We start from the raw sequence: 55,718 nt of genomic DNA, 5'->3' as shown, positions 1-55,718 counted from the left end.
AGGGATTAAGAGATCATATATTTCCATAATTTGGGAATCTGATCAATATAGATTTTGTTAATCAGTGTAAGTAATTGTATTAAAAGTCACATATTATGAGTTATCTTTGAATCAGACTTTACAAAAGTAAATTTTTGTGAATTTACTTGAGTTCTGAATTGATTTGGGGAGAAATTGAGAGGGAATGGATTAATTCATGCTATTTTGAGGAGGTTATATAATTCATCTATCTTGTAATAAAAGGGATATTGTAATCCAATACATTGTGCAACTTGAAGCAGACTCTTTATTTTTATTTTGGTACTTAAATAGTACCTGATGTCATCAAAACAATTTATCAATATTTGAACTGCACCATCCTGACAGATTGTTCAAAGCAGTTTAAAGTGTAGCGTCCGGACGTTACAGGACGTTGGAAACCTGCAATATGTCGTTTAAGTATGAAGTATTGTCATGTATTGAAGTTTCCATATTTTCATAATTAACATAAATAACATTCATGAATATATACTTTTTCTTTGGTTTCACCCTTTTCTGTTCGGTCTTTACAAAAAAAAATTGCAAAAACCGTTTGAGCTTGGATTTATGTTGTCGGTGTAATATCTATTGTGTTCATTGATATACTGATATTTAGGTTCTCTGATCTGTTGTTCGTGAACAGTCATACGCCATTTTAAGGTGTCCCCTGTCTGATGTAACTATCGCCGCATCCTGCACAGGTAATCAAATATTGTTGGTAATAACATATGTCGTTCCCATTTTATGTATATTGAAGAATAATTTTTGACCCTTGTGTTATGTTGCATAAGTCTGTAACATTAGTCCTCAACATCGTACCTTACTTTTGTCTATAAAGCATTTCATTAAAATCATAAACTTGTTCTCTAACATTATAAATTTTAAAATAGTATTTGTCCAACTTTCATTTTTATTCCTCATAAGCGTGTAATAAACCAGAAAAGATAAAAACAATTCGATAGGTTATATGAGGAATATGTTCTGGTTCCAGTTCACAAACATTATCTTTGTGTGGAAGGTTCATTATTCAACTGTATTCTAAACGAACTTGGCATTCATTACATATTTCGTAATCGTATTTATCGCCCAACTGCCCTTTCAAAAGACGAAATTCTTGAAAATGATACTTCAGGTTTACACACATTTAACACATCAGCCAATGGGATGGGTGGATATCAGTTACCATACCTATACTGGATTGCTAACATTCACAAAACACCGCGTCCTATCTTTGCTCCTCGCGAAAATATTAACAACTGTGAATAAATTCAAGTGTACTGTACCACAACATATGTTTGAAATTGTATAAATTCTTTGGATTATAAACAATTCTATACATATCAAATTTGAAATCGCTAAACTTTTTTCCAAATTAAGAGCATGAAAACATATTACTTTCTTTAACGTTTGACACAACCATTCCTGACGATAAATTAAATTCTGGACTATTTGGCACCAAACACAGTTGATTCTTCAGCAAAAGTGGAAAAAAGAAATTTTCATATCTAGTGATCAGTCATCCAAAGAATGAGTTTGTTAAGCACCACTCTGATTTTACCTACAAGTACTCTGAAACTGAACGGGGAGCGTACATTGAACAAACGAAAAGCGCACAGTGAATGCACAGAGAGCGCACGGTGAACGCATGATGTTCGAATGGATAAATGGTAAAGTAGAACGTTTCAGGGAATGTACCTGGTTCCAATGCAGACAGCGCTGCACTCTTGCATAATATACGTCAAACAACTTGGTTTTCTGTCTCATTTTTTTTCGAAACATGGTTCCAGAGTGTTGTGTTGTGTTGACCACTATTAAAACGTTGAAGGTCTGCACTTTTATAAAAACACTCTATGGATGAAATAGCGAACATTGATCAATGTCATAATCCCTATAAGTAATGCAAACTAGATAGTTGGGCAAACACGGACCCCTGGATATACCAGAGGTGGGATCAGGTGCCTAAGAGTAGTAAGCATACCCTGTCGACCGGTCACACCTGCTGTGAGCCCTATATTCTCATCAGGTTATCCATAGTTAAAACAGTGTGCCAAGAACAACCTAACAATTGGTAGGAAACACGTCAGAAATCATTTGACCCAATGATAGAATGTATTGACAAACTAGATCGTTATAACGAATAGAGAATTAGCGAAATGCTGACTTCAATCGACACTGTTCGTCATCATCACCTTGCATACTATTGAAACCTCTGTACCATCAACTTGTTTGCCAGTATCTTGCCTCGATTCAAAAACTGACCATACGCTGAACAAGCTCTTGTGTATCGAATCAGTTAAGAGATATAAACACCATATGCAGGTGATAATGGATTATTCCTACATAAATATGAGAAGTTGACAATGGAGAAGCTGAAATCACCCGGTTTGTCATACAGTTGAGTTGTCAGTTTGCCGTTAATGTCTACTTCCAATTGAATATCTAAGTATGAAGCAGAAGTGGACGACTCTGTTATGTCCTTTATTTCGAGCTCACAGGGATATATCGAATCGACATATAAATGATAGTTATTATTGTTAATAAACAAAACATCGATATATCTGAATGTCAAATTGAAATTGACAGGGAAAAAAAATGTTTTTGTCACTTTGAAGAACATATGAAGAAATATTTGATTCCTTTATTTTTCACATGTATTTTTATATTTACAACCGAAACCCGGAGAACGAGGACGAGTTCTTGTATGCAAATTTCCCTTCACCACCATGTGTCCTTATCCAGAGTCTTTTGTGACCCGAATGGCATGTGCGTGTTACCATGGCAACAAAGTTGCATAGCAACCAAATTATGATGGTTTTACATTACTTATGCCAGATTAAGTCGATGTGCCAAATTCAACCGAAGTCAATGTTATAGTTGATAAAATATTAATACTGATAGATAATTTATATTGTATTGTTGCTATGGTAACAAAACAGCAAACTTGATGTTCACATTCTTTTCAAGTAAATCTCATTTTGTTATACATCATGCATGTTCTTCAATCATAAAAACTCTTAATTTGTAACAGATAATTAAATCAACGCATAGTTTTTGTTTTTTATTTTTTTTCAAATGTGCATGATTTCTATTTGTGTATTGTATATGTATCACAAATTGCATTGTATATCTTTAGAATTCATCAAAATAACTACCATATTTAAAAATGCATATTTGAATATTTTAAACTATCCTGTAAATGTTTTCACCTTGCCAATCGAATTAAGTGTGACATTGAAATTGAATCATTGATCTTAAAAATTGTTCAAGTTAAATAAACTAAATAGAATATATAAAGATTGTAATTAAAAACTATCATTGATTCATGAGGAATTACCACCCCTATGCTCGCCACTTAAATTACGGCCAGTGGGTTCCGATGATGAATATTTCATAATCGTATCCTATTATAAATGGTATACCTTTATTTTAGAATCATATATTACAAAATAGACAAGATAAGCACACACAATCTTTTTTAATTTTCTAATTTTGCCCATATATAGTCATCAGATATAGCTAATCGTCTTCTCAATAGCATAAAGGCAACTAAAATATAATGTGATATGCTGTCCTGATAGAAATTCTTTCCGGTTGAATGAACCACACCCTTTCATATCCTTTGAGGCAACATAAGCATCAAACATACACTGGTGCTTCTGACTTGGTCCCCACCAAAATGGCAATATGACATTTCCTACAAAATCAATAAATAGTATTCATTTTAAGAAAAGTACCAAGATGGATATATGCAAGCATACCAAAATCTCATGTCCCATCTAAAATGTATTACTTGTTCTCCCCATGTCATCTGCATCTACTACTACATGTAGTTTTAATATGTACTCCTTAAATTATATGTTTGAAATCTTATTCAAACCCTTTTCTAACGGTGGGTAATAACTTACTTAAATATATGTATTCTTATCTGGATTTAGTTTTATCTAAACTCTAAGGTAATTATATGACCTCAATTAATCAACACATGTTGAAATAAAAAAAAATATGCTAGAGTTCCTCATTGACAATATCTTCGTAGTCTTTGGTGATCAGGTCTTCCAACAGTCTGTTGGAATTCCCATGGACACGAATTGTGCTCCTTTGCTAGCTGACCTGTTTTTATATTCATATGAAGCAGAATTTGTTCAAAAACTTCTACGTGAGAAGAAAACATCTCTCGCTGTGACCTTCAATTCGACTTTTAGATATATCTATGACGTTTTGTCTATTAACAATGATAGCTTTCATTCATATATCGATTTGATATATCCCTGTGAGCTTGCAATAAAGGACACCACCGAGTCGTCCACTTCTGCTTGATACTTAGATTTCTTTTCATTTACATTTTAAAATACAAATATTTTACCTACTTATACTCAGTTGAGTCAGTTTTGACAAGAAATAGCTAGTCCAAAAGGCCTGTTATGAAAATGTTGGCAATCTGACTGTTTTGTCTCCATGTAAACATTAAATAGGAACTGTAGCAGCTACATGTAACTGTAGTATATCAATGATTGGGTATGCATTCTTGTCCCAGCATTTTCTTGACACTGATTTTTATCAGCTACCCACATACCTATGTATTAGCGATTTCTAAATTGTTTTATGTGTCAACTAAAGCTGCAAGGTACCAGAAAGATGATGCTACTTAGGTCATAATCTACTTACACCAGTAAATCACCCTTTCATTTCATTTCTTTATTTCTCGACTAATCCAACTTTAGTGGGGGGCCCAACTGAATATGGATGGCCTTTTGGCTTGTGTCAGTACTTTCTCCATAAGTACATAAGTGCATTTTTCTAATTACTTTGTTGCAAATAATTTCATTCATTTCCATGAATACAATATTATGTGATGATGGCATTAAAAAAGATTTGCAATGCAAAATCAATACCGATTAAAATTCCCAAAACATCCATTGTTTATAACAACACAATTTACAGGGGTGGGGTATTGCTGTTGTTAAAACAGGTTTTGGTTTTGTATCAAAATTATAATATGGGTTTATGTGTCATACATGTAGATGAATGACTTATAAGATGCATGCATTACAAAAAGTACTGCCCAAATTCCAATTCGGGGTGGGGGTGGGGTATTATTTTGTTTTTAAAAGCAAATTGTGTGTCCATCTTGGTTATATTAAGAATATGAATTTAAAGTTGTCTTCTTTCTGTCAGACTTATCCTGATTGTTTTCTATTAGATTAAAATTGTACATTTTAAATTGCAGTCTGTGAAGCTCTCAGTCAGTGCAGAAAATAAATTAAACAATCTTCAATTATATGTTCAAACTTTATCTAAAAATGAGTTTGTAAACAATGACTAACACACTATATTTGTGTTTGCATATATATCAGTATTTTTCTGTAAACTATGGGCATGTACAGTTGAATTGTTCAGTTGAGTACAGTTCGTTCCATGAAAGGGGATGAGAAATTTAAAAAAAACAGGTCATCAAATATTCTCCAACAGTTTCAGCCTCTGTGATTTTCTCGGTGGACACATTCCAGCTCAACAATCTTTAAACAAGTTCCAGCCATGTTGGATCCACTTAAATTTTAATGATCCACAACTGTGTTGTCATAATGATGATGCTGAGTCTTGTACATGTCTCAAAGAAAACATTTCTGTCTTAATTTCATATATATAATAACATCCAATCTTGAATCTTCACCCCTGACTGTCAGAGCTACAAATGTATATTAACAATAAGAAATATTTCTTGCTGATTAATAAGTTTAAATAACATCAGAACTTCAAAATGAAATTAAATTGACAGATTTATGAATATTTACAAACGTTAATGTTAATGTGATAAATCTTATTCACAAACACCTATCGGCACAGGCATATTTTGCTTGAAGTTTATATTCAACGGTGAATTGCATGTGGAATTGGATATATCTATATATTTGTTTACTGTCTAGTTATTTTACAAACTGAGGCAAAATAATTATAGTAAAGTACTTACGGATCTGAATTGTTATGACAACAGCATTGAACGCATTTAATAACACCTGTGCGTTTGAGGGCATATATTTCATGTTAAGGCGTTGCAGCAAATTAATTCTATTTTTAAAAATTACACACAGCATAGCTTAATTAAATAGAAATGAAAATTAGATGAAAAATGAACATGCAAGGTGAAGATAACGAACAGTGATCAATCTCATAACTCCTACAAGCAATAGCGAAAATTTTAAAATCAATTTATTTTCTTAAATGAAATATGACATCTCTAATTTTTTGATATGTTATTCTAGTAGATACGATACACATCAATGTAAGAACAACCCACCAGTGGTAGTGTTTCTGCACAAAATTGAAACATTTTTCTCTCATTTTCAGTGGGATTTTGGGGTATTTGAGGGCATATGTTTCATGTTAAGGCGTTGCAGCAAATTAATTCTATTTTTAAAAATTACACACAGCATAGCTTAATTAAATAGCAATGAAAATTAGATGAAAAATGAATATGCAAGGTGAAGATAACGAACAGTGATCAATCTCATAACTCCTACAAGCAATACAAAATAGATAGTTGGGAAAACACGGACCCCTGGACACACCAGAGGTGGGATCAGGTGCCTAGGAGGAGTAAGCATCCCCTGTTGACCGGTAACACCCGCCGTGAGCCCCATATCTTGATCAGGTAAACGGCGTTATCCGCAGTCAAAATCAGTGTGCCAAGAACGGCTTAACAATCGGTATGAAACACGTCAGGCAGCATTTGACCCAATGCGAGGTTGTATTGACGAACTAGATCGTTATAACGACCATAGAATCTGGGAAATGCTGACTTCAATCGAGACTGTTGAAATCCCTGTACCATCAACTTGTTTGTCAGTTGCTTATCTCGATTTAAAAACTGACTATACCCAGAACAAGCTCTTGCATATCGAATCAGTTGAGATATATAAACACCATATGCGGGTGATAATGGAATATTGCTAAATAAATGTGGGAAGTTGACGATGGAGAAGCTGAAATCATCCGGTTTGTCATACAGATGAGTTGTCAGTTTGCCGTTAATGTCTACTTTCAATAAAATATCTCAGTATGAAGCAGAAGTGGAAGACTCTGTGGTGTCCTTTATTTCGAGCTCACAGGGATATATCAAATCGACATATGAATGAAAGCTATCATTGTTAATAGACAAAACGTCATAGATATATCTAAAAGTCGAATTGAAGGTCACAGCGAGAGATTGTTTCTTCTCATGTAGAAGTTTTTGAATAAATTCTGCTTCATATGAATGGAAAATTGAATATTTACTGAGGGGCACGTCTTTGCAAAAAAAAATTGGATGTGTTGTTGCCATGGAAACACGAGTCAGAGCCCATTTTTAAAGGTGTCATGATTAAAGGACTGAAGTATGTATACTTTGTTTAAAATTTTGTCAAAATCCGTGTCGGTCGTTTTCCACATGTTCTGATGCTTACTGAGAATCGCTCTTAAATACACTGCTTTATAGGTACCTATACAATATTAAACTGACCTGATAGCAGACGTAATTTTAGAATTATCCAATTAAATTCATATCGTTTGTTACAATGTTTTGATTTTCATTCAGACTAACCGCTTATGATGGAATATTATGAAACCCGATGTTTAAAAGTATTTCTAAAGTCATTTATAAGCAAAACATGAACATTACAAACGAACTACAATTGATTTTATTGAACTTGGTGGCTTTGATTTGCATATTGTTATATGCTATGTTCTATGTTATGTTTATTATGGTTATATTGGTATAACGTTATTAAGTAGTATTTACAAATTTAACGCGCTAACTTACATAAACGTATGACGTTATCAGTTTGAGACGTTACTACGTCATCACAACAACAATAAATAAAAGACAGCTGTTTTGAGAGAGAAGATCAGTCAACTACAAAGAGAGAGACTCGTTACACTTCAGAAATAAGACAGTGGTAGGTACCAAATAATACTAAGTCTAGGTTGCATGTAACCACATATTCATTAAGAGTGACATAACGTTTTATAGTAATTTACAAGCCCTTTTAGTGGTAGGAACGTCCTGGATTGGTTCGTCACTGTATACTTAACTAAATAGCGTTGTATCAACCAAACGAGTTACCATTGTATGTGTATATACAATTTGACCACGGGATCGCCGCAATAAATGTTATAAACTTTATATAGAATATCATTCTTATACTTATAACTATCAAGTGAAGATATTATTTCAAATTGGACTATCAATTGGTCATCGTTCGTCATATAAATTGTGGTCAACAAAGGCAACCATTTCTACCTTGACAATTTATTAGAATATAAACAGCGGCCCATGATTACATGATTATGTAAGTACCCCCATACCCTTGGTTTCGTTACAATACATATGATAAATGTATATCTAAGTATATTCACAGTCACATATTAATAACTTCTTCAATATTTCATTGTAGCTCTATTTTAAGAGAGAAAGAAAGATCAGATTTAAGTATGGTTCCATGTAAAAATCAGGCAGAGGGTGATTAGTCGATCGTCAGAGATTGAGCCGATACTTATATATATAGTAACATTGTTTATAGGAAATCATTTGGTGATAATATTTTTTCATATGACGCACCTTCACAGAGCTGTGTTACTAAAAATATGATACCCATGTTTTGACCAAAATTTACCCATAAAAATGCTATATATTCTTAAAAGTTTTGTTAAATGAAAAGATCATACATTTTCAAATGGCTTATTTAAAATGAAGAAGAAGGCTACTGTTTACTAATTTCTGTTGTCGCAGTGAGTGTGTGTTATGTGTTATCATGGTAACCGTTGCTGTAGTTAACGAAAGGATTTTCTAACGGAAAAACATTCCAACTTTAAGACCATTTTTCTCGAAACAGCAAACACTTTCAAAAACGTTTTATAATTAGACGGATAAAGTAAATGCTATTGAATAATTTTTAATCAATATTTTTTTGAAAGTTTTTACTGTATTCGGAATAAAATATATGAAGATTGTGAAAAATGACGGGAAAATAATATATTTTCATGTTTTTAAGTTTTCTTCTACTTACAAACTATTCAACAAGTACACTTTTCTGTCATGTTCTAGTAATTATCATATCTTAATATCTAAAATGATCTTCTTTATGTGTTTACATACCATAATGATATGTCTATAGATGTAAATGCTAGAAACGATGCATAGCATTTTGGGTCGGAATCGAAAGTCCGTTTATTATTAACCCATTTCTTTCAGATTTCCTCAGGTTATTGTAAACAACTTATTAGACCGGCCTTTATAGGATATTTTGCACTGAATGACGAGTTCAACTTGCAAATATTTTTGGCTGGATAGTTTGGAGTGGGTGGATAATTGGCAGATTAAAGAACAAAATGCTTGATTGGCAATTGTTTTTCATTTTGAAATTCACCTATCAACAACTGTTGTGAGGCTGGTCAACGACGTATGTTGTAAGTTGCTCGAATGACAAAAGATTGGTATTATAGTTCCCAGTATAAAGAGAATGAATGTCCATGCTCTTTCAAAACGCATATCTTCAGAAAACAAAACTGAAAATACATTCAACATGTTCAAGGGAATCCTTTATGATAAAACAAAGATATAATTTATCAACTTTTGTGTTTTACCCTAAATAATTCATTGAAAATATCTTTTATTTGAAAAATCATTTTGAATTCATTTTTGCTCTACGTAATATGAAATTTAAAACATTTATTTCAAAGCATCTGGACATTCAAAACTTTGGCTAACAATTCTAGAAACGTGATATGGCTCAAATTTTAAAATAAACTTTAGCACTTGATTTCCTTATGAATCCTTTGTAAGAGTGGAACAAGAACTTTTAGTGAAATGTACGTTTTTACAGTCGTATACTTTATATGGTTGTTCAGGAAAAAATAAATATGAGAACAGAAACTGCAGACATTTGTGTAATTAATATTGCAAAATTTAGACAGTTTATATTGGCTTTATATAATTTTATGAAAATACATGCAAGGTGAAGATAACGAACAGTGATCAATCTCATAACTCCTACAAGCAAGACAAAATAGATAGTTGGGCAAACACGGACCCCTGGACACACCAGAGGTGGGATCAGGTGCCTAGGAGTAGTAAGCATTCCCTGTTGACCGGTCACACATGTAATGTAGAAATGGGATTTTTTTTTTAATTCAATAATGTAGTTTAAAAAATGTAAGTTTACTCATTTATCATGTTTATGGCAATATATTTTACCAAGTATGATTACATGTTGCTTTCAGATGACAAAACAACCGTGTTGTACATAATCCATGTAAACATTAGTGTCTGTAAAGTGAATTGAAAATGAATTCTTAATCATTTCATCAATACATTCCATTATATATAAGATTTTTTAGCAGTTGCAACTTTTAAGTTTAGATCCTTTATAAACTGTATACTGATAAATGTACACGGAAGAGTTATTTGAAGCTTAAAATTTTTATTTCAAAATCATACTTTTTTAAAAGTGTAACCCCAAACAAGGCATAAACATGATAAAGGAGTAAATGAGCACAGAAATATATTTGTTACGAACATATTTACAAAGCAGAGGCAGATCCAGAAAAAAATATAAGGGTGGGAATGGAGGGGTTGTGACTCATGTCTGTACCTTCTCCATCCAGAAAGGGGTGGGTGAAGAGCCCAAAAATTGCATGAAAATAGAACATTTGAGCTATTCTATGATGCATCACATTATACATGTATTTTTGCATGTCAACACAACGTTCAACCCATTGGTGTTTAATTTTTTCATAAGTTGTTTCCCTTTCGAATTTAGGTACATTAGGAATTTCAGTTGAAATAATTTGAATAAACACCATATATAAGAATGCTTTCATGTTTATTTCACAATTTGTTGTTTATTTCTTCATAAAGTTTTGATATTTTGTTTGGCTTCTATTTTTTTTAAACTGTCTTGATGTTCAACATTGAATTTAAGGACTCCTTTGCTTTCCTTTTGTAATATTGTCATGTACTTTCACTTGGTTTGATTGATTTTCCTCCTGTCACCACTTTAAGTATGTCCTTGGCCTTTGCAGAGACCTATAATATAAGATATATATTGATTTTCAGGACACAAGAATTTACTTATTGTTCTCTCCTCAATATATAATGTATATTTCTTTAGTTTTTGAGAATGTTTGAACATTTTATATCATAAAACTTTAAAGTACACACCTCAGAGCCTAGTAATCATAGTACACATTGATATTTAAATTATACATTCTTCACAAAAAATGCATAAATTTGTATCGGCTTTACCTATTTTATACCGGAAATTATTGGTAGTAGAGATATCGTGATTAAGTCTGTATTGACACCATTGTAATGTGTTGTCATTGGTCACCAGGAATGAAGGATAGTAAATCTATTTCCATTGTACGTCAATTATTTCAAAATATTTAGCCCACTTTTGCTTACCCTTAGGATTTACTACTGATTTATTTAAGATCTCATCATATGTTTGTATCATTTTCTAATAAGAGCAAAGACTTTGATATTACAAGGAATCAATTGACATAATAAAACTCCATTCCTACTAAAGTTACATTTTTTTAAAAATCAGATATGATAGTTTGTTTTACACCGTTGCATGTTACATAATTTGTTTTGATATCAAATTTAGTTTGAAGATTATCTAGTGACAAAAAATTCATTTTCATCCAGTAAGTCCAATAAATGTGTATGCCTTATTAATACCCAGCCTTATGGAAGACAGAAAAAAGTTCATTTTTGTACGATTGAATATAAGTAACAAAGTAAGATTTTTCACCCCTATGGAAGCCTCTAGGAAAAGGAGACGCATTCGATCAAGTCATTGCTGATTATTGACAACAGGGAAGATGTATCAATTGAAATTACGATTATCATCTTTGCGGAAACGACATCCATGAATTGATTTAGGTACGTTTCCGGGCGATTCATATTTTACATAATATAATGTTGTACCGAAATACGACTGATGGAATCAACATTTCCTACATAAATCGTTTTTGTCTTACCCAACTTTAGTATTCCTTATACGAATTGTGAAATCAATTACTCATTGTTGTCTCCACATTTTCATCCCATCAAATGGGTAGTTGGGCCACCACGGAACCTTGGACAAACCAGAAATACAGTAAGTTACCTAGGAGGAGTAGATATCCAATGTTGACCGGTCACACCCCCTGCTTTGAGCCCTATTTCTTGTATTTTGATTGAAATATTGCAGACTGTTTAACACCCAGAAACGTGATTTACAGTCTATTGAAATGATATGCATTAAGTTTTAAAAGTGGTGTTTTAGCAACGACACAACTGCTAGACCAAAACATTGAACGTTTTCTTGCTATAAAAATCAAATAATCAATGTTCGTTGGATCTATAAAGCGTAACTATTTGTTCTACACATAGCTATTAAACTACTGTAAGATTCTCAATCATTAATGTCATGTACTCATGACAATATTTACATGACAGGGAGCGGTCTAGAACATATTCAAACGTGGGTTGCGACCCAAATGGGGTTGTGACCCAAAAATGGGAAAATGATTTTTGTTAAGAGTTATTCAACAATCGGAGGCGTAACCCCCTTTACATTCGCCACTTCATTACTTGATATACAGGGTATATACCTTTCTATAATGCATTAATTTAAACATATGAAGAGACATTTTATTCCTTTATTTTTACCACACATTTTTTATTTACAATTGAAACCCAGAGAAGGACGACCAGCTCGCGTATGCATATTTCCCATCTTGACCATGTGTCCTTATCCAGACTCTGTCCTTCTTCATTCTAATCACTGCTGTTGCTGAGGAAGACTCGTGCTGGGAACTGCCAGATTTACCGTCAGCAAGATTGTAACCAACTAGTTTTCCATTAATGACAATTTGTGTGTTAAAATATGACCCAATGTTCGTCAAAATAGTCCATGTAAAAGAGTAGCTACCATCTGTTGGTGCTGTAAATATCCCTGTGTTACTGTTATACGCAGATCCAGAGTTTAGAGTTATTTTCCCGAACACAACTACAGCCTGGCTACCGAGAGTTTGAAGAGAGGACGAAGTTCGGGCATGGAAAGCAACGATTCCTGTTTATAAACATATTTAACTGTGTAAAAAATTAAGTTATAAAATTACATAGAATGGCTCAAAGGAAAATGATTCATTAAATTGCATTAGAAATACGTGTTTAATTGCTTGCCTGCATAGTTCAGTCAGGAATCCAAACAAACCAAGAGAAAAATAGATAATAAAGATATAAGCAAATGTATGTGTTCTTCTAATAATAATCAGATGCATACCATGATCTCTTCCTTTGCAACTTTTTGTTTTGTATCCCATTCCTCGACAGACAGTGTTGTATTTGTTGTATTTACTGATGAAATCCTGTGTGGTTTCTTTTGCATACAGTTCAGTCAATATAACCACTAAGACTAATATCAGCCTGAGCATAACCATGGGAATCCTGTAGAAATAATTGAAATATAAGATATAGTCGTTTCACGATTTATTTAAATAATTGTTAGGCGAGTGCAGTATGTAATTGTTTGACGCATCTAGAATGTATCTTGGAATGTGCATCGTATCTCATTTACACTTGTATATAATTTACAGAAGGACAATCAACCTACAGACAGAGTTTCAAGCAAGAAATATAACAGAATGATCCAAGTTAAGGAAATATGCAAAGGTACATTAGTTAGGTATACATGTGATATATAATGTTATGCTTTAAAATATAAATTGTTTTATTTTTGGGGTTTTTTTTTTGTATACAAAGGCAAATAAACATTAAATAATAAGTAAGTGTAAATTATATCGTGCTATCAAATTAGATATACAATCATCTTACATGATTTTGACACAATCTCTACTCTACAGCAAAGTAATGATAAGGAATATCATGTCTCCCAAAGTAGGAGTTGGATATTCCAAAAGTTCCCACAACACAGGCTGCTTATAAACCACTTCATTTGCAGTGTTTAGATTGTGTAAAATTGTAAATTGATAACAGGTGTGTATAATTTTTGAATTGTAATGGGTATACCCGTGAAGTGAAATATTCATGAAGGACAACAATAAAGAACGAGGTCCGATTATAGCTGTACTCCATCCTGAAATCCTCACATTCGCGTTTGTTTCCCTATAAAGTAAAAGTTCGAGGACAGACAAGTGTAAGCATTTAAAATGTATATTTTATGCAAGAAAAAAAAAAGAAGAAAACGAACAATACTCAACAAAAAAGTTTTGATTATGAATAGTCATCAATCTCATAAATGATTACCGTCAAGCGAAAACCACCCTTAAGTGCATTGTGACGTTTATCGAGAAATCAAGCGGTAAAGTCGACGTCACGTTTTTACGATATGACGGCATGATTTTCTGCAACGTTGTTTTTTCAATCACATGTTAGGCGCTTCCTTGAGTAGTCATGGAACTGTCAGTATGCACTTTAAAACACACAAGTTTCATTTATCTGTTATATATATAATTATTATATATTATATCGGTTTAAGTGTTTAGTATTGATGTTAATTAGTGCTATGCATATACTGGATTTTCGTCGAAAATAAAAAATATATTTACAGGTATTTCCCTTTCTTCGGGAAATACAGGTAAAATGAAAGTCTATAGAAATGAAAATATTTCACCTGACATCCTAAATTTATGTGTGACATATACCAAACAGTCATATTTTTAAACAGACATATTTTTAAAGCAACGTTTATATGGGTTTACGCCCCCCCCCCCCTCCTTCCCCTATTTGAAATATTAGATCGATACAATATGAATTGCATGTATATAAAACAGCCGTCCGATTGTTGTGCTACCTGTTGGTTTACTTTCTGCGGTGTTTACAAGTTTTACAATATGTACTATTCCTTGATTGTGAACGTACATATGTATCTTACAATGCTGTAAATATGTACAAAATAGCATCGAATCCTAAAAATAGCCGATAAAGTTTACCATTGCGTAGCTATACAGCGATACGTTTAGTAATAATTATGTCGCTCACCTTTTGTTCGTACGTAAAAAAAATGTTAACAATTGTATTTTGGCAACACTAACCTGAAATTATAAAATGTTTTGCAAATACTAATTTATTTCCGAAATTAGAAAAAATCATCTTGTAGATTCAGCGTTCTGCCCTGTAGCTTTACTCTTTTACACACACACATCTCTCAAAAAAAAAATGCTTGACAAATAATTGAAAATATTTCTAAAAACCCGATGATCAATCAAATTATTGTATTTCACTTATGACGGTTAATAAAATATTTTGTAAAATTTTTAGGATCTAGACAATATCAACAATGAATATTTTCCCATGAAAAAATCTTACTAAGCAGAACGCAGGTGCGTGTTCTATTTACGAAAACAGTGATGACGGTGAATCAGACGATATGTCAACCGATTTAGAGGCCCGGGTACACATGTTTGGGGAAGGGATTGCCAACTTACCCCATGATCCTTGTACAGAAGATGTGAAATAACGATCTTTAATTGAAAAGGGATGTGGGTGTGCGAAAAACTGTATTTCTACATTTAGTTATTCAGACATCAGAGAACACGCCATTTCCTTAACTGAGATGACAAAAAATGAAAGACTTTCATATTATGGCGAAGTTTATAAAGTTGAAACATAAATTGTAATTGGAATTTCCACTTCCAGATATTTTCATTACATAAATAATATTTAGTCCCCTCCCTAAATCAGTTTTCCCTTGAATTTTTTAAAGTCTTTAACTGGTTCGAGTCATCAATGATACGACCACTAAGCCCCCGTGACTGGTTCGCGTCTTCATGATATAACCACTAGATCCCTGTGACTGGTTCGAGTTTTGAATGATATAACCACTAAATCCATGTGACTGGTTCGAAACTTCATTGCTTTAACTACATGTACTAAGCCCAGGTGAATGGTTCGAGTCTCCAGGGAGGAAAAGGAAAAACAGCGACAATTGTAAGATTTTCTCTAAAATTATTTTTTCATATCCTCGATATGAAAATGTCTTGCATGGTTTCCGAAAAAGGATTAGATCTTATGTAGTAAAATTACCATACTTCGTATGCCAAACTGGGTAGCTCAGTGGTTAGATATGTAAGGGCCCCGGTGTTGTAACATATATTTCCCCCCGCAGACCCCCCCCCCCCCCAGAAAACGGGCCCGGGATAGGTTTCCTCAGTATATATTTCTCCCTATGTACAAAGTCATTATAGAGTTTCCTCTCGGGCGGAAAAACCGCCCTGGTATAGAAAATCCTCCTCCTATTTCCGGATTTCATTTGTTATAATTTAATGAAATAGATATGCTCTCATTGATATTACGATATTCATAAACAATATGCTTCCCCAAAGACTTTAACGATGTTGACCAATGTTGATATTGACTATCAGTAGGACCTTTCGTAAAAAGTTGACTAAAAGATATACAATTAAAATATCTGAAAAGTAAAATACATTGACTGTACAAATAAAAGTAATCTATTTTTCTCATTCATCTCAATTCAAAATTTTGAATTTAAAAAGCATTAACTTCTTTCCAACTTCACTATTTCAAATGTTAGATACTATGAAATAACGATAAAGACTTGAGATGTCTGAATGAATTTTGATATTCCATTATACGATTTGAATAATTTCGTTTTAAAAAAAACCATGAGATGATGATTGTTCACGATACACAAGACAAAAAAAAAAGATTATCAGACTCTCTTATGAGTAGCCATGAAATATAAGGTGATTTCACCCGAGGGTTGCAAAAAAGCTGTGAAATCCGAGGCTTTGCCGGGGGTTTTACCGCTTGTCTGCAACCCCGAGGGTAGAATCATCTTAATATTATTATTATAATATAATATTGTTAATGACAACTCATAAGAGAGTATTTTTCTCTTATATTTCTAGAGTTTTCCATTTTCCTTGTGCCTAGCGACGCCATTTTGAGAATTTTCCAATTAATTAATTATTGGCTGTACATTAAAAATAACACTAGAATCGATTTCTACGACCTTCATTTTGGCAACTAGGTTGTCGACAAAAAATCGGCCGACGAGTTTATGTGAATTGTATTAGAGTTATTCCTCTTTGAATAAATCAATAATCAGGATGATGCGTGACTTAACTCGACAGTCCATCAGTGGGAAACATTTTGATAGATCTAATCAGAATATGAACCCACAACTGCACGTAGTTTTCTTAGAGGAGCATTGATATTAATTGAGCAGAGATATTCCAAGTGTTTTTTGTTGGTGAATATGGACATGGATAGACTTTCGTGTTCCGCGCGTACACTTGCAAGGACTCGAGTCTGATTGATATTGAAGGCATTTATTTCACCTGAGACACAAACAGTAGACGTTGACAGAGTGAATGTGGAGGTAGGCCTAGAACTAATAGACCCTGTGGGCTGGGTTTTTGTGAACTGGCATAATGCACCGGATGATATAGGTGTATGAGGAATTTGTGATTGTTGTTGAATGTTCAGTAATTGTTCAAGGAATGTGTACTTTTGTGTTCGGTCGCATACACCTGGAGATTATCAGGGACATTATAATATGTCACTTTTTTGTACAAGAGCTTTGCAGACGCTAGTGTTCGTCAATCGAGGCGAGGTAAATTGCAAGTTAGTTGTGTATTGATTATGACGTCACGGGATATGTAAGATAAACGTCACGTGATATGCAAGATAGAAATATCTTACATACCTTTCTTTTATAGAATATCTGTATCTTACATACGTAGATAGGAGAAAAAATAAGAATCCCTGGATCTAGGTAAGCAATATACCTTTAGTAATAGAACTGGAAACGGATACATAGCTTAAATGTAAGAAGGGGAAAGGGTTACTGTCATTTCGGGGGACATTTTATACTGGGATGGTTTTTCCTAGGGGGATTGGGCCTGGGTTAATTCTTCCAGTGGGAAAACTCTATGCTACAACACCGAGATGAATGCCGGGTAGTTTCACAAATGTGTTGACACTTCTTTGTTACATTTGTAGAACATGGTACAACGCATAAAAGTGAACGTTACATTTTTACTTGCAACTACCAGGTACTATGAAAATACGCTACCTCTGAAATAAGGATATTGATATACCAAAAGATTTTTTTTTTGTAGAGACGAGACAGGATCTTAATGACTTTGTGCCGTCCATTATCTTGTTTTCCATTTAAATATATATGTATTGTGCAATATATGTATTGAATTTCCCTTTGAAATATGTCAGTGGTATGCAAGGTGAACGTAACGAACAGTAATCAATCTCATAACTCCTACAAGCGTTCTTTGTGAAGTCTTGCGAATTATCTCTCCTAAGTGGAAATCTTTTGTATCAGGAGTTATCTCCCGTATTTGCTCGTGAAAGTCTTGCGGTTTCACATTACTATTCCACATGTAAAGATTCTTTCATACAAGTTTTGCATCAACTCATGGAATAGTACACTTTATTTGTCACACTCACTCGCTCACTTGAGTTATTCATACTCTATTCCATTATTCAACTCATGCATAATCAATGTGGAACAATTCAGTATGTTGTGACTTTTTGTGAGGTTTAGCTAACTGTTCAGACAGCATACAGATGTGAAATGTTGTGAAAAAGTACTTGATGAAAAACGTCACCTATGTATCTAAATATTTCATAGTCAATTGAAGCTTTATTCTACTATTCAAGAGATATTTCACAAATAAATGTATCAAGGTAAAAACAATATCGATCATTCCATTTGCCATTTCTAAACAGTTCAAGACAGTCTTTTTCCTCTGCTTCCGTTGGTAAACCTACACTCGGTTCACCCTCATTCCAGGCGGTGAAGGTTATGGGTACATTGGAGTAGCTCCATCGATATTGACCTTCAATATCGACATCACTTCCTCCCGTCCAAGCTGTACAGTCGTCAAATAGGCTTATTGGACAAGTGTCTGAAATAGATATAAATGATAGTGACCTGCGATTGGTAACATGATGGAATGTATTAGAAGTTATGTTTATGTGGTAATAAATTAAATAGTTTTCTAAAGAATAAAAATTCGACGTTCCAAATAAAATTAATTAACTTATTGACAGAGTACGAACAGGGTAAAGAAAACAAACAGTGGTCGTTCTAATAGCTCAGACATACACAGAACACAACACCAAGAAAGAGCAAACAAATATCATTGATCCATTTATCAAGATGAGGTGCCTATGAGAAGTGAGTCTTGATTAAACGGAGTAATTTATCGTAAAAAAAAAAAAGCAGGTAAAGTATGGATATAGCAGCCTTACAATTCGACCTAATGATATCTTACATTGGGAAATGATATAATTAAAATGGATATAGACTATGCAAGATACAGTCTTTAGATACAACGAGGTACGGTCTTTAAACCAGATCGTTTCATTAGCCTGTTTCTGTCTCAAACTTTATCATACACATAACAAAAATATGAGAAGTTGACGATGGAGAATCTCACATCATCAACCAAATATGAAACAGATTGAGAAGATTTCATTCTGTATTTTATTTCGATATATCAAATTGACACATGAACTTCTTGGAATAAAAATGGTATGAAATGATAGGCAAACACAATAAACAGTGATCGATTTCATATCATCTATAAGGAATCTTTATCGTGCCAAACTCAGTTTTTGAGATCTTATCTGAAGGACCGCCCCAATTATTTGTCTCTTACGACAAGCAAGGAGTATCGTGAAAATATACATTCTACGAAATAAATCAATATTTGTCATGTTTACGCATTGTGTATTCTGGGGGTGGGGGGGGGGGGGGTGGGGTGGTGGTAATGAAAGGCGAAGATAACAAACTGTGATCAAACTGCTAAAAGCAATACAAAATAGAGTTTGTCAAACACGAACTCTTGAATACAATAGAGGTGGGGTCAGGTGCCTAAGAGGAATAAGCATCCCCATCGACCGGCATAACCATCTTGAACCTTATAAGTTGATCAGGTAAAAGGAGTAATCTGCAATCAAAACCAGTGTGCCCAGAACTGGCCTAACAATCGATATGAAACACGTCAGGGAGCATTTAACCAAGCAGTAAGTTGTCTTGACAAATCAGATCATTATTATTACCATATATTTCGCAAAATGCTGTCTTTAATTGAGATTCTTGGAACCCCCATAACATCAACTTGTTTGTGAGCTGTCTGTCTTGATTGTAAAAACTGATGATCATACGTAGAACAAGCCCTTGTGTATTCAATCAGCTGAGAGATGTAAACACCATCTGCAGGTGATAATGGCATATTGCTACATAAATATCGGGAATTAAAGGCGGTCTCTTTTATTTTCAGTCCACGGGGATATATCGAATCGACGTATGTATCAAATGATTAAACAGATAGCTCTTACAAGTTTATTGTTATTTCGGATTTCAAAAATTTCGATTGAGCATCATTGAAGAGATATTATTTGTCGAAATGCGCATCTGGTGCATCCAAATTGGTACCGTATACGTTTTACATTAAACGTTGGCGATATATCTAAATATCGAATTGATGTCCACAAGATATTTTACTCATGCAGACGCTTTTGAATAAACTTTTATTCTAAATAATATAAAAACAGGTCAGCTGACCAAGGAGAAAAATCGTGCCATGGAAATTCCGACACACTGTTGGAAAGCATGATCATAAAAGACTACAAAGATTTTGACACTATTAAACACCAGCTTGATTTTTATTTCAATGTCAGAGTAATTTTGCGAGGAATCAGAGTGTTGTTAAAGTAATTCCACCCTCCTGTGATGTCATCAGATTTTGCAATGTCAGTGATGCAAGGTGAAGATAACGAACAGTGATCAATCAATTAACTCCTATAAGCAATGCAAAATAGATAGTTGGGCAAACACGGACCCCTGGACACACAAGAGGTGGGATCAGGTGTCTAGGAGGAGTAAGCATCCCCTGTCGACCGGTCACACCCGCCGTGAGCCCTATATCCTGATCAGGTAAACGGAGTTATCCGCAGTTAGAATCATTGTGACAAGAACGGCTTAACAATCGGTATGAAACACGTCAGACAGCATTTGACCCAATGCGAGGTTGTACTGACGAAGTAGATCGTTATAACGACCATAGAATTTGCGAAATGCTGACTTCAATTAATGATTTATTTATATTTATGTATGATAGGAACATTGATTTTGTTTGAGTCTTTTCCTATAGTTATTGTAAAAATCTTGTTAGAAATAAACTATTTCAAAAGTCTAAGTTATAGATGAATTATCAATGATACGTTTAAAAATATTGAATCCAAGGACAGTAACTCCGTTTCTTTTGATTTCTTCATCAAGTGTATTATGTGATAAATTTCCTTTATTTTTTAAAGACATTTTGTATATTTTTGTGAAGACCCAGTTTCCTGAAATTGTTATGAATGCTACTATCTCGTCATAACCAGTTTGTATGGAATCTTAATAACGCTGTTTAAGAAAAATTGCAATTGTCTGACGGTGATATATGATTCTGTTTATGTACGTCTCACATCTTCAAAAGTGTGATGACCTATGTATCTTATTGAATAATTTGTTGGTTTTAACTCTAAGGAATGAAAATAAATACACTTTTTAAACTTGTATCAGCTAACACTGCGAGTATGGAGTTACCTTAACAAAGTAATTTGTCGGGATGGCTGGTCACTATATAAGAATGTGTCCGGTTTTTTTTTTTCGTTTGTGTTGAAGAAGCAACTGCCTATGATGTCAAAAGTCTAGTCTTTAACTTCTCATGAAGAATGGTCGTGTGTAGTGTAAAGTGATACGTTTGGATACGACTGATTTGAGAGTGTTTTACGATTTCAAATTTACTAAAAGTTCTTTAGAATGTTTTAGATTCAATCGATATGCGTGAGCGGATCAAATAATCTAATTTTAATTAGATTGGATTAGAATTCATATTTCATTTACACCACTGCAAGCAAATGCTGTGGTACAGTGGTTGAAACAAGAACAAGAGCATATAGGTGGTAAAGTATAAGGCGACCTATATGTAGAGAATGCAACGTTTGTAATTAGCAAGTTTAGATGCAGAAGTATAAGTATATCTGTAGGGAATACTGGGTGTAGACTTGAACTTTAAGTATGTTGGCATACAGGCCTGAACTTTTTTTTGACGAAGAATGATGCTTATGACGGCGTCAATTCCTGTCGTAGTGAATTTGAGTTTATAGAGCTGGCAGCATCATTATAAAAACGTGGTCGACAGGGGATGGTTACTGCTCCTAGGTACCTGATCCCACCTCTGGTGTGCATAGACGTAGCTTGGGTTCGAATATTACGGAGGCAGGGGGTCTGGGGGGGCACAGCCCCCCAGAAGCTATCGACATTTTAACAACGTAAAAGGTGGGGTTTTTTTTCCCGAGTCAGCTGCCTCGGTTGCCTCAATGGAAGCTACGCCAATGGTGTGTCCACGGGTACGTGTTTTCTCAACTCTTTTTTATATTCCTTATAGGATTTATGAGATTGATTATTCTTCGTTATCTTCCACCTTCAATCTAAGTATAGAGCTGAGGACCACTGTATGGAATTTTCTGTAAAAGTGCAGTGTAGAAGTCTATCTTATAAGAGTACAAAAATAGGTCAAGTAATAAAAAAAATCCAATTTGTCTCCATTACAAATGACTGTTGAAAGATATGTTTACTAAAGTAAATGTATAAATGTTATACGGATCTGCAAGTGAAATGATACGCATGCGCAACAAAGTAGTGTTAGCGTGATGCGATAACAATTTCATGCATTTAATTATTCCTCTGAATACTCATAATTTGCTTAGTTTGTGTATCAATCGACTCCAAGTCATGAAACTGTATGAAAAACTTATTGAATACATTCACGTATGTAGTGATGGGTATTTTAGACCATGAGTTAGTAAAAATAATGGGCGACCCCCTAGGGAGTTTTGCAAACAAGTATATTTTGAGAGTACATAGTCCCTAGATTATAAATCAGGTTGTTTGATATTTCTACGTGGGGGCGTTTACGAGTTTTGGGGCAAAAACATGAAATTTGAAAAAAAAAGTATAGCCGAAAACTGGAAAAACTCTTCAGATCTCATATAGATGTCATTGACATTTTCAAACAAGTATTATGTGAAATTATGTAACCCTTTGATTGACAAGATGTTTGACATAAATAAGTGGAGACGTTTATGACTTCTGGGGCTAAAACATGATTTTTTTCTTTAAAAATCTCCGAAATATGGAAAAGTTCTTCAGATCATATATAGATAATATAGACATTTGAAAACAATTATTTTTTGAAAGTATGTAAACCTATAATGGTGAATAAGATTGTTTGACATTAATGCAAGGGGACCTTTTCAGGTTTTGGGGCAAACTCATGAAATTTGTAATTAAAGCATTGTTTAGAATTGGAAAAACTTCGAGAATCTTACAAATATAATATGGACATTTGCAAAAATGTATTTTGCATTAAAGAACTTAATCCCTTGTTTATATATCAAGTTGTTTGACATTAAGGCGAGGTATATGAATTACTGAGTTATTTGTAAGAGATATTCTTGCATGCAATATTGATCCAGAATTTGTAATCGCATTGCAAATAGTAGTTTCAAACTCTTGAGTCTGTGAGTAACTTCTACAACCAGCCGCGAAAAACACTGCATGAAAAAACGGCTTTACAAAGCAAGTAAATGCAATGTAAATTTTATATTTACATTGCCTTTGAATAACTTTACTGATTTAAGGCAAAGTTGGTAAACATTAACTTTAATTTGACTTAAAGTTAATGTAATGTCCCACATTGTCTTAACTTTACTTCAATGTAAATATGAAATTTCATGGACTTTAAGGTTCATTAAACTTAGTATTTAATCAAGTAAAGCAGATATATGATGTCCTGAAATTTCACCTTTACTTGTCATAAAGTTACCTTCTGCTGACTTTACTAGACAGTAAAGTTCATCATTATACATCTTTAATATTCCTAACTGGCTTTTCTTGGAAGTAAATTTCATCTTTAATAATTCTTAATTGACATTACTTGAAAGTAAATTTGATCATTACTTAAAAGTAAATTTGATCATTTGTCATCTTTCATTCAACTTATCAAATTAAGATTAATCAAAAATGAACAAAAAATGAGATTTCAATAAGCTTTTTTTATTCAAAGTAAACTATCAAAGATATTTTCTGGTACATATAAAAATATTTATTCTACTATTATTAAGTACAACATACATATACTTGTATAAGGGAAAACTAAAATACAATTAAGTCCTTGTCACATTACCTTTTTTTTCAAATTGTCATTACACAAAGAAAATTGCCTGTAATCAAAATTATCATTTTTCAGTATTTTGATTTGAAGATTAATGTGAGGAAAACATCAAATTTAAGATGAAAACATTTACAAAAGTTACTGTAGCAATAATTTCAGACCAATTATTCAAAATAGTGAATAAATGTATAAAGAACAATCACATATTTCAAACACAATCACTATATTAAAGTTTGATTTGTTCCAATATCACATTTAAAAACAATAATATTTTCACATAGTTGATATAATAAATTTGTATTTGTAATAAAAACACCTTTGTAAATTTCAAATCAGAATAATATCAAATGGATCATGGTACAAATATTGTGATATGTATTTATACAGAAAATAGGCTTATTGTCCAAGTCCCAATGAAGATCTCGTCTAATTATCCAAAAGAACGCATCTGCAGTCTTGGGTTTGTCTTTGTCTTTTATAGATCCCCCATTCTTGTTTCGACGAGTCTATTTCTTCTTGCAAGACAAATTTCTAAGTATGTTTTAAAGGAGTTGCTTTCCTATGAATATCGGTATGTCAAGAAGCCCTCATCATCTTCTTCATCGCTTGGCATCATTCCATTAGCACACTTGGATTTTGTAAAATATGTAACCTTTTTCTTCTTCCCTTCTGTCCACTTTCTTTGCCAATGGCCTATTTCTTGGTTTCTGTAATTAAAAATGAAAAATTATATTCATACGGAAAATAAAAACTGTACTATATTTGGAATAGGCATGGGTTGTTTGTTTGTTTTATGTCCCGTCGAGAAATTTTCACTCATATTGAGACGTCATTGGTTGTAGGTTTTTAAAGGTCATCTCCGAAAGACCCGTGATTCTCACTTCAAAATCCTGAGCATTTGGCAAAAGAGGAATCACTACTTATGTTTACATCTTAGGTTTGACATGGCTACGAGCGGGGCTCAAATTTACCACCTCCTGGTTACGAAACAAACACTCTACCACTGAGCTACTGCGACCAGTCACAATTACTCAAATATGTAATCGATCAATAATCAACAACTTAAAGAAATTTTGTGCAATTGATTACAGTCAACTTTGCCCTGTAATCGATTGCAATAGATTACTTTAGAGGATGTACTTGATTATTTACTTTAGATTTTTTTAATGTGTACATGTATGTAAATATAGAAATGGTGACTATCGTATGTTAATAACTTTAATATCAAACATGTACACGACTCATGTGCATTGTATCAAATCTTCAAGTTATATTCAGATGATTGATTTGTATTGAATTACTTTGAGAGCTTGTAATCGTTAAAACAAAGAGTATTTTAACCATGTACCTGTCCTCCTTTATTATAATGTTCTCTTATTCCAAGTTACTATTGTAAATCAAATCTCAGTTGAACTGAAATAAGAATTTGGAGTAATATTACATATATATATACTGGTATATTAGATGCATACAGATAAATATGACACATTGTTAGCCTGGGCAAGATCAAAAGTTCAATGTCTGATAAAAAAAAAATCACAGTTTTCATGTTGACCCAAATCGATTATCATGCAATAACACAATAGTACTAAATAAGACTATATACATTTTCTAATTCTTATTTTAAATGTTCATCAAAATGTAATAAATGTAATTTCCAATGAGTCACTTCAATCCTGCTCACTTTCTTCCTGCTGAAGTGCTGCAATTATTCATATCATGTATTATAATAAATAGAATATTGGATGGGTGACCGAAACTTGTGAGATTTTTTACCCCCTTCCCTCCCCCAAACTATTTCAATTAAGATTTTCATCAGACATTGAGCTTTTCATCTTGTCCCTTAACTTGCTAAATTACAAAATAAAAACTAATGGTTATTTTTTAATGTTTACCTTCATTATACCAAGACATTGGACTTAAATGTAATAAAGGAAAAAAAGAAATCAAATGTATGAACGAACCAGGAATCAAACCTGGGACCCCTGCAATACTAGTCAGGTGGTCTAACCACTGAGCTACCTAAGCCGATATTCATGGTCCACATAGCTCTAACTACTACAAATATTTACTTTACATTATATATAGAATATCAAATTCAAAAGTTACTTCATTGAAGTGCTAAGCAGCTCCACTCCCTTCATTTTTCAATATTCTAGTTTGTGATGGCTATTGAAAAAAGAACCTGTTAATAGAAATAGAAGATGCGATAATATTATATGATGATGTCAGATGAATATTTACATTTTTCCACAATACGGCTAAGAAGTAAGTCATTTATTAATCCATTTTTTTCGCTTGTATTTGCACTATATAGAATTCAGAGGCGGATCTAGAACATTTTCACAGGGTTTTAAATGTACCTTTTTCGTCCCCAGAGGAGATAATGGCACGTGATATTTTAATTTACATTTTTGTTAAAAATATTCAACAAAAGTGGGGAGCTACACCTTTCCAGATCAGCCACTGTACATGCAAGATAATAGTAATACAGAACTGTAGTGGAAATGGACAGGAAATGTATGAGTAAACTCGGATTAATCAATCATACAATATACTTATACCAATCCACTACGTTATACCAACCCTGCGTTAACACGTCCTCCGAAAAGAACTAACGTTCGACATATAGCCAATACTATACATGTATTAGACTGTCAAAAGTCTTTGTTACAGTGAGTAACTCTCCTTTCTAATAGTAATAGTAAGTGCTTGTTTATAAACAAATTTCAGCTACCTACCTGGTCTCCCGAAGTCGATCGATGGGGGTCTCCACCTCAGTAGATAAAAGCCCCTTTCTATTTCTTCTTTCCACATTTTAATAAACAGCGCAATTCGCGCAAAGCACGTTTTAAATTAATTGGATTCCAATGCACCAAATATGGTGAGGTAAACAACGTAGTTGCTAACTCGTTCAAATATTAATTCGATGAATCCAACAAAAGTTCAAACCCATGTGAGATTCAATGAGGAGTGTAGTGGGGAAAAGATTGGGATTATCCAAATTTATATCATTTAGACATTTTATAAGATCTTACCGAACTTTCACAGGAATATGCAGACGTATTGAATTAAATTGATTAATGAAGTAATAAACCGAATTACCAAAGGAATGAATGTGATTGCCGAACCGAAATGCATCATGGGATGTAAACAAGATAATCCGCCAAAATGGGAGAACAAAGACAAAGGGAGAAAAGTAAGTACAAAAGCGTGCTATTCCATGGTGCTACTTTTTATTCTTTGATATGAAGCTTCAGATCATTTGGGTCATATTGCTTCACAATCTAACTGATTGTAGTTGTAGGCCTGTAGATTAAGGGAAATACTGACCCCAGGATCATGAGCATGAGGCCCAGGCTATGCTGAATTTGTATATGGCCTACTTGCATTGAACGATTGGTGCTAGATGTAAACGGTGTACACACTCAGTGCCTAGAGAGTCTGAGACGTGTAGTGGGCTCAATGTTTCTTCTGTGACTTGTGACTGAGTGCCAACTTGCATCAACCTAATGTGTGGTTATTTCATCAAGGGCGGATCCAAATTTTCAAAGTTGCAGGCAGTGAGGCTCCTTGAGAGGTGAGTCACACTTAAAAAAAAACGCGGCAAAGGTGATGACATAGTACATATATATTAACAACACCAATTTATTACTTAAACTTTAGAATAGCCACTTATCATTGCTTATGGTATCTTATCATCAGCTGAACATGGACATGACAGTGAACTTGACCGGTGATATGTATCATATATGTATAGTAATGTTACATGACCACCTGAGATACATATAGGTAGTAATTTTATTTATTATGGTTTGGTCATAGTTTGAAAGAAGTGCACGACTGTTGTGTATGTAGCCACACTCATATGAAATAAGTACATGACGGTTGTGCAAATGACTGAAGCAAAATTGGTAAATGACAGCCAAGCGAGTAGCCAATTACATCATGTGTCCAACAGTTGGGAGTATATCTCACAGATCATCATCTTTACAATAGCTACAGTGTGGTTGAGTGAAAAGAATTGATGATTTACATTTTACAGTCATATGAAGTTGTATGTTTACTTTTATCATAATGTCCTTCTCTGTAAAATGGAAATTATCAAGTAAACAGGTGGTGTTTTATTGCAGTGCCAGAGATCATACATGCATTATGGCCCTCCAGTCCTGAGACTCGCAAACTAGTGTGTAAGAGAAAGCATCTGATCCAACAAGAAGATCGTGTGGACACTGGCAGAATTGTCATTTTGAAATGGGTGAGAACTAAGTATCATATTTCAGATGCACACTGTATTCTCTGCAATACACACATTTTACGGTCCAGTCCTCAAATGTTAATTCTAATTTGTGTATGTTTATTATGTTGATAATGCTCCATAAATAATTTATGGTTCATAGTATATATGTCATGGGGTTAAAATACAGTTGTCCGAGGTCTGGGATCTAAAGTTTATGGGGTGGACTAGTTAATTTTCACCCTCCGTTTGCCTCCAATAGTCCGTCAGACCAGCAGTATCAAACAGAAGAAAAATATTTTAAAAGTATAACAATAAAAACATTTTGGAAGGAAGCGTGTACTTTTAATGATTGAAAACAAATTGAATGTGTTTTATGAAAGTGAATTTAACGAAATTCTCGGACTAGTTATAGATTAAAAGTTGATTTTTTTTTTACTTAATTTTTTTTCTTGAACAGTTATCTGCCCTTTAGAAAATAAGAAGTGGAAAAACCCCAGATTTTCTAAATATTTCCGTGGTAAACTTATTAATTTGAAATCATATTTTGATAAAAGAGTAAGTTTGTGCAACTTTTTACCAAAATATCTGGATTAAAGTCGAATCGTATTATAAATTATTTGAATGAAATATGTTTTTCCCACATACTTCAATGTAAACTTTAAGGCGTGATTTATCGATTAGTAATCAAAATTTTGAAAAATCTTGTGGTAGAATATTTTGATTTTACCGACCCTTCAAAATGATACAAAGATAAGAAAAATCCCACCATTCATTTATTAGATACAAAATGGATCAGTTATGGATGGTCTACCTTAAAGTTATGGACTAGTGAATTTCTCAGATCAGTGAATGTTTTATGAAAATTCAAATATCTGGTCATTGTATACTATAATGTTGGACAACTTGTTTATTAGAAGATTGATATTATGAAAGATAATTGTAATGTGGTGTCTTATTTCACAAAATTAAAGATTTATGTTAAAAAATGTATATCATTGATCATTAATGTATGTTATATATTTTTCAGCAACCAATGCCCTCAAAAGATGCATATCCGAACTCACATTGGAGATACCTGATAGCAGCTTTGGATAAGAGTTGCCTTGGAGATGATTATTGACGAAATACCTAGTTTTTGAAGAAAAAAACCCCAATGCATTATAGGAAATACGGAACTTAAATTAAGTCACATTAGCACTATATCGTGCCTTTTTGTTAGACACTAGACATATTTAAGAACACTTGTTTTTTCTGCAGTGAAGCACTAATGTATCTTCATGTGAAGTTCATCGCGAATGATCAACCGACATATTATGATATACTCGACATTTAACAATTGTTTCTGTTGAGTCTGTGAAATTATATTTACAAAAACATTAATCTCATAAAATAAATTCACGATCCAGTGATCGAACCACTAGACCGTTACAATGATATGTATTTTTGCTATGCAAACATTATGTGATATTATGTTTATGGATTCCTGTATTGTTGGCATTGTTGGAAACACAGTTGGCAGTCTAGAAAAAAATATGTTTATGCATAAATGTTTCAGGCAAGGACAACGTATATCCATTTACTTAACGTAAGGCACTGTTTTTGACTTTATCACGGCATCATGTACATGATACCGCTTTGTGAAGTCAGCACACACTTTTTTAAGTGTGAAGCTTGACACATAGAGCACATGGTATTGACACAGCCACTTCATTACCAAATACACAATACCGCTTTGTGAAGTCAGCACACACTTTTTCAAGTGTGAAGCTTGACACATAGAGCACGTGGTATTGACACAGCCACTTCTTCACCAAATACACAATACCGCTTTGTGAAGTCAGCACACATTTGTTCAAGTGTGAAGCTTGACGCATAAACACAATAAATTTATCCAATATACATGTTGATACATATTCATAATTTTTTTTTTCCATTTTTAACATAATGTGTCCACCTTCATGATTTTGTTCATTATTGGCACACTTTTTCATGCAGTGCTTTTTTGTTATTTTATCTTCCAAAACTGCATTGTACAAATATTAATTCTATTTTTTTAAAACATATTTTACCTGGTATTTGTATAATCCATATTCAAATTTAGTATTAAAGTTAAAAAAAAAATCTGCGAATTTTTGTAATTGTTACAAAAGCATGAATTAATCTTTGTTATGTTGTTTCACCATTTTGAATTCTGTTATTTTATTGAATATATATGTACTAAGTAAATATACAATGTTCAAATAATTGACATGAAATTGGTGTAGAGTAAATGTATACTATGTTCAAATAATAGACATGAAATGGGTGTGTGAATTATGTGTTCAATTTAGAAATATTAACTGAATTGAAGATGCGCAAGTAAATTATAGGGGGGGGGGTAAAAGTTTTGCATACAAATATATGGGGAAAATCTTTAAAAATCTTCTTCTCAAAAACTACTGGTCCAGGAAAGTGGAAATTTACATGAAAGCTTCCTGACATAGTGCAGATTGAAGCTTGTCTAAATCATGGCTTCCGGGGATAAGTTAGGGCCGCAATAGGGCATCAAAGTTTTGAATAGAAATATATAGAGAAATCTTTTAAAATCTTCTTCTTAAGAACCATTGAGACAAATAAGTTAACATTTACATGAAAGCTTCCTGACATGGTGTAGATTCAAGTTTATGAAAATCATAGGTTGGGGCCACGATAGGGACTAAGGTTTTACATAAATGGAAGTCTTCAGATATGGCCAAGGTGACTCAGATAAGTGATGTGGCCCATTGACCTCTTGGATTTTACTGTGGAATTTGAAACTCATACATTAGTATCAATATGACGAAATTGAAAAGTGGATAAATAGATATGAAAATGCTGATCTACCAAATGAAGGCATATGTGTACACACACAGATATGTGTGTGTGAAACTGCGCATAGCCCTACCCTAAACATATCGTATAAGGGACATTTCCTACGGATGGAAATTTGCGATTCCACCCAGAAAAGGTAGCAGAATTTATTCTGCGGTTTTATAACATTTCTATCTCTTTAGAGAGAGAGAGAGTGCGATAATTTTTGTGGATTGTCTCTATCCGCAAAAATGGACAACTGCAGAAAATGCCCATTATATGGTTTATTATGATAGAACCTAAGTACATAAATAATTGTATTTTAGTACTAGAAAAGGTCGTCTTTCCGTAAAGTTTATAAACAAACATGACCTTTACAAATTTACGTCTAGTAAAGGTAATATACAGATGACCTTTAAAGATTTACTTTCTGTAAAGCCAAGGTAAAGATGAACTTTACATATTTACTTAAAGTAAATTTAATACAAAAGATGAACTTGCTTTTGAATCACCTTTAATAAAATTTACAACTGCAGTAAAGTTTTGTAAAGCCGTTTTTTCAAGCAGTGAAACCTAAGTCGTTAAAACAGGTAGTGACAGTTCCATCGTCAAACGCTCGGCATCAGATGTGAATGTCACGAGTCCTCGGAGATGACCTTAAAAACGGATGTCCCGTGTCGCAGTAGATGTGGCACGCTAAAGAACCCTCACTGGTCAATGGCCGTAAGCGCAGAGTAAAGGCCCAAATTTGAAGCCCTTCATCGGTCTTGATGACGTCTCGATATGAGTGAAAAACTCTCGAGAGGGACGTGAAGCAAGATACAATCAATCAATCTACAGTGACATAACATGTTTGATAGTGTAATTAACTTAGTACTTCTCGTCAGATGGTGCATAGTCATTTTAAACAACTTAGGTATTATCCATTTGTCATCCATAGCTGATACACATATGTCCTGAGAGTACGATTTGGGAAACTTTTTTGCCATTGAAAATAAGATGGGTTGTCTGATACGACTTGAGAGAGACATGCAAAGAGATATTATATACACATGTACATGTATTCAGAGATGATGGAGAGGTGGCCTTGGTAAGTTATTGCATAAAAATTTTGTGGCAGTCAGAAATCTGCCGTTTGATTATTATAGCAGATTCTTTGACTTGTAAGAGCTAACTCAAATCCAGTAGCAACACATGCAGATTATATAGTTCGCCTTTGGAGTTTTCCGAAATTCAATTTTGCTACCAAATTTTCTTTGTGTTTTCGATTTAGGTTTCAAGTTTTGTAATCACGGTTATATGAATCGGGATAAATGACAAGTATCTCTCTCTGAGCATTGTCATACTCTCAACCACATAATTCTACACGATATTTATCTCATATATTCGGATAAAGTCAAATGCCTTTCCATGATGCTCAAGAATTATATCAATTTTAGGTTCTGACTGGTTTAGATCATCGGACGCAGTGTACATTTTTCTACAGGTTGGATAAAACATCCCCCTTTAGCAACCAAATCAATATACTGAACTTTACTTATAAAAAAAAGCCATTGTCCCGTCAGAATCCAGGTTAGAATAGGTTCTCAGTACCCCTTTGCTTATCGTAATAGGCGACCAAATGGGACAGTCCTTTGGATGAGATCGCAAAACCCGAGGTCTCGTTTCACAGCAGGTGTGGTATGATAAAGATCCCTCCCTGCTCAATGGCCGTAAGTGCCGAGCATTGGCCTAAATTTTGCAGCCCTTCATCGGCAGTGGTGACGCTTCCATATGAGTGGAAATTCTCGAGCGGTCCGTTAAACAATATACAATCAACCAACTAATTTATTGTGTCACTTTTATTCTATACAGAGTTTTTTAAATGGCTTCTACTGTTTTTGTCACACTCTTTACCACTTTGTGTTTTTTCCTTGTACTTGAGTTCCTTTGTTACAGAACAGCCATTTAGGGGCGGGGAAAAGTGTCGATAGTTAACACAGGTTGAGTGAATGTCTCTTAGTCTTACAGTTTACTTGACTCGGCGCAACTTTGTCAATGCTCAGTTTTACTTCTAGTAACACATATATTTGTAAATTATTATAACACCAGCGATAGAAACCATGCAAGTCACCATTTAAAGCTAGTAAACACTCTATTCCTTTATTATTCTTGGGACTTTGTCTTATGTGACATCTTTATAAGTAAGTTGAAAATTGAAAAGGTGTTCAATATTACGTATGACAATATATTTATCTATTTTACAATTGCAGATTAATATAATTCATTAATCTAAATTATTCATAAATTAGTTTATTGTTTGTAATATGTCATATTCTCAATAGTCGAGCCATTATTTATCAGGGTTTCCCCCATTTTTGCATTGTACACGCAAAAGTAATCCATGTGCTTTTTTATTGATTATATACATTTACGGGCTTCCATACATGAGATATATCGTGTGAAACTTGGAAATGTGGACAACGATTTTTATGTTGAAAGTTATATTTACTAACTCAAGATTGCATATATACCATATAAAGATAGGGTCTATGGATTATAGTATTTAGGAATGAACCGTTTTTCAAACTGTTTATTTAGTATTAAATTTATATGTTAATAGGTATATTTTATTTTGGGAATGTAGTATACACTGTATAATTTCGTAAGACATGAATTTTGTAGACATTTAAAAATATGTACCACTTTCCATAATACACTGTTTTCTATTTTTATACGTATTTCTCACAAATGTCCTCTATGGGTAGTCCCTATCCCGTTGTTTGTGTTTACAATGTGTCGTCTTTATTTCGGTATGGAACACCGTAGCAGTCATGTTGAATTGCCAAAAAAATTATACATTCAAATAGCCATATCTTGAAAACGCCCCAACATAAATTTATCAAACAACCTTCATTTACCTTTATTTTATACACACTTTCAAAAAATCATAGTGTAGAAAAATCCCTAGAGGGGGAGGTAATGTGTTACTGGCCTATGGTCTAGTTCCACCCACGCATGTTGACAATTTGTTTTGCGCCTTACTGTGAGAGTTCTCAAAATCTGGGGTCCCTTGGGTGTACGTGAAGCAATATGAAAAATAAAATGAGATTCAAGTACATATTCAACCCCCCAAGTCTAACTCGTAAATACTCTAGTCCTGCAAAGTGTATCACTAAGAGCAGTCTTTAAGGAACTTTAAGGAATTCAAACAAGATGTTAGTAGAGGTTTCATGTCAGTTTCAACCAACGTGCACCACATAGGTTTAGGTAGATATGTTCGTATTGCTCTGTAGAGTTGTTTGCCCAACTCTCTGTTTTGTATTGCTTATAGGACTATGCGATGGGTGATGTTTCGTTATCTTTGTCTTTCACTGTGCATGTGACTGGCACTGCATGGTCATGGGATCAATTTAACGTCAAATCCTCACATTTTCTGTACATTAGAGTTTATTTACCACAACATCTCACTTCACCTTATTGTTTAGTGGAATTTGTTTCTCACTTTATCATGTATGTAAAATCTTGTATCTAATTCAGGTAAAAGTTTTATAAAAGTACAAAGGGAATGAAAATAAGAGAAAGTTCACTGAAAATCGAAAGAATACGAGCTATAAATTACAGTTCACTAACAATAGACATAATCTGAGCAATGATTTACAGTTCTCTAAAAATAGACATAATATGAGCAATGATTTACAGTTCTCTAAAAATAGACAACACCCGAGCTATAAATAACAGTTCTCTAAAAATAGACAACACCCGAGCTATAAATAACAGTTCTCTAAAAATAGACAACACCCGAGCTATAAATAACAGTTCACTAACAATAGACAGAATCTGAGCAGTGATTTACAGTTCTCTAAAAATAGACAACACCCGAGCTATAAATAACAGTTCACTTACTTTTGAATAGAAAAGTGGAAGCAAGCCAGTCTGACTCTTCTTGGTCCCCAATCTCCACCAGGTGTGAACATCTCTCCTCACACTCCCGCTGTAATATGTTTGTTGAATATCAGTTCTATATATAAATCAAATACGAATATAAGGTGAATCCTAGAAGTAGCATGTATCCCCTGTTGGTAGGTCACACACGCCGTGAGTCCTGTATTTTGACCAGGTAAACGATGCAATATGCTGCCAAGATTACTGTGAAAAAGAACGGTCTAAAAATATGATGAGACATATGGTTCCCTAGGATAAGGTAAATTCACAATAGTGGATAAAAGGTGAATATAACGAACAGTGATCAATCCCATAACTCTTATATGCAATATGAAATAGATAGTTGAACAAACACGGACCCTGGACACACTAGAGGTAGGGTCAAGTGTCTAGGAGGAGTAAGCATTTTCTGGATCAAATTTTACATCGAAATATATAGTAGAAAGTATTTTTTGGAAACTCCTCATGGATCGCTTGGCTGATTAGTCATATTGATGGACAAGCATCCCAGGGTAATGCAAGTTCCAGTTTATTGAAATCATGACCTTGGGGGGTAGGATGGAATCACTAGTAGGGGAGTGGATCTTTACATGACAATGGAAATATGTTTTCCAATCTGGAGAACAGCAAAATCATGGTTAGTCATAACAAAATACAAGAATTCTCAGTTTCTGCAAAATCAAGTACCTTTAAAGCATTACCCGAGTGGTCAAATGGAGCCTCAGTAGGAGATAAAAAATTTAATAACAAAAGCTAGGAAAAAATCTTTATAAATATTCTCAGGGTAGCTAAACCAGGTTCAATCATGAAAAGTGAAGATAATGATCAGTGATTCAATCATATCAATATATAAACATCTTCATTCAAAGCCCACAGGAGGTATGTTTGCACAATACAAATTCGACAGATGTTCAAAGTTTTAATCTAGACTTAAATAACAGATTAGAAACCTCCCCAAGTTTCATTTTATCTTGCATTTCCTTGGTGTTTTTTGTAAAAATGCACACATTAATTTAAATGGCATGCATGTATACCACTTTAAAGAGATTCACACTTCATATTTGGAGAATTTAATTTCTTTAAAAGTGTATTTTTGATTTCTACATTGAAGTAGACTTAGGAAATAATTTTAAAAAAAACTGGGGTCGAAATGTTTGTTACTGAGCGACAGTGTTCTGTGTTAACACAACAAAAACACTGCAAATAATTTTTTACAGAAAATAAATACATAATCATGTTTTCTAACAATACAGATAAAAATGAATACAAGCAATCGGAATAAAAATAATGACCTTTTTGTACTTGATATGCGAAAAAAATAATCAAGGTACGCAAGAATTTGTTCTGCGTATAATCAGTTTTTAAATGCAGGCTACTGACAAAGGACTTGGTGGTGAAAGGGTTTAACAGTCTTTTTTAAACAGCATTTCACAAATTATACGGTCGTTATAATGATCTAGTTTTCCAATACAACCAATCACTGGGTCAAATACTATCTGACTTTTTTCATACCGATTGGCATACTGATTTTGATGACGGATAACTCTGTTTACCTGAACAAGATAAAGGGATCATGTCAGGTGTGACATGTCGGCAGGGAATGTTTACTCTTCCTGACCCAACCTCTGGTATATCCAGGTGTCCGTGTTTCCCCAAATCTCTAGTTTTATATCTGGTGCATCAAAATTGGTACCGTATAAGTTTTACATTATGGCCCCTGGGTCGAGGCCTCTGCTGGTGGACTGTTAGTAACCCAGACTCTCTACAGCCCAGTAGCTAAGTACTTCGTTACTAGGTTCAAAATACGGATGTATATTCGGTTGCTGTTATAAAATTTAAAATTCATTTCAAAATTAAGGTTTATCTCCCTCACGCATAACTCTTATCCTTTGACGAATTTGACTCCACTTTTTTGGCACACTGGTTTTCCCTATCATAGCTATAAAACTTCATTGTTATTTCGGATTTCAAACATTTCGGTTGAGCATCACTGAAGAGACATTATTTGTCCAAATGCGCATCTGGTGCATCAAAATTGGCACCCTATAAGTTTTACATTTTAGGAGTTATGAGATTGATCACTGCTCGTTATCTTCATCTTTCATGCAAGGTGAAGATAACGAACAATGACCAATCTCATAACTCCTATAAGCAATACAAAATAGATAGTTGGGCAAACACAGACTCTTGTACACACCAGAGGTGGGATCAGGTGCCTAGGAGGAGTAAGCATCCCCTGTTGACCGGTCACACCCGCCGTGAGCCCTATGTAAAGGAGTACGAAACTAGAATACATATTAGATGAAACAAAAACTGTAATATCATGCACTTTTTGACCAATCAACCCTCCCATCACAAAATTGAATGCCTGTCAAACCTATTCAAAATTCCAATCGACATATTTCCCCCAACTTGATAGGGTTCAGTAATAGATGCTTAGTATGTTTGTACCAGTGGGATCAGTATTGAACCACTAAAACTTAATTGTAGCATTCTACGCAGTTGTTCTCAAAAGCCAAAGAACTAACTTCTGTAAGAATGAAATATATCAAGTTCAAATTTCTCAAATCATATTAATACAATATTTTTAAAATATGTTTCACTTCAAAGTAAACTACAGTGAAGTCTGGAAAGGCGCTACATGATTCAAAATTGGCAAAATCGACTAAATTTCAAGAAATGCTTAAGATTTGTTTACCTTTGTTAGAAGTGTATTTGGCGATCATCAAGTCATTTCAAAAACTTTTTACGTTCGATTAATATTGACCATAGGAGTGAAATCAAATAAAATCAACATTAATTTATTAAAATTAACAATTCAGGCGGGAACATCACATATTTTAAACGGTAAACATGTCGACGAAAAATTTGCTAATCTTTGTTATATATGTCTCTGGTTTTACACATGAAGATTCTTGGGAAAATGTTGAAAATCTTCTCAGGAAAATCGTAAGGGGAACATACAATTTTCTCATGGACTATTGGGATGAATAGTCATACTATTATGCATGCAAAGTGTTTTTCAAAATGATGGATGTACAAAACTCGTTTATATAAATAGAAATGATATAAATCCTACTGCAGTATCGAAGCAAAATATGGAATGATCTCGTCATGGGATGATTTAATGTGAGAATTCCCAGCTGTTGAAATAAAAGTTCAACACTTCTCAAGATTCATACATGCAATGTGTTCTCCAGGAAAAGGCGCTCATTACTACGTGTAAAACTATCAAAGGCCAGAATATTGGAAATGTAAATTGTGTTGGAGATCCGATAATCTTTTGACACTCATAACAGTACAAGAATTGGTCCGCAATTTCTCTAAATTCCCTTTGTCTAGACACACGTGTAATATATGCATCTGATATGAAAGGGTTCCATATGTGTGTACAAATATGGTTGCTTTTAGTTTTTATGTCTTTTTTTAGAAATGACAGAATTCTACAATCGAAAGAGGTACGACATTAATTGAGTTGCATTTTTAAAATATTAAGTCGGTTGTTTTATGTAACATGGTCCCGGGATTATCAAGTGTTATGTGAGAAAATTAATGGCAACTTTCAAATACAAGCCATTAACTGAATGTTGATTTTTCTCCTTTAATTCAATTCCAAACTTCATACGCTTTGATTTTTGATAGGTGCGTATTTATTTTTAATTTCACGGGAACAGGTATTTTTAAAGTCAAGATCCATGTGTTCATTTAATTTAAAGTCTGAATTCACCTATATTTTAATCTAAAGTCTGAATCCGTCTGTATATTTAATTCCAAGTCGGGATCCATGTGTATCTTTAGTTTTAACAACCATTTCTATGACACGGATGATTCCGTATAAAATATAGTAGGAAACATAAAAATAATAAAAGCATAAAGCTGAATATTGTTCATAGAGGAAAAGGATATTTACCTTGGCGTCTGTCCAGTTGACTTTCTTTTCACCTAGGTAATAGCAATGATCCTGGTACTTTATCCAACTGGCTGCACAACCTGAAGCTTTCATCATCATAAATTAAAATATATATATATATATCTATCCATCTATCTATCTATCTATCATCTATCTATCTACTGAAACTGTTTTTATTTGATTTAACGCCTAAATTTACACAAAATATTCAATGACGTTGTTCATGTATAATATAAAAAGCTTTACAAGAATAAACAATACATCATATACACGCAAACACTCTCTACATATCCTAAACTAAAAACGTGTACATTAAAACTGTCTAAACAAATGTGTTTTCAATTTGGCTTTAAAAGTGCGTAAAGATTTGGACTGTCTTATTTCAGCCGGTAAACTGTTCCACCGTCTCGGACCAATGGTTCCGAAACTTCTATCACTGACAGTTTTACGCCTGTTAAAAAGGAACAATGTAGCAACTCTCAGAAGATTGAGCAGAGCGCAACTTTTCATATGGTACCAGTTTCGTTAAAAGTTCTGTTAAATACAATGGCACTTCGCCCACATGACACTTATACATGAAGGTCAATAATTTAAATGATATTCTAGAATCGATAGGTAACCAATGTAGGTCAATGAGAGCATCCCTAGAGCTTTAAAATTGCTTACGATTTGATACCAGTTTCGCACCCATGTTTTGGATTTTTTGCATTTTAAATATTTCAGTATGTGCTATGCCGTATAAAATCACATTACAAAAGTCCAAATGAGAAATTACTAAAGATAAAACCAAACTTTCTGTAGCTTCCTTTGTCAAATATTTGCGAATACTTTTAATCCTAAGATAATTGATCATAGCTATTCGGCATTTCCTTTTTATATGTTCCTTAAAATTGAGAGTTTCATCCAAATATGCATCTAAGTATCTTATATAACGTTCTGGTTCAATTTCATCACCATTAAAGTTAATAAATTTTGTGCTACATTTATTCAGTTGCCTCCTGCTGCCAAATAAAATGACTTCAGTCTTTGATGTGTTCATTTTCAGTTTATCTGCATTTATCCAATCGTTAATGTTTTCAGCAAATTTTTAAAGTTCTCGAATGGCTTTAGTTTCGTTGTAAATGGAGGTAGGGTTAAACCGTTTATTTGCAGTATGATCATCCGCAAATCCATGGACTGAAATTGTCGGAGGAATAACTTCGAACAATGTACCCGCATACGTAAGGTACAACCTAAGGAGCTCCCCTGCAGAACACCACACTGTAACTGACGCAGTGATGGAGACGTAGAATTAATGCACACTCGGCAAATGCACGGCCGTACGTATGAATCGACCCAAGTCAAAGCCGATTCAGTAACACCGTATTGTTTTTGAGCACATCAATAAATATTTGATGATCCACTGTATCAAATGCGGCGCTGAGATCGATCGCTATGAGAGCCATAACTTCCCGTTTCTTCATTGCATCTAACAAGTCACTCACGAGACTCAACAGAGCGGATTCGCAAGAATGAAAACGGCGATATGCAGACTGGTTTTTTTGGAAGGAGTTCATGGTCGTTAACCTGCTGGTTTAATCTGTAGAGCGCGGCTTTTCCAATATGTTTTAACAGAAACGGCAAATTACTAACTGGTCTATAGTTCGTGTATTCCAGTTCAAGACCCACCTTCTTTTACAAAGGTCTAACGATAGCTTGTTTCCATTTTGATGGGAAAACACCCTGCCTCTGCGATAAATTCACAAGTTTAGTTATAGGTGGTAACAATTCCTGTAAATGCCATTTTAGAACACTGGTTGGTAAAATGTCCGATTCGCATGATTTCTTATGTATTTCACCAATCAGTTTCGTTATTTCGTCATCCGATAGTTCCCGAAAAGATTCGAGTGGTGGCACATCTTTAGTAAGAGGTTCAAAGTTACTGAAATCTTGTAATGACTGCCTAATTTTGTCAATTTTGTTTATGAAATAATCTGCGAATTTCTCTGCGAGCACGCTATCGCTGTTTTAATTGGGCATAGGGTTGTCGGACTTAGGACCAGTAAGTTCAGCAACTAATTGATGCAGTTTTTTCGAATCTCCTTTGCTGTTTGGGACTTTTTCACTGAGGGTTTTATTTTCATCACGATAAAGTTCATAATTGTATGTGTTCCGCACTGTTTTCATTGCTTCGTACTGATTAGGTTGTTTGTATTTTCTCCAGACCCCCTCTGCTTTGCGAGAAACGTGTTTCAGATGGAGTATATTTTCGGTGAACCACGGTTTAGGTTCTCAGGTGATATTTGTTTTTTTCGTTTATACATGTAGGAGCGTGCTTATCTAAGATTGAACCAAATATCATTTCAAAATGCTCTACAAATCAATTCACATCTTCACATTCGATCGAGATTTCATTTAAATGTTGCCCAAACGCTGACGTGTCGATATCTTTAAAAATTCTCCGAGAAATCGTTTTATTTTTTATGCTTTCCTTTTTAACTTTTGTAATGATTTTGACAACACAATGATCTGAGATAAATATACCCGGTTGACAAGATCGTATTTCTATACCACTGATTACTTCCGTGATGACCAGGTCAAGGGTGCTCTAAACCGATTGCGAAAAGTGAAACCTTAAAATCTGAAATTACAGCGATTTCTTCATGTATATACAGATTAAAATCACCCAGAATCAATAAATTTGAGTAGTTTGGTATAATTTCCTCCATGAACAGATAGAATTATATTACAAATTGCGCCGGCGTCGACATGGATGGGGGTCTATAAATTCCGACTATGTTTAATGTTATGTTCTTGAAAATTAGTTTCCATATACCATATTCAAAACAACGATTCACACCAAATTTCATCTTGCGCATATTCACACCAGTTCGACATGTTATTACGATACCGCCACCGATTCTGATTTGTCGATTTGCTACGCTGATTTTGTAACCGTTTTGATTTAAATCACATGTTTCAGATAAATGCTACTTCTCATCGGAATATAATGTTTCAGTACAAAGTGCAAAGTCCACCTTTTCCTCTCTTAACAACTGACCGATGATAACGTCCTTATTCACCAAAGATCGGCAATTGAGCGTAATTGCGCGTACCTTCTCTTTAACATTGTTCAATGTATTACATATGTTTGGATACGGAAGATTGCTTAAGTTTACACCTTTTTTACCCTTGTCTTTACGGTATCTAGGGCGACCAGAACGTTTACTTCTGTATCTCAAAATTCCAAATCGTTTTAACCTGACTAAAAGATCTTTGTCAGGTAAAGTTAATTGCCTTTGCACTGAGCGAAGACTCACCAGTTCTTCTGCTCTTCAATATAGACATATATATCTATATATCTATCTATATATCTATCTATCTATCTATTAAACTAACTATACATCTTATTATATGTCTGTATATCTATATCTACAATATATCTATCTATCTACATCTCCCGCTATGTAACACCGCTTTGGAATAATGTATATCCGCTATACGTGGCGATCCGGGTTAGAATAGGTCCTAAGTACCCTCTTGCTTGTCGTAAGAGGCGACTAAATGGGGCGGTCCTTCGGATGAGACCGCAAAAAACGAGGCTCCGTGTCATAGCAGATGTGGCACGATAAAGATCCCTCTCTGCTCAATGGCCATAAGCGCCGAGCGTGGACCTGAATTTTGCAGCCCTTCACCGGCAGTGGTGACGTCCCCATATGAGTGAAATATTCTCGATCGGGACGTAAAACAATATTCAATCAATCAATCAATCATTCAGATTTTCATTAAACATTTTCATCTGGATTGTCTGGATAATACAATGATCTATGTATAACAAGTTTATTCCATGCAAATTCCGAGGATTTTTGCCACAATAGAATAAACCACGGTTAGCTAGTCTTTGTATTTGAAATTAACAGACGTCTTTGAATTTTTGCAAAAAGTGTTAGAATAGTCAATGGGTCGGCACGATATAAGATATAGTCAAAGATCATGAGTATCTTGCACCAACCCATTATATTTCACGCTTTTCACTTCTGTTATCTTCAAATACCTGGATTGCTGATTCCACCATTGTTGTTCAATTGTGACGAAAACCCTTCGAATTTGCATGGAATATACAAGTTATACACGGGTCATTGTTATAGACATATATCATAGGGACCCGATATTTTTTTTATTTACGAAAAAAGCGCTACTAAATGACGACGCAAGGCCAAACTGTAGATTGTTAGCCACGAGCAAACCCCATCCAATTATACTGTCAGGATGTTAAACGTCGGTGTTAAATTGAATTAGTTCACAAAAGAATTGGCTGTCTCGTCTTCAAACATATTTTCTCGGGAACAGGTTCGTGAACACTCTAACCGCTGTTCATATGACCGATTCTCACCAAACATTACCTTTGTACAATTCTTAAATGTTTAGATGATCTAGCAGTAGATTAAAATTTAATTCACATTTTAATCTGAACTTTATATAAATAAGCTCCATAGATCTTTGATTATCAATTGATCTTGTAATTTGAGTAATGATTCTGTACTTTTTCCTCACGTAATAAATTTAAAATAAAATTGAATAGTTATAAAACGTTTAAGTTTGAAATATTCCGTGTGTATTACCTTTTCGAAAACGTCGTAGTCCGTGGTCATCTGGGAGGAATACTGTCGAACTCGAGTGGTCTCCTCTTGGAGACATTCTCAGTTGTAGAATGCATTGCCTGCTGTCCCTATTGTAAAGATACCCTAGGCAACACGGCTGCTCTGTACACAAAGCTGCACACTGAGGGAGGCTGAAACTTCCCGGGGAGAGGAGTGTTTGTGATGAATTCAGTCCTTCATTAATGTTAGACTGGGAGAAGAGTACATGATTGTACTCACAAGTCACAGGCAAAGAAAGGCAAAGCATAATATACCACCACTCCAACGAATGATCCATCTAATAAAAAATCAAAATATACAACCAGGTCATCAACATCCAGCAGCAATTTATATTCAAAGATTGTTTTAAATGAGGGATACACAGTGATATCGAAGTGACATCAATTGACTGTATAGAAAGTCTTGCATTCAGCGTTAACAATTCATCTCATGGACCCAAGTCAGCTTCGATACAAATAGATTCAGAAATGTATAGTACTTATCTGAAAATCAATTAAAAGGAAAGGCAACCCTAACCACAATGTTGCTTTATTGAATAAAGTATTACTTATTGATGTTGTAAATGCCAGTTTTTAACAATAAAGATCCTTGCTTAACGACTAAATCAATATTAATCTGTCATATATTTTAAATTACCCACCGCTAAATAAAAATCGGCCATTGAAGTTTAATTTATGACACCACACTGTCGGTTGCTGTTTATTTCATCAGCAGCACTGTAAACATGACAAGTCGCGAACACTTCAGTTTGGAGCTGTAGAGATTTGAGCCCGTTCTTTCGCAAGAAGAAATTAAGAAAAGAAGACGTTCAGTCGAGTCGCAGACTTGACAGACGGTACATGTTTCTTCATAAATGCAATTGTCGCGAACCTCAATTTGTCATTACACAAATGATGGATCCACAGTTTATATATTTGTTTTCTTTTCAAATGACTTGATTGGGTCAGTAATTTTATTGAAAAAAGCTCACTTACCCCCCCCCCCCCCTTGCATTAGTGTAATTAATTGCTTGACAGGAAGGCATTAACCTATTTATTCCTAAAATCTACCACATGTACATCTTTGATGATCTTAAAATCTCATCAAAACCGGAACAGACGGTGTCACGGCAAAATTATTGACTTTTGTGGTTTATAATTCAAAAGAAACCACATCATAGCAGCATCTATAGATAGCAGGGATTTCAATGTTTTATTATATGATCACTGTTCGTTATCTTCACCTTGCATGATTAATCCTATCATTGATCATGTTAAAAATATTTTGGGCTGCCTTCCCCTTTAAATATGTTATTGATAAGCACTATGATTGTACAGGCATCTTGCAGTCAGAATAAACCACGCCTCCTAAATTAGACTTTAGCTTCATTGTACATAATACGTTGAGTAATGCTCAATCTAAAAAACCCACCTTAAACCAGTATATAAAACATGTTTTACTATATATTTCGCTATGATATGCACTTATCATATGAACGGTGAAGTTATCAAATGATTGGTCAAACACGTCCCCTGGATATACCAGAGGGGAATCAGGTGTCAGTCTAAGCATCCCATTTTGATCGGTCACACCTGCCGTGGTTCCTAAACGTAGAACATTAGAGGTTTTTTTAAAGTAAGATAATTTTCACTTCTCTGGCCGTGTTGGTTCGAAAAGATTTTAAAGAATTACCCTATATACTCCTACATGCATGTACACTTCGATGCCCCGTTGTGGCCCCCTCCTACCTTACATTTGAATTTTTACTATATCAGGAAGCTTTCATAAAATGTAAACTTTGCTGGCCCAGTGATTCTTGAGAAAATTTGTTAAAGAATTTTTATATATATTTCCCATGCAAAAGTTTCATCCTGCATTGTGGTCCCACCCTTCCCCGGGGTCATGATTTTAATGGTCTCAAATCTGCAATATACCAGGAAGTTTTAATGTATCAACCTTTTCTGGCTCAGTGGTTCTTCAGAAACTTTTTAAATGACCCCAACTCTATTTTTGGATTTCTGTGATTATTTCCCTTTTGAATGGACAACACGCTAAATATAGGTCAAACATTTTCCCCGAATTTTGTTTATTATGGATAATTGCTCTGAAATTTAGTCACAAGTTTTTTCCCGGAGGAATACAAATTCGGTTTGCATTTTAGCTGAACTGGTACATTTACCGTGACCTACTTTATCAACTTAGAACTAAAATTAGGCATACATTTGTTTATGTTATAATTATTAGACAGTTGTATTGATTTACTATGTTTTAATCTTAAGATGAAGAAATAAATTGCGATTCAAAGCATTTCAAGTCGTTCTGAAAGGTGGTTAATTGTTTCGAAGTAGTAAATTATTCATTGTCCCTGGATGTTCCAAACGATCAATTGGTCGCACTTAAAATTCACATTCATCAAACGTCATATTGTTCAAATTTCGACATTAAGTATGTTATAAAATTTCTTATGGATCCACAGAACGGTCTAACAATCGGCATGAAACACGTCAGACAGCATCCTCAGAACGTTTGTGTAGAACCTCTGAATTGTTAATGGATTCCAATAAAACTATGCATGACTTCATTTGAAGTATTATTACTGTTGAACAGGGACGGAACTTAAATGACAAAATGTCTCTTTACCATTAACAATTAACCGGAGTTTCCTGCCTTGGCAGTCTCATGATACCACGGACGTGATAACAGAAATTACGCAGACAATGTACCTGTCTTTATTCTTTAATCTCTATTTCAGCAAAATATTGATCTTTTTATTATCATAGGAGAAACTTCAAACTTATTCTGCCACAACATATGCCAGGAGTGGTGCAAATTAAATATACATTCGGAAAAAATATAAAGAACGTTTAGAAATTTGAAATCAAAACCCTTTCTCAAATGAACAAGATCAAAACGTATAATTTTTAAACACTTTACACCACCATTCCTCATAAAAAACTAAAGACTAGCATTGTTGACATCACAAACAGTTGCTTCATCAGCAAAAAGAGAAAAAAGAAATATTAATATAAACATTAAGTTCCCATATTTATGTAGCAATATTACATTATCACCTACATATGGGGTTTATATTTTTCAACTGTTTTGATAGGTAAGAGCTTGTTCTGCGTATGGTCAGTTTTTAAATCGAGGTAGGCTACTCGCAAACAAGTTAATGGTGCAGAGGTTTCGAAAGTCTCCTTTAAAGTCAGTATTCCACAAATTCTATGGTCGTTATAACAATCTAGTTTCCCAATATAGCGTATCAGTGGGTCAAATGCTGTCTGACGTGTATCATACCGATTGTTAGACCATTCTTGGCAGACCGATTTTGACTAAGGATAACTCCGTTTACCTCATCAAGATACTATATTATAGAACTTACGACGGATGGATCCGGTCAACCGGGAATGCTTACTCCTCCTAGATACCTGATCCCACCCCTGGTGTGTCCAGGGGTCCGTGTTTGCGCAATTCTCTGTTTTGTATTGCTTATAGGAGTATTGATATTGATCACTGTTCGTTATTTTCACCTTTCATCAAATGGCATACATCAAAGGTAAGATATCTTTTGATATTGTCAATGGAATAATGTGAAGAGCATTCTTCTATTTCTAAACCTTCAAAAAGTTTTTCACTCCATATATTTTTTATTTAAGACATTCGTAAAATTAAATTTCGGTCCTCGGTCTTTCAATGGATAAAAAGTCTTTCGAAGAAAAATAATGGGTGGATCTCAAAAACACCCTAAAAAAGAAAAGGAATCAGAAGCGCATTCCAATTTCAACAATACTGTTCTCTTTGTTGTATAAATAACGTCACTAAAAATCAAGTCCTCTGTAATTATGAAAAAGATTAGGGCACAGAAATACAATTTTGAGAGCATGCAGAATTGCAAATTATATATCATTGACATTACTAGATATAAAATCATGGAAAACGTTAAAAGTTCATTCACTAACTGTAGTTAAACTCAATATACTCTAAGAATTGGTATGAAACACGTCAGACAGCATTTAAGGTAGCTCACTACATTAAAGCTGATACTCTGTATGACATTACGTCACAAGATGGTGATTTTAAAGCTTGGTGAACTTATTTGTATCGATCGATTTCTTTGTCTATCATCGTAGTTCGGTGTTTAAAGCATTAGGCTGGTGAATCTCAGATCTCGAATTCAAATCCCCCAGAGTCTTTTTGTCATATACGGTGAAATACTTTTTTTTGAAAATCATGTTTTTATCAAAATTGTATATTTTTTGGCCTTTTTGGCATATATACTTATTGTATGCAAGGTGAAGATAACGAACAGTGATCAATCTCATAACTCCTACAAGCAATAAAAAATAAATAGTTGGGCAAACACGGACCTCTGGACACACCAGAGGTGGGATCAGGTGCCTTGGAGGAGTAAGCATCCCCTGTTGACCGGTCACACCCACCGTGAGCCCTATATCCTGATCAGGTAAACGGAGTTATCTGCAGTCAAATCAGTGTGCCAAGAACGGCTTAACAATCGGTATGAAACACGTCAGACAGCATTTGACCCAAGGCGATGTTGTATTGATGAACTAGATCGGTATAACGACCATAGAATTTGTGAAATGCTGACTTCAATCGAGACTGTTGAAATCTCTGTACCATCAACTTGTTTGTCAGTAGCTTACCTCGATTTAAAAACTGACTATACCCAGAAGAAGCTCTTGCATATCGAATCAGTTGAGATATATAAACACCATATGCAGGTGATAATGGAGTATTGCCACATAAATGTGGGAAGTTGAGGATGGAGAAACTGAAATCATCCCGTTTGTCATACAGTTGAGTTGTCAGTTTGCCGTTAATATCTACTACTTTTAATAAAATATCTAAGTATGAAGCAGAAGTGGACGACTCTGTGGTGTCCTTTATTTCGAGCTCACAGGGATATATCAAATCGACATATGAGTGAAAGCTATCATTGTTAATAGACAAAACGTCATCGATATATCTAAAAGTCGAATTGAAGTTCACAGCGAGAGATTTTTTCTTCTCACGTAGAAGTTTTTGAATAAATTCTGCTTCATATGAATATAAAAACAGGTCAGCTAACAAAGGAGCACAATTCGTGCCCATGGGAATCCCAACAGACTGTTGGAAGACCTGATCACCAAAGACCACGAAGATATTGTCAATGAGGAACTCTAGCATATTTTCTACTTCAACTTCAGAGTACTTGTATATCATCATATCTTTAATATGTAAATCAATAGAATTATTTTTCAAAATTATAAAAATCAGACAAATTTAGGGGGAAAAAACTTCCAAAACAATGTGATTGTGAAATAAAATGATGGGAACATAATGATTTAGGGTGATTAAGCTCAAAACAATATTTGGTAGTCCGTACCATTGTTGATTTCGGATATGGTAAACAGTGTCGACAACGAAAAAATAATATGAATGCCACAAGAACACGATTGAACATTTTTTTCCTTTGATTTCTATAATTTTGAAGAAATAAAATCTATTTTCATCCCGACCCGACCATTGTACAAACTTTCTACCATCGTCAGTAGACACGCTTACAACGAAACCATTTTCTCATTCAGTACAACAGTGTATCATTTTTGTTAACAATGAAGATTATTGATACTTGTCGTTTTTTCGTGGTGTGTGCTATTTGTTTACGTAATATATGTATCTTGATAAAGAGGTGGGTTGCATCGAAAATTTGAGTTTTAAATAAACAACAGTGTTCTTCACCACCAGGGGGAGCGGGTGTTGTCCTCAGATAGAGTTGATGTTCTATCGACATGGGGAGCGGGTTATGTATCCTCATACTGATTTAATGTTATTAATTGCCATGGGGAAACGGTTGTTGCATTTTTAGACAGATATGATGTTCTATAGACAAGGGGAACTGATAATGTATCTTCAAATAGAATTGGTGTTTTATCGTCAGGGTGAGCAGGTGATTCATCCTCAACCAGAGTTGATGTTCTATTGCCAGGGGAGCGGGTGTTGCATCCTCAGACAGAGTTGATGTTCTATTGCCAGGGGAGCGGGTCAGGTATCCTCAGAGATTTAATGTTCTATCGCCAGGGGATGAGGTAATTCATCCTCAGACAGATTTGGTGTCCTTCAAGGCCAGGGGAAGAGGGTAGTGTAGCTTCAGATAGATTCGGTGTTCTTCCTCGCCAGAGGTGGGTGTTGCATCCTCACACAAATTTGATGTTCTTCATCACTAGTGTCTAAGGGTTCTGTGAAGACTTGAAAAAGGTAGTTTGTTCCATTGAGTAGGATATTAGGAGTTAATAAAACTGAACGTGATTTGGAAAGAATTTATGTTTTCAAGAAAAAAAATTAGAGCCTGTTGAGTAGAAGTTGGATTATCAGATGAGGAATTACAGCCAAGTTCTAAAATACACGGGTAAGTTAAGGAATCCCTTATATAATATCACAGTGCACTTTATGCCTTTACTTCTCTGAATTACCAATAAATGACGTCATAATGGAAAATGACGTCAAGTCACTGCAAACTTGAGCTGTTATGACGGGGAGAGTGTCAAAAACTTTAGACCTTATTTCAAACTGCCTATAAGATGTCAGAACACTATAGCAAAATTCACGTGTCTGAATTGTATTTTAATATCTTGTATGTCCGAATATTTTTAAATAGTTTGTTTGAAATTCAGCGTGTTTTCCTGCTTTCTAAAAATATAATTTTGAATTGTACTCTGTTTTATACCACTGATAAGAGGTATAATTTTACTATGTGTTTATAAAAGAGTCTAGCACAGGTAATTTATGAGGATTCATTTGAGATCTATTACGGAAATCGTAAGAGGAGTTTGTTCTTTATCCGAATTTTGCTTGGTTAAATGTTTGATGGCTTTGTTTGAATACAGAGTACCATCAAATGTGTTGGTAAGTGTGTCCGTAAGTTGAACTCTTCATGAAATACGTGTATTTTGTACGCAAGTTATTCTGCCATTTTAACCAAGCACATTTCGGGTACACAAGGATACGGTGAGTTCATTTATCAAACAAAAAGTTTAAAATGATTGTTAAATGAGCTGCGCTGAAGCGATTTATGTGAAACACTTCAAACAATTATAAATGACCGTCACGTGATCAACGAAGTCATGTGATATCATAACAGATATGGTAATATATAGCCGAAAGAATCTTCTATATAAATTGTCTGTACTTAAGTATATAAATTACAAATGAAAACCAAAAACCGACCTCGCAATCCAATGTATGTTTTGAACGCATTTCAAACTCCGGGAAGCCTTAACATAGCTGCGTACAGTTAAAGTAATGAGTCACACAAACAATGACAATGTTGTGACAAGCTTTGCCAGCTGAAACAAGTACATATTCATCACATATCCAGTCTGATTTAATAAGAACATTTATTGACATGACAAGTAATGATACATTATTCAATGGTCTACTATAGAAATGAGCTCAGGAAACTATAGGACCGGTAAAACCAATTCTTTGGCATTGTATTTCAGAATTAAGAAATATAAGCTTCCTATTACCACGTAACTATTTTTATTTGCTTTAAACCCCGCCCAGGACCTAGGTCTAAAACCATCAACCACTGTGCACTGGTCCGGAATTCTGCCTGTGCTATGTAGGGAAATTGACCATCAAGAATACAGGTTTATTTGGATTGTTTTACGCTTCCTTCTATTTTACTTTCTAAGACGTTGTTCATAAACGTCGACGTCATGACGCTATTTGCATATTGTTGTGAACAACAACGCTATGTTTAACTAACGCTTACAAGATATAAGATATAAGGAGAAATGAGTTTGTTCTGACAATATTGTGGATATCTTATGTATTTAATTTGATCAAATTTGTAGACAAGGCCGATTTTGCTCCTTAACGTACCTAGCTCTTTAAACTTCTAAAACAGGCGGTGATGGCAGTTTAAAAAAAATTGTCATCGTGACAACGCCTCACTTGACGCTGAACTTCGAAATTTAAGGTATCGTGAATACCTAGATGTTGGCGAAGACGCGCCATTGCTTATTCTTGAATATCACATTGTCACATTCAAACTACGAAATAATCAATATATCTACGAAGTCCAGTGACTGCTTCGAGTTTTCAATGAGATATCCACTAAGCCTTTGTCACTGGTTCGAATCTTCAGGGAGGAAAACGAACAAATATCAAAGAAATACGCGACGTTTCTGATATTTTCTCTATAACTATTTTTCAACTCCTTAATATGAAGAGTTCTTCTATGATTTCCCTAATAGGTTTAATTTTATATTGTAGTAAAATGACCATACTATCTTTACTATACTTTCATGTAAAATACTCGATTGACATATATATGAATCCTATAAGCAATACAAAATAGATAGTTGGGTAAAAGACGGACTCCTGGGTATACCAGAGGTGAGATCAGGTGCCTAGGAGGAGTAAACCTCCCCTGTCGACCCGTCATACCCACCGTGAGCCCCATATCCTGATCAGTTAGACGGAGTTATTCGTAACGAAAATTAGTGTGTCAAGAATGGCATAACAATCGGTCTGAAACACTTCAGACAGCATTTGACCTAATGATAGGCTGTCGTGACGAACTAGATGTTGATAACGACCATAGAATGTGCAAAATGCTGACTTCAATCGAGACTATTGAAACCCCTGTATCATAGACGTGTTTATCGGTAGCTTGCCTCGATTCATAAACTGACCATACGCAGGAACAAATTTGTGCATATGGAGTCATTTGAGAGATATAAACACCATATACAGGTGATAATGGAATATTGCTACATAAATATGGGAAGTTGACGACAGATAAGCTTTAACCATCCCGTGTGTTATACAGTTGAGTTGTCCGTTTGGCATTAATGTCTACTTTCAATAAAATATTAAAGTTTGAAGCAGAAGTGGACGACTTTGTGGGTCTTTTATTTCGAGTTCACAGGGATATATCGACTCGACATATGAATGAAAGTTATCATTGTCAATAGAGAAAACATGGTCGATATAGCTAAATCTGATTGGTCGAGAAACATTTGAAAAAAATGAAATTATTACCTTCTGAGAAGAGAACGCACATTTTTTAGTTTGATGGTATCTAGCAACAGATAACAGTACTTGACAAAAGGTGATATCATAAAAATTATCACATGCGTCAAATTTATGCGCGTACGTTTCGCCGTAAGTAGATTATTATACGAGGTCGTTTGAACTTTTGTTCGATAAGCATGACAGAGATTGATCAAATGTCAACAGACGTAAGTCTTTCTGCTTTATTGTTTAAATATCATTCATTGTAATAAAACAGATATTTCATGTAGTTGAGGGTAACATTGACAAATTTCATCGCTCGAAAAATCATTGTCATTGAAACAATGGTTTTCTTGGGGTGAAAATTGTTAATGTCATCCTAGACTACATGCACTATTTATATAATTTTAAATATGTACAAAACGAAAAGAATTGCGAGTAAGGTCAACAGGTTGACAATGGTTTTCTCCGGGTGAAATTTTTCAATGTTACCCTAGACTACATACACTATTTATATAATGTCAAACTGGATAGCCCAGTGGTTAGATATGTAAAGGTCCCGGTTTTGATACTGGGTAGTTGTAAGGATTTTTCTCTACTTCTTTGCTACAGTTATGTAACTTACTATGATACATAAGACCTAACTTTACATTTGTACTTGCAATCAGGAGGAACTTGCAACATATGCTAACCTTAAAATATACACTGTAATATATTTCATTCTTGTATTGACGAGATAAAATGCAAGTAAATTGTGCGTGAAGTATCACAAAAAATCATATATCATTGAGAAACATCGAGTTTGTCCATAACCGTTTCATAGTAAAGTGTTTCTGGAGAATTAGAGTATAATTCTACAGTCCATAGGGCATTTCACAAATAAATGAATTAAGGTAAGAGCAAGGTCGATCATTCCACTTGCCATTTCTAAGTAGGTCGATACAGTCTTTCTCCTCTGCTTGTGCAGGATAACCTACACTCGGTTCACCAGTGTTCCAAGCGGTGAAGGTTATGGTCACGTTGGAGTAGCTCCATCGATATTGATCTTCAATATCATGATCATTTCCTCCTGTCCAGGCTGTACAAACGTGATAAACGTATGAAGGACAAGTGTCTAAAATAGATATAAACGATAATGGCCTTCAATTGGTAAAGGGGTGGAGTGTATACCCGTGTTTACTAATACTCGAACGTTATATTTATATGGTAATAAATTAAACTGATATCATATTTCCCAAAATAACAAATTAGACGTTCCAAGTCAGTTGAATTAACTTGCCATTAACAGAGAATGAAAAGGATTACGAAAGCGAACAGTGGTCTATTTCCTATCTCAATCATACAGAGAACACCAAATATAGAGAAAAAGCAGATATAATAGCTCTAGATCAGGTGTCTTGGGGACTATAACATCTACCGTCATTAAATGGTCCAACAATCGGTATGAAACATGCCAGACAATATTTGACCTTATGATGGGTTGTATTGACACACTGGATTATATTATAACAACCATAAAATTTGCGAAATGTTGACTTTAAAGGAGACTCTTAATACCCCCGCACCGCTAACTTGTTTTTGCAATAGCCTCCTTCGATTTAAAAAAACTGACCATACGCAGAAAAAGCTCTTGCATATCGAATCAGTCGAGAAATATAAACAACATATGCAGGTGATAATGGAATATTGCAACATGAATATGCTCTGTTGACGATCAAATCTTACTCATATATACAATGTTCCAGGAAAGTGTATTAGATTAAGAGGTTTTGCTATATTTAAGGGCTCAAACAATATGTTAGTAAAGGTTTGGTTTCAGTTTGAATCAACAGTGTACATTGGTTTAAGTAGATGTGTTCGTATTACCATGTATACGCGAGATCCACTCAAAGTCCCTAATTGCGATGCAAAACGTTCTTCAAATTAAAGTTCATTTACTACAAATATCTGCCTCCCCAAATTGTTACTCACTCTGAGATATAATTGATTCAACGTAAGATAAAGATTTGATAGAGGTAATAAATGAATCAAAAATAGAATCCGAGTTATCAACTACAGCTCGCTAAAACAGACAACATCCGAGCTATAAATTACAGTTCTCTAACGATAGACAGAACCCGAACTATAAATCAAAATTCTCTAACAAAAGACAGAATCCGAGCTATAAATTACAGTTTTCTAACAATAGACAGAATCCGAGCTATACATTACAGTTCACTTACTGTTTAATAGAAATGTGAAGGCAAGGAAATCTGATTCTTCCTTATCTCCGATCTCCACCAGATGAGAACATCTCTTCTCACACTCCAGCTGTAACATGTTTTGTTAAATATCAGTTCTATATAAAAATAAACAAACTACATATAAATACCAGAACAGTTCCTTGGAGGATTCCGCAATCTCTGCTGAATGGTAACACCAGCCGTGAGTCATATGTTTTATCTCGCGGTCTCCTGTTTTTCGATAAAATGTACACACTGATTTTGATTGCGTAAACTACATTAAGAATGGAAGATACCAAGTACAAATCTTCCAAATCCCATCAATAAAGTATTGAAGATACAATAATTTTAGAATGTTTCACTTAAAGTAAAATGAAAGTGAAGTTTCAGAAGGAAACACATGATTGCAGGAAATGTATACCTAAAAAATAATTTTGATAAGCGGATGTTGATTTAAGTTCATTTCACTCCTCTAATGAATTGAAATCGAAAGTGACAAGTTTTGAAATGATTTGATGATCAACAAATACACTTCTAACAAGGGTAGACATATTGTAAAAAAATTCTTTTACAACTGCTCTCTACATAATATATATATATATATATATATATATATATATATATATATATATATATATAAACAGCTTAGAAAGTTTAATTTTGTTTAAATTAAT

At 34.2% G+C, this 55,718-nt stretch overlaps 1 protein-coding gene across 2 annotated transcripts; it reads right to left on the bottom strand.

The window, feature by feature from the left end:
• Positions 1-18,673: 18,673 nt before the first annotated feature.
• Positions 18,674-55,132, bottom strand: LOC125673319 (collectin-12-like). Of its 2 annotated transcripts, XM_056159805.1 has the most exons (5): positions 55,045-55,132; positions 43,781-44,096; positions 39,180-39,265; positions 35,231-35,318; positions 18,680-18,951 (listed from the first exon to the last, which is right to left on the bottom strand). In XM_056159805.1, the coding sequence occupies exons 2-5, from the start codon at positions 44,094-44,096 to the stop codon at positions 18,695-18,697; spliced, it is 747 nt and encodes a 248-aa protein (XP_056015780.1). In that variant the 5' UTR covers positions 55,045-55,132; the 3' UTR covers positions 18,680-18,694. The 2 variants fall into 2 exon arrangements, with proteins under 2 accessions (XP_048765816.2, XP_056015780.1); XM_048909859.2 differs by lacking the exon at positions 55,045-55,132 and having other exon boundaries at positions 18,674-18,951; positions 39,180-39,259; positions 43,781-44,272.
• Between the last annotated feature and the right edge of the window lie 586 nt (positions 55,133-55,718).

The sequence above is a fragment of the Ostrea edulis genome, chromosome 3 (genome assembly GCF_947568905.1).
Source record: "Ostrea edulis chromosome 3, xbOstEdul1.1, whole genome shotgun sequence".
Classification (NCBI taxonomy): domain Eukaryota; kingdom Metazoa; phylum Mollusca; class Bivalvia; order Ostreida; family Ostreidae; genus Ostrea; species Ostrea edulis.
This window is presented reverse-complemented; position numbering and strand designations above follow the sequence as displayed.

Bases quoted from the DNA above. Each gene is read 5' to 3' on its own strand.
- LOC125673319 (XM_056159805.1), bottom strand. From the start codon at position 44,096: ATGGATCATTCGTTGGAGTGGTGGTATATTATGCTTTGCCTTTCTTTG. The intron at 35,319-39,179 runs GTAAATATCCTT...AACATATTACAG, and splicing joins TCAACTGGACAGACGCCAAG to CGGGAGTGTGAGGAGAGATG. The intron at 18,952-35,230 runs GTAAGTGAACTG...TATCTATTTCAG, and splicing joins TTCCACTTTTCTATTCAAAA to ACACTTGTCCAATAAGCCTA.